This window comes from Pleurodeles waltl, chromosome 2_2, assembly GCF_031143425.1.
Source record: "Pleurodeles waltl isolate 20211129_DDA chromosome 2_2, aPleWal1.hap1.20221129, whole genome shotgun sequence".
Lineage (NCBI taxonomy): Eukaryota > Metazoa > Chordata > Amphibia > Caudata > Salamandridae > Pleurodeles > Pleurodeles waltl.
In genome coordinates this window covers 119,025,838-119,097,926 of record NC_090439.1, presented here as the reverse complement: position 1 = coordinate 119,097,926, position 72,089 = coordinate 119,025,838, and positions in this window count along the sequence as shown.

Sequence of the window (72,089 nt, the reverse complement as noted above, 5' to 3'; positions counted from 1 at the left end):
TTTACAAGCAAGAGTCCATAAAGCAAAGTCCAGTCCTTTCCCTGTTCAGGCAAAAGCAGCAGGCCAGCACAGCAAAGCAACAGGCAGGATGACAGGTCCTTCTCAAGCATCAAGCTCTTCTCCTTGGAAGAGGTTCCTCTTGATCCAGAAGTAATCTAAAGTTGTGGGGGCAGCAGTCCAGTACTTATACTCATTTCTGCCTTTGAAGTAGACAAATATCAAAGGAAAGTATTTGTAGTGCACAAGACCCTACATCTTCCGTGCCCTACCCCAGACACACTCAAAGTGGTTGGAGACTATTCTGTGAGGGCAGGCACAGTCCTTTCAAGTGCAGGTGTGTGTAACCTCTCTCCCACTCTAGCTCAGAAAGGCTCATAAGGATATGCAGGACACACTTCACAAACAGCCCAACTGCCAGTCTGACCCAGGCGTATTCAGCAGCCAAGCAGAGGCAGAGAATGGTTAAGCAAGAAAATGCCCACTTTCTAAAAGTTGCATTTTCAAACAGACAATCTACAACTTCATTAAAAAATGTATTTTTATTTTGTGAGTTCAGAGACTCAAAACTTGAGAGCTATATCTGCTCCCAATGGAAAACTATACTTAAAAGGTATTTAAATGCAATCCTCATGTTAGCCTATAAGAGAGATAGGCCTTTCAATACTGAAAAACTAAATTAGCAGTATTTCACTATCAGGACATGTAAAACACACCCGTATATGTCCTACCTTTTAAATGCACTGCACTCTGCCCATTGGGCTACCTAGGACCTACCTTAGGGGGATAAAAGGTAAAGTTAGGGCCTGGCAAGTTGGTACACTTGTGAGGTCGAATTGGCAGTGCAGAACTGCACACACAGACCCTGCAGTCAGTGCTACTCATCTGGGTGGCACAATCACTGACGCAGGCCCATTTGATTACAGGCACACATAGTGCACTTTAGTAGTGAGTTTCCAGTAAATCAAATATGCCAATCATGGATAAACCAATCACCAATACAATTTAGATAGAGAGCATGTGCACGTTAGCACAGGTTAGAAGTGGTAAAGTGTTCAAAGTCCTAAAGCCAACAAAAACAGATCAGACAAAACAGGAGGAAGGAGGGAAAAAGTTTAGGGATGACTCTGCAAAAAGGGCCAGGTCCAACAGTAAATGTGAAACATTAAAAAGTGAACAGTGACTGTGCTTGACAACGATAATTCTGCGGCACAAGTATTACCTCCAGTGAGGTTATTTAAGAATAAAATAGGTTCAAATAATATATTTTAAATGTATTATTTGTGCAAAATTTAAAAATAAATATGAAATTGTGAAGTTCAAAAAATGTTAGAACAATGCGTGTACATGTATGACACAATAACATTCCTAATGTTATCAAGACTTAAGAATGTGTGGTGATCATCAAAACATAGTGTGACCATTAAGCTGATAGTTTCTTTTCCATACATGTAAACCTTTGAGCCCAGACATGGGTAGGTAACGATGACCTCAGGTCTTTCGGCCATTTCCAGACCTTGCCACCATGGAGGAAAGCAATGTAATTAAGAAGTTTCAGTTAAATAGGCAAACAATCCTGGATTTGTGTCACCAGCTGGAACCTAAGCTCCTGCCTCAAAATGGGAATACAGCAGCAATAAAACTAATATTGAAATTCTTGGCAGTACTTCATTTTGTGGCCACTGGCTCTTTTCAATACACCATGGAAGTATATGGGGCATGACCCATCAAACATTCAGTGGTGTGCTACAAGAAGTCCTTTCTTCAAAGTTGATACACATCAACAGCTACATCCAGTTCCCTTGACAACAGACTTTGGCCACTGCAAAGGGAGAATATTATGCTTTGGGTGGACTACAACATATGGTTGGAGCAATAAATGTCACTCATATTGCCTTGGTGCCACCACACACAAGGGAACAGGTCTACCACAATCGGAAGAACTTCCATTCCATCAATGTGCAAGTTGTCTGCTTACTGGATTTGTACATCTCAAGTGTGTGTGCCCGCTTTCCTGGGTCAACACATCATTATTTTGTACTATGGAACAGCACCAAACCCCTGAAAATGTCATGAGGTGGACCTGAGAGGGCCTGGTTAGATGGTAATTACAATATGGCCAGAGGATAATTTGCTTGAATCTTAGTTTAGGAAGGTACAATGATATGATATTAATCTATTTATGGGTTGCTTCAATGTAAGAGGTTCAGCTTATCCCATAAGGTCATGGTGTTAGCACTGTTGAGGAATCCATCAATGCCAGGGGAGGTCTGCTTCATTGAAACCCATGGAGGAACACAGAGGCCAGTGGAGTAGGCTTTTTAGATCCTCAAAGCCAGGCTTAGGTGCCTGGACAAGACCAGTGGAGCCTTCCTTTACTCACCTGATAAGATGTTCCAAATCACAGTTGCCTGCTCCCTGCTCCACAGCATTGCCCTGCAATGTAACATCCCAATAATCGTAGAAGAGGGAGTCAGTGAAGAGGCACCGTGTGAGCATGTTGAAATGCCCAATTAAAATGACAGTGGTGAAGAATAAGGAATTGACCTACGTCGAGATGTTGTTGACCACTTGTTCACCTGAGTGTAAGTTTACCTTTACAGATTGTAACCACCAATGTCAGAATAACTTGTGACAAAGAGATCATATCAGTTTGCAATGGTAATTTGTTAGGAATGGTCAGTTCATTAAAATCCAAGGCAAAGGTGTTAGTAGATCAGCGTTTTCGTACATTGGTTACTGTGTTCATTTACATAGATTACCTTTGTTTGTGCTAAGTATATGTGTCCTCCTAAATTGTCATTTAAGTCAAGGTTAATTTGTGAAATCATTAATTCTCGCTTGCTATTCTGTTTCAGGGTCCTTCACCATGTCATCTTCATTAGGGCATTCCAAAGCTGTGACATTTGCAGTGCTTTGTTGTTGTTGGAAAGTATAATGCAAACATGTGTTGATCCTGGGACAGGCACCCACTTGGGATGGACAGATCTTCTTCAGACACAACTTGCACTGTGATTGAATGGAAGTTCAGGAGATTGTATTAGATCTGTTTTTTTGTGTGGAGTTGCCATCAAAGCAATATGTGCCACTTAACTTGCCCAAACCACTTGTGTATGTCAAGCCATAGCATACTGTCCTTCTTTCACATTGGCTAAATCTTCAATTTGATTTCCGTGGAGGTAGCTGTTGATGTGTGTCCTCATAGATGATAGAACTTTTTTTAGCACACCACTGAATATTGTGACATTGCACCACATACTGCCATAGTGTTGTGTAATAGTCATGTGGCCTTAAATTGTGTTACTACCATGACATAGACTATTGGTGTTATTGATGTAGGATTCCTTTTGTGAGGGCAGGATGAATGGCTCCAGCTGAGGTCATGCATCAATGATAGTTTGCTTATTTAATTTGATACCATGCAATATTCAAACAATTAAACAACAACAACAAGCTTTATTTGGTCAATTGACCATCAAAGCAGCGCAGTACAATAAATAATCAGAATTAAATCCAATCATCAATAATTTAATATGAAAACATTAATACATATTGTTAAAATCGAGTTACACATAAAAATTTCATCCAGGTCAACTTCGTGGGTCCTTGTTTTTTAAAAGACAGCGACGTATGTGCCACGCTGCAACTAAGAACTTGCTAACTGCAAGAATAATGTCATTTGAGCTGTGACTTTTTAGGATCCTAATTGCAGTAGTACGATTATTTAATCCCATATCTCGGCAGATTTTGCAGATCCATTTTGACCGTGGGGTAAAATAAGCAGGACAAAAAAACATAAAATGTTCGACCTGTCCTGGCTACTGACCCCAGTGAGGAATCCCAGGACCAGGGCAGAGGAACGGTACTATGAGGCCCATGGGCGGACTAGGAGGGTGATTGAGCGTACCTTCGGCCTCCTGAAGGCCAGGTTGAGGTGCCTCCATATGACAGGTGGGTCCCTATTCTACTCACCGAAGAAGGTGTGCGACATCATCATCGCCTGCTCCATGCTGCAGAACTTGGCATTGCGACGCCAGGTGCCTTTTCTGCAGGAGGATGATCCAGATGACGGTGTTGTTGCAGCGGGTGAGCCTGTGGAGCCTGTGGACAGTTATGAGGAGGAAGCTGATGAAGATGAAAACGACAACAGGGAGTCAGTCATACAGCAATATTTTCAATGAGACACAGGTGAGTACAATTTCATGTTTCACATTATATTACATTTCACACGTCTACCTCTATCCTCTACCTACATTTCACTCCCTATTTGGTAACTGAGTTGTCACCTTCCATTTCAGTTTCAGTAATGTGGTAACCTACGTGTCAACAGCTTGAACCCTTGAAAGGCTTGTGATGTGTGACATTGGTATGTTGACCTTCCAATGGGTAACCTTTTTTAACACTGTAATTGACAATACAAAGTTCACAATCATTGACTGACTCCAATATTATTGAGGTTTCAAGGGTGTTTATTGAAGTGCATAAAAATGTATGGGGTTGTGAAATGGGGAGAGGTCATGGTGGAAGAATGTCCATGGCAGAGTCCTGTCTATTAGTCTCACAGGTACATTGCACATCTGGCCATTGGAAGTGGAGCTGGGGCAGTTCCAATCTGGACAGGGTAACAAAGTGGGACAGTGGGGGGACAATCAGGGTGGTCTTATTTACTGGCGGGGGTCTGGCCATCTTGCTCTGTCCTGTTCCTGGATCTCAGGGCCCGCTTTCGTGGTGGTTGTCCGTCTGCAGGGGGTGGGGTGCTGGTGTGGTGGTCCTGTGGCGGGGCGTCCTGTCCACTAGCGCCGGCGGAAGTGGTGGGCATTTCATCGTCCTGGCTAGTGTCAGGGGCCCCTTGGAGTGCCACGGTGTCCCTCAAGGTCTTTTGAATGTCCGTCAGCACCCCTACAATGGTGCCCAGGGCGGAGCCGATGGTCCTGAGCTCCTCCCTGAACCCCAAATACTGCTCCTCCTGCAGATGCTGGGTCTCCTGCAACTTGTCCAGGACCGTTGCCATCGTCTCCTGGCAGTGGTGGTATGCTCCCATGATGGAGGATAGGGCCTCGCGGAGAGTGGGTTCCCTTGGCCTGTCCTCCCTCTGTCGCACAGCAGCCCTCCCAGTTCCCCGGTGTTCCTGTGCCTCCGTCCCCTGGACCGTGTGCCCACTACCACTGCCCCCAGGTCCCTGTTGTTGTTTGGGTGGTGGGTTACCCTGGGTGCCCTGTAGTGGTGGACACACCGCTGATTGACCTGTCCTGGGTAGGGAGGTATGGGCCCGCTGGGTGGGTGCTGTGCTGGGGTTACCAGAGCGTGGAAGCTCGGTGTTGGGCTGTGGCTGGGCAAGGGGAACCGACTGTCCTAAGGCCCACGATGGTCCGGGCTGGTCATCAAGATCCAGTAGGGCAGAGCTGCTGTCGTCACTGTGGGCCTCTTCTGGGGGTGGAGTGGTGTTGTCTGGACACTCTGGTGTGGTGACGTTCCTTCGGGTTCCTGCGGGGGTATAAGTACATGATTATTGCATGTGTGTGTTTCATGGTGTGCAATGGTTGGGTGTGCGTGAACCCCAGTGCAGGCATTCCTGTGTGGGGGCTTGTGTGGTGATGGTTGGGGGGTGTTGTGAGTCTGTGCAGTGGGCATTCTTTAGTGATGGGTGTCCATGCTTAGTTGTGTCGTGCAGGTCTTGGGGTTGGGATGGGTGGTTGGTGTTATGGGTAGATTAGTGAGGAATTAGGGTGATAGGGGAGGGTGTGAGGGTGGGGGTGTGTGATAGCATGCAGGTAGGGTGGGGGATATGATAGTGAAGATTTGACTTACCAGTGTCCGTTCCTCCAACGACTCCTGCGAGGCCCTCAGGATGCAAGATGGACAAGACTTGCTCCTCCCATGTTGTTAGTTGTGGGGGAGGAGGTGGGGGTCCGCCGCCAGTCCGCTGTACCGCGATGTGGTGCCTGGAGACCGTGGAACGCACCTTCCCCCGTAGGTCGTTCCACCTCTTCCTGATGTTCTCCCTATTTCTTGGGTGCTGTCCCACAGCGTTGACCCTGTCGACTATTCTTTGCCATAGCTCCATCTTCCTGGCTATGGATGTGTACTGTACCTGTGAGCCAAATAGCTGTGGCTCTACCCTGATGATTTCCTCCACCATGACCCTGAGCTCCTCCTCGGAGAAGCGGGGTGTCTTTGGCGTGACATGGGGTATTGTGTGTGATGTGTGGGGTGGTGTATGTGTTGATGAGTGTGGTGAGTGTAGTGGTATGTGGTGTTTTGTGGGTGGATGTTGTGTGGGTGATGGTGTAGTGTGCCTCTGTGTGATGGTGTTATCTATTCTGTGCTGTCTCTCTCTGGCCTTCGTCTCTAATTTGTGGTCATAGGGGTTTGTGGGTGATGTGGGTGTGTGTTTTATATGGTGTTGGGTGTGTGGGAGTGGTGTGTGTATGTGTATCAGGTGTGTGTATTTGTAATTGTCCAATGTGGCGTTGTTTTGTAGATGTGTGTGTATTTTGAGCGCGGCGGTGTGTACCGCCAATGGAATACTCGGTTGAAAGACCGCCGTGTGCATTCGTGGGTCGTAATAGCATGGGCGTGTTTCTGTTGGCGTGGAGGTGGAGGATTTTTTTTCGCATATTTATCGCTGACCTTTGGTGTGGCTGACTTGTGTGGGTGTCTGAATTTCCGCGGATTCAGTGATGTGTTTCATAATAGCTGTGGCGGTCTCCCGCCTCCGCCGTGGTGTATTGGCGGTCTTCTGCACGTTGGTAAGCGGCTTTTACCGCCAATGTTGTAATGACCCCCAAAGTGTCAAAGTGATGGGTAACAAACAATGGCTCCAATAAAAAGCACATCAAAGAAATAATGACACTCTACTGCTCAGCACTGAAACATCAAATTAAACTTGCTAAAAATTTGCTATTGGTTGAAAACATTAGGCAAAGAAAGAACATCCAATTACCAAAATATTAGATACAATATAGCAATACATAAAATGTTAACTGGCAAAGCGTCAATTAGATTTTTCCATCTTTTACGTAGCTATACTAAATGTATCTTGTGCGCCTCTTCTTCCAAATGTAATCAGTAGGTTCTTTTGTTTGTCACATTCCAAATATGCTGTGAGGCAGTTGTTACAGAAAACTCAGTATCCTCGAGAGAAAAACATGAGTTAGAACCATAGCTTCAGACAAATATGCAAATCTATGAATGGAGCCTGTTAAAACAATGGATGTGAAAACAAACAATTGTAATAACAGTAAGAACACCAGATGTTAGATAACATCTCACTGTGGCCTTGTCTGCCTGAGGCACAGCAGAAAACTAGAAATTCTCATATTATTTCAGCATTTAATTTAGCAGAGAACATGCTCTTAAAGAGACATGTTTCTTATTACAACGTTAGCACATTATTTATAAAAGCATGTGTAGGCCTTGCACTCGATGGTGGGCAGCAATAAAGGTACATTTTGAGTTAACATTAATTTTCATCATTAAACATTTCACACATTAGTACATCAGTATGATTACTTAAAAGATAATTATTTAATGCAAATTCTTGCGCACACAAGTGGCAAACTGCGCCCCTGAACGTCAATTCTTTTATGCTCCTGACGCAGTGTACCAGCCCATATTTACAAGTCCATGCAAAGCCACCTTGCGTTTGTTGCTTGGGGTGTTCCCCCGCAACACCCATTAATCCCGAACTCTGGGAATGCGTCAGATTCCTACGCCACTTCAGGGATGGCATAAGAATAGCAGAATGGGGAGAAATATCTTTATTCTTCACCATTTTTCCTCTTTCTATGTGTGCACACATAGAAAGAGGAAGACACCTCTTTTGATTAATTTTAGTGCAGGAATGTCTCCTTCCTGCACAAACACAGTTCATCCTCCCCTCCCCCACAATGTAGGAATACTTGCTCCATGGTGCAAGAGTGCCTGTGCTGGGTCTAGGCAGCAATTTGTGCATCAGCTCAGGGGAGACAACAGAAATGCCCTGTATCTTGCAGATGAAGCATATTTCTGCACTTTCCTCAGTGTCTTTAGGATGTTACTGGAACTAGAGTTCCCACCTCAAGTCAAGTAATTATGGGCCATGTGTCCAGTTTTGAGCTATTGTGTGAAAACCAAAATCATTGTGGAATCTGTAGTCTTGACTTAATCTATTGGATTAATAAGGCTGATACATCTGTTTGTAATAATTTGAAGGTGAAACCCTCTCTGAAATGATTTGGAGCGAGGTGGCCACACTAGGTTGTAGACAAGATCAAAGAGGTCACATGTGATTTATCCCTACTTGACAGGGCGTAAATAATTCTATGGGTTGGTTCACCTTAGCAAAGGGATAAACCTCTAAAGTGGAAGATGTGTTGAATTACATTAAAATCAAATCAATCACTCTCTCTTCTACGTTTAAGTGCCCTGAGAAAGGGGCAGAAGTTGAAAAACTGGAGAAACCTTGAAGTGATTGGCATCCTAGATGGGGGTAATGAGAGGCTGCTATGCAAGTGCCATGGACTGGTGCTTGTCACTAGCTGAGGTTCTGCTGTCATCTAATAACAGATCTGCTCAGCTCAAACATGGGTTGCAGAAAGGGCAGCTCCAATTATGATGTCGGTGCGGTATAGGCAGACCCCGCCCTCCTGCAAAAGCAACATTAGCATTTCCCAGTCTGATGTCCCGGCGATACAGCCAGATGCCATTATTTTGTTGTTGCTGTAGTGCAACTCTAGTGTGATGTCACCAAATCAAGGAGTGATCTTTTGATGTCACTGCAAGAAAAGCAGCTGTCATCAACATTTCATTCCAGGCAGGGCAAATCCCAGTGTAAAGTGACTAGACTAAGAACAGATTTCATGATGGTCTGCAGGGTGATCAGCCCTCACTGTGATCCTGCTGCCGTAAGGATATACCGGCTACGGCACCCCTGTACTTGGGTGAGCTGCAAGTGTGATCTCATCAATCTAAAGACAGCCCCTGTTCGGATGTCCATGTAGTAATAAGAGCTCTTAGGGGCATATTTATAGTGCCCTAGCGCCACGTTAACAGAATTGTTTTTTACGTTAATGTGGTCCAACGAGGCTGAAATCCCCATGCCGTAATTACAGAGTGGCGCAATGCATGCATTGTCCCACTCTGTATCCCTTTGTGATACATTAGGCCTGCGCCAGGGGAGCTGGAAAAAAGGGCGTAAGGAAGTTTATGAGATTTCCTTGCGCCATTTTTTATGGCACTTTTAACACCTGCTCAAGAGCAGGCATTAAAAGGGGGCTTCCATTCTTCAGAATGGGGCCTTATGTACTCTGCGATTGTAACGCCAATATTTTAGCGCTGCTCCTGCAGGGTACATCAATAGCGTCATGAGAAATGACACTATTGCCCCTACCCTGCTCCTTGGTGCACTTTAAATATGTTGCACACATGGTGTCGGTGGGGGGGAGCGAAGGGGCTCAGGGAAAGTGGCACTGCACTTACTGCAGCACCACTTTCCATAAATCTGCCCCTTAGTGTGAAATAGCGCTAGAGTACAGGCCCCTTGGTTCTTTGTGATATGACAGCAATTAGAGGAGCTGCTACTGTGATGTCCGTATAGTAAGGTCCCAATTTGTAGTGACTTTGCAGCAACATCAGCTCCGAGTGTGTTGACGCTGAAGAAAGGGCATCTCTGCTGCAGCGCCATGGAATCCTAGCTATTATTTGCACTCAGTAGTGGATTCTGCGCTAGAGGATGATGGATCGACATAGGTTTGAAGGGATGTCATTAATGAGCAATGTGAGCATCAACAAAAATCAACACAATCTATAATACTAAACCTCACACAATAACCACACCAGTTTATTAAGAAGAATTATAGAATGTATTTCCCTAGATTAACAATGCGAATGTCACGAAAATAACTCTCAAACACAAATGATAAGCATATAGGATCAATAGCAGTTGATTAAAGCGTCTTGTATATCACACTTTGATTAAAACAACCAAACAAATTATCTAGAAAAAAAATCACACTTATTAATAATACACAAACCGGTAATAATGGCAAAGTATACATTAGTTCAGCATTCAAATGATCTCAAGACAGGCCATGAGCATTTCAGATTAGTTCCCTCACTAACAACAAATTAGCATCAACATGTTGGGCTTCATTTGAAAAGAATTTAGAAACACAAATATAGAAAAAGAACTCTTTAACTCAATTAGTAAAAAATATTATTAATGTGCAGCGATTTAATCATTAATTGCAGCTGGTACCTGAAAAGCAAAAGAGACACTTTATACAATACAATGACATACATTACCAAAAATAATCAGCAAATAGCTTGCTTCTGCCAGGGGACACCATTAGTTATGTCATCAGAAGATTTGGTCCTAACGACAGCTAAACCCACACAGCCAATAAGACTCAACGCATCTGAATCTCTCTCTCAAGTCTCCAACTTGGAATCTCTGCTCATCTCTAACATGGTATCTCTGCTCTTCTTCTGCTCACCATCAGTTGTTATACGAATTCCTGATAAGCTTATGATTGGTCATTCTATGAGGTAGTTACGCTTCAACCAATCAACAACTAAATTGATGATTTAAAACACAACAATTCTACATCAACTAGAACATTTTCTTCAATAGTATTGTTTCCTCTTCTGTCTCGTCTGTAGCTCCATTGTTTCATTGCCTCAGAAATGCCTCTTCTCAGGAAGAAACTTTTACAGTTTCCCTTTACTTCCATCCTCGAGGAAAGACCAAATATTAGTAACATTCTCAAACAATAGAACATTTCAACTTCTGCAATGCTCGGTGAAAACATGACCTTGTAAGACATAATGCAGCGACCAACTGGGGGTAGCTCTTACACATCTACTCAGGCTTCGAAAATACTTTTATGTAAGCTTTGAATTATGGAAAATAACCATGACATTTAGTTAGAATTTTACTCGATTAGGAACAGAAAATGACTATTTATATCAGCACATCAATCCATAATATATTCATTTATTATCATCAGTTTAAAAATGTTGTCTCATTTATTTTCACATTATCTCTCTTTCTTCTTCTATTCCCTCTGTAGCATTTATTCATTTGGATTTCAAAATGTCTTCTATTCTTTTCCGATTTCTTTTCTTAAAACATTTTATCACTTTATATGTTCCCCAAATGCCGATTAAACAAAATACAATTATTGATAACCATTTTACTATTGTCAAAATAATATTCCTCCCCACATTGCTAAACCAATTTCCCACAGCTTTAATCCCTTTGCTAGCTTTTTCCCAAACTGTAGTTTCTGTTAATTCTTTTAGATCTTCACTATTAGTATTTGTTACATTTTTAATCAGCTCTTTAACCTTACCTGAATAATCAGGTAAAAAGGAACAACAATGATTACAACACAATAATTTACAAACTCCACCCTCTTTTACCAAAAGCATGCCTAACGCAAGGAGGTTCTGAAGTGCCATAGCTCTTGTAGCAGCCAATTCTGTATCTAGAAGAATGATAGCTCCAGAATATCTTGTCAACATGTTATCTACTGTTGTAGACAACTTCTGAATTTTGATTTAATTTAGGACTACTTTACCTGAAGGAATTATAGCCCCAAAAATATCTCCCACAATGCTAGAAATTGATTCTCGCTTGTGTCTCGATTCAGGAATCTTACTCAAGTCTTCCAACTAATAGATTTTTGGAAAGACTATTCCCAAATACCATGCTCCATACAATCCTCTAGAAGACGATAATATGATTTTTTTTCACAAATATAATAAATCCCAGGTACCGGGGGGGTCCTGTCCATTCATCATAAAATCCCACTTACTCCTAAACATAAAAACATGTCTACATTCGCTCTTTCCAGCAAACACTCTATGATTTTTACTCCAAGATCTATATATACAATGTTTCCCTACATGCTCAGCATCTATTGTTAGTTTTCCTGGTTTAGTAATGTCAGTATAAGCATCATTTATTCCATGCTTTCTACCTATAACTCCTTTATCTAGCTTTGCCTTTATTTCTCTTCTTCTATCTTCTGTATTATCTAAGAAGTTATTTTCTACTAGTGTTAGTAAACAAGTCAGATTATTCCAAAGAGCAAAAGCTGTACCAAAGGTTAAAGTAGGCTTAAAGAAATCTCTCATAATTACTATGTTATTTTCTTTGGCTATTTTATTCAAATAACCTATGACTGGTACAAATGACAATACCAGGTCATAGTTTGAATAAAAATACAGAATATGTTCTTGATTATAGAAACGTGTTAGCAAAAGACTGCAACTTATAGCATATGTCACAGGTAGGATATGATAACTAGTTCCTCCTTCCACTGAAGTCGGAATCTGTGTGCATACATAACAATCTTTTGCGTCCATCTAATCAACATACTTGTGCAATAAGCGATGGAAAACATTAGAAGAAACCTCTTTCTCTTCGTGTAACTATTTGACATCTAACCCTAAATTTATCTTTTGTTAGTAACTTTTCAGTCAAGTCTAAAGAACTATTAATTTTCGTTGTCTGGTTGGCTCCATTCATCTCATAAACAGACACTCCTATAAACAACAATAAACATATTAACACACTCACTACCGCCAAACCAATACTAAGCACTTTACAACAACTAATCCTACTGTTTTGGTTATGAGAGCTATTCATTTTTCTATATTAAAAGAAAATCAAAGAACAAAAGATTTTCAAAATTCAACGAAAACACTTCCAAAATCCCTCCTATTTTTTTTCCAAATAATTCATTCACTCTTGGACAGTCCCTTTGGCGAGTATAGCAGCTTGTCTGATCCAATTATTTATTTGTCTACTCCAATAAGTATTATTATTTGTCTCTTCAGTATGAATTTTCAAACTCAATTTTTCAGTTCTCTTCTCCCAAAGTCTCTTTCTTGCAATTCTTAATGTTCCAAATTAAAACTTTTCCATGTCTCTGTCAAAGCAATAGCTCAGAAATTCTTCCTGCCAGTCATTTGTGTTTAAATACCCCCATTCAGGCCCAGCATATCTCTTGCTTGCAACTCTTTTCCATTTTGGTCTTCTGCCACTTTCACTTTCTTCTCCACCAGTGTGTTCTCCTTCATTCAATTCTTTTTCCTCTTGAATCGGTGGCATTACATCAACTTTTTCACTCTTTGAAGCTTTCTGTGGCCAATTGTCTCCTTCCAATGTTCCTCTTGTCAGCAACCTTCTTAGTATTGAGTCTTCACTTGCCTTTGGACCTTTTTCTTCCGACGTTCCTGCAACTGGTTCAGGAAGAGTATAATCCACTTGGATGGGACTATTCTCAATTCCTTTCCCAATGGGGTCTGTCCTTTCTTCAGTTTGGTATGTCAAACCACCTGCTGCTGAGGTCACCCTCCTCTGAGCAGATCTTTCTTCTGGTGATTCTTGTGTTTCTTCCTCGTTCAAGCACACCCTCCTTGGATCAAAATCAGTCTTATCCTTTTCTTCTTGGACTGATTATTCTACTCCTCTTGCAGCTTGCTCAACTTCTTCAGCATTCTGCTCTTTTTCATCTGTTATAGGAGTAGACACATCCCTATCATTTTCAACATTTTGCTGACTTTCTTTTTCTTCGTTTCCAATGTTCTCAACTGTTGGTAATCTCAACAGCTCTTCTTCTCTTTCTGTTGGATCAGGCACTTTTCTAGTATGGCTCACATGCACCCAATTCAGCCAAACCAGCACACTTCACAGCAGTCGTCGTAGTGAGCACAATCTGTTAAGGTCCTTTCCACCGTGGCTCAAGGTAAGACTTTCGTATGTGCTTCTGTACAAGCACCCAGTCTCCTGCTCTCCAACTGTGACATTGACCTTGCGTTTGTTGTGCTGTTGCAACTTCCATCTGATGAGAAAAAGACCGAACTACATCAGCCAGGTTTTTTCAGTAATCTAGCACTATATCATCTGTAATATTCACAAGTGCATTTGCAGGTATCGTTGGAAATCTCATTGCTTTCCCCATCAAAATGTCATGTGTAGACAACCCAGTCTTCTTATCATGAGTGCTTCTCATTGACATTAGTACTAGTGGTAAAGCATCAGGCCATTTCAAATTTGTTGATGCACACACTTTGGCCAACCGTGATTTTAATGTTCCATTCATCTGCTCTACAAGACCTGAAGCTTCTGGGCGATAGCTACAACGTAGTCTCTGCTGGATGTTTAATGATAAAAAAAGCAACTTTATCACCTCATTATTGAAGTGTGTTCCCCTATCTGATTCAACTGAAACCGTAAAACCAATACATGGAATTAGTTCTTGCAAAAGCAATTTAGCTACTGTAAGACTATCATTTCTCCTTGTTGGATATGCCTCAATCTAGTGACTGAAAATGCACACAATCACCAACACGTATTTCAAACCAGCATATGCAGGCATCTCAATGAAATCCATTTGAATTCTACTGAAAGGACTTCCCACCATACCTATGTGTCACATTGTTGACAATTGTTCCTTTGCCGACATTCATTTGTTGGCAAATTATGCACCTATGGAAAACCAGGTCTGCTACATGTCTGAATTTTGGATTGTACCAGAACTGTTTAAAGCTCCTGATCATTGCATCTCTTCCTATGTGCGTTTGACCATGGTAGTATCTAGCCATTTGCGTTAACAAGCTGTTTGGCATAACTACATTTCCCTCTGCTGTTACCTAAATTTCATCTTCTCTTTGTATGCAACAATGTTTTATCCATTCCCTACGCTCCTCTTCTGTTAGATTGTTCTGTATTGCTTTCACCTCATCTAATGTCTCAATTATATCCATGGCAAAATTTGCTTATATCTCTTCATTTTCAGACATTGATTCCCAATTTCATTTGAATGAAATCCCATTCAGAGCACAAACTCTTGCAACCTGGTCTGCATAAGCATTTCCCAATGTTACATAATCTTGCCCTCTCTGGTGTGCACTGCATTTGACCATGGCAATTTTCTCAGGTTTCTGTAGCGCCTGTAACAAATCATGTATTTTTTCCCCATTTCTCGCAGGTGAACCCAAAGAAGTCAAGAACCCTCTTTGCAACCAAATTTGCCCAAAATCATGGACGATACCAAACCCGTATTGACAGTGTAGATCGTCACTTTCATTTGGTCTAATAATTGGCATGCTCTAGTAAGAGCCACCAATTCTGTGACTTGTGCAGAGATTACTCCTTTAAGCCATGAAGCTTCTAATATGCAAGTAACTGTACACACTGCATATCCCGCTCTTAAGGCACCCCTGTTGTCTCTTAAGCAAGAACCATCGACAAAGAGAATTTGATCATTGTCTTCCAAATAAGTGTCTTTGATGTTGTCTCTTGGTTTGGTGCATAATTCTGTCACCTCCAAACAATCATGTTCAACATCATCTATTCTAGTTAGATCTCCCCCCTCATTTGGTAGTAGTGTTGTTCAGTTAAGCACTGTGCACCTTTTGGTTGTTACATTTGGTGCCCCAAGAATCACTGTTTCATATCGTGTCAGTCTTGCATTTGTCATGTATTGTGTTTTGGACCTGGACAATAGAATTTCTATTGAATGAGGTACCATCACTGTCAGAGGATAACCCATGACAATGTTTTCACTTTGAGTTATACTCTGCTCAACGTCTGTGACTGCTCTTAGACAACCGGGTAAGGCTGCTGCAATATTATCCAAAGCATCTGAAAAATATGCTACTGGACGATTGACACCACCATGTTTTTGTGTCAGGACAGACAAAGAACATCCATCTTTCTTATGACAAAACAATAAGAAATGTTTGTCTAATCAGGCATACCTGAAGCTGGTGCTTGACACAAACTCTCTCTAACCTCAGTGAAAGCGCTCATGCATTCCTCATCCATCATTATCGGATCTGAAACATCCTTATGCGTCAGTCTCTACAATGGCTTTGAAACAACTGAAAAATTTGGAATCCACTGACAACAATATCCTACCATTCCCAAAAACATTCTCAACACTTTTTGTGAACTAGGCAGTTTCATTTTCATTATCGCCGCTACTCTTTCTCTTGAAATTCTCCTTGGCCCTTTCTCAATTAAATGTTCCAAATATTTAACTTCTTGCTGACAGTACTGCAACTTAGCAGGAGATACCTTATGACCAATGTCTCCCAGAAAATTCAACAATGCAATCGTATCTTCTCTATAACCTTCCTTTGTCTTTGATGCAATCAACAAATCACCAATGTACTGTATTAAGGTCGATTGGTAAGGCATTATCAATGACTCCATATTCTTTTTCAAAATCTGATTGAAAATCGATGGTGATTCTGAAAACCCTTGAGGAATTCTATACCATCAGTAGACTCTGGTCAGAAATTTGAAACAAAAGAGATATCTACTGTCCTCGTGTAGAGGCACGGAAAAGAAAGCTTGGCACAAATCAATGACTGTGAACCATTCTGCATCACATGGAATCTGAAACATTAGCACTGCTGGATTTGGCACAACTGGACAACACTTCACCACAATGTCATTTATTTTTCTCAAATCCTGGACCAGACAAATTTTCCCATTTGGCTTTTTCAAACTCATTATTGGTGAATTACACGGACTGCTCATCACCCCTTTCAAAACCCCCTGCTCCAGGAATTGTTCTATCAAGGGTCTTATCCCTTCAATTATTTCACTTGTCATCAGGTATTGTGCAGTATGTGGAAACACCAAATTCTCTTTCACTGCCAATTTGACACCTTTAACTCCTTTAATCAAACCAATGTCCTTTCCTGAAAAGTCCCAAACCTTTGATTTAACTCTTTCCTGCAAATAGATCAGCAAATCTTTCTTTTCAAAGATTGGGAAGAAATTAACTAAATCTTCCAAATTATAATATTCACGTGTCTGCTCTTTGTCACCTGCCTGACCATCCTCAACATTCAGCAAAGCTAATTCACAAGACATCGGCCTTTTCTCATCACCAACTGACAAATCTTTCTCATCATCACTGTTGGTCTCAATTTTAATTCCCTCCATTGAACACATGATCAAACAATTTATCTTGCACAGTAAGTCTCTTCCCAATAACGATGCTGGACTGGAATCGCAAACAACAAAGCTATGATAATCTCTAAATTTTCCAATTTTCACAAGAACTGGTTCTGTAAGGGTGTTGACCAAATGTTTCTTTGCAACTCCTACTATCTGCACTGTCCTTTCTGAAACTCGTATGTCTGGAACTTCTATTGTCCTTATTGTTGAGCGTGTCGCTCCTGTGTCGATCAGTAAATTAACCTCATGATCATGTACTTCACCTTTCACATAAGGACCTCTCTGATTCACTTCTAATGATGCGGCCATCATATAGTCCTCCTCATCTGAACTATTCAACGGCCATTCAGCGTTTATTTAATTCTCACTGTGTAAAGGAAATTGTTCAACTTTTTTTGCTCTTTTGTCTTTACTCTGATTCGTGACCACTTGCGAAAGCATAACCTGTTGCTGTTCCATTGGGCTCTGTATCATTTGAACCTGTCTCGGTATGTGCATTTGCTGTACAGGCACCATCTGCACCTGTGGCTGCATTTGTTGTATTTGTGGCATTTGTACCTGTTGTACCTGAGGTTGTACATTCTTCATCAGTTGCATCAGCTGAAAAGGCTGAAAACCTTGCATATTATCACATTGTTCTGGAAATTTAGATTTTGACCTCCCATTCTAGGTCCTCTTGTGCCATGAAATGAATTGACATCATTTGTTTGCTGGACCATTCCTCCCTGATTCAACATTGGGAACTGTCTTTCCCAATGTCCCACTAATCCACAAGTATGACAAGGTAACACCTTTCGCCTTTGCTGCTCATCTTGCATAACAACTGAATCAAATCCACATTTCTATTGACTACCAGAATCATCATTCTACCTCAACCTCTACCTCGACCTTGATTTGGAAATAAACCATTAACCTGTGGCAGTTGTTGGAAATTTTCTTGCAATCCTGTCTATTTTGCCTCACCATCACTTTCTCTTTCAGCTTTTTCTGCTGCAACTCAATTTCATCACTACAGTATTTAGCATACAGCAAAACTTGGTCAATCGGCTTTGCTTGCCAGCAAATCAAATGATTCTTAATCATTTGACTTACTTCCGGTTTCAACCCTTCAACAAATCTGAACACCTAATTATTCATGCTCTCCTTTTCAATGGTTTCTACATCAGTAAATTGTTTGAACGCCTTCAACAATCTTTCATAATATGCATGAACTGATTCTTTCCCTTCCTGTGATGTTCTATCTATGGACTGCCAATCAACATTTTTGGAAGAAATTCTTGTTTCCAGAAACTCAATGACTTTATAATAATGTTTCAACAGAGTTGCTGCATCTGTTTTTAAATCCCTTTGCGGTTCGCTCGTCGGCCAATCAACACTTTTCTTGCATTCAATCCACAAATATGCTGGAACAACAATGTCAAAAAGTGTATTTAAGTCTTCCCACAGACACTTCGAAAGTTTCACAAACCTATCTGTCCGCTGGTACCATTCCATTGGTTTCTCTCTCATTCTTGGGTAGTCATTTGTAAAACTTACAATATCACTTCTATTCCAAGGTACATGTATAAAATTCCCTCCTGGTGTTTCCCTCATTGGCAGCATTTTCACTGTGTCTCCTGTCTGTGTCGCATCATCTTTCTTTGGTCTTTCTCTTTTCCTGTCCCATCTACTCTCCCATTTATCTAATGCCCTCAAAACCTGCACTTTCGCAAGTAATTCTTTAAGATGTGCTCTCATTCCTGCTGATCTCATGTGAATAAAATCTTCCTCCTCCAAGGTTAATCTGCAAATTCTTTTCAGAGTTTTAATTTTTGACAAGTCAATGCCATACTCGTCTGCTACTTCTTGTAACTGCTGATAAACTCTGTCTGCTTCCGTTGTAATTATTTTACATAGATATCTCAACTGCTCTTCAGTATAGGACTCAAGTCTGTTCACTCCCATTTTCCCTTCTAAGAGTTCACTCCCTTCCATGTTCAATCTCACTCTATTTATTGTTTCTTCCTCTTTATCTTTTCTCTCTTATTGTTTTAAATTATTTAAATATTCCAGCCATTTTGCTATTTCTTGTGCAGAAAAGCCTTTCAATGATACTCCATTAGCTTGTGCAAATGCATCTCGCTCTTGCCCTGAACTCACACATTGTTGTGGAACCATTGTTCTCAAATTATCAACAGGTGACAAATCTATTAAACAATTTGTCTCATTTAAACTTGGTCCTTGTCTATTCTGTACATTTATTAATGAATTCACTCCATTATTATCTACGCGAGCATATAATGGAGTTATCGGACTCATCGTTATAGGTACAGTAATTGCATCTGGATTAATCAAGGATCCAACTCTCTGTATCTGCCCTGCACCCATGCACTGCATCTGAAGAATCTGTATTTGAACAGTCCTCTTAAGTTCATCCCATGCTGACCTTGTCACAACACTAAATTAGTAGTTGGTCTCACAATCTGAGCCTCTGGAATGTTCATTTCAAACTTTTGTCTGTTACTCAATGAGTCGTTAAAACTACTCTGCATCTGAACTCTCTCATTGCCCAGGATACTTTTTGCTGATTCTGAAATCGATGGTGCAGTAGGAATTGTATTACTAATTCCACTCCCATTTGATCTATTATCATTCCGCTGACTCACATTTAGCGGAGGATAGGTCTCTAAAATCTGAGAAATTATTTTGTCTTCCTCAATTTCATCATCATCATTAAACTTGAGTAGTTTTGAGTGTTTCATGTTTTGTTGTTTAATGTCTGTTGAACACTTTTTCTTTCGATCTTTTGTCTCAATCTCATCCTCTTTTGTTCTTGCAAGAAACAATCTAATCCAATGCAATGTTTCTACTCTCCACCTTTTCTGCTCTTCATCCCATATAGCTTCAGCTAATGTCTTTTCTACTCTTTTCATTTTCTTTTAAAATTGTAAAGCCTGTTGCTGTTTTGCTACCAGCTCCCATATCTCTAATGCTTTGTATTGTGCTGGCCTCGGTGAAGGTTTAAAACTGTACATCTTTGACCTCAAATTATCCAAAATTCTCAAATTAAATGTGTCTTTCTTTGTAAACTTGACCAAATGTTTCAACCAAAGGCATGCTGCTGCACCTCTCTCCTCAAATATAATATATGCCAGATTGTTTTCTGGCGGACAAACCTCTCCTTCAAGTGCCGGAATGTATCCAGCACCCCTTAGTGCACTTCTCAAAGCTTTGAAAAACTTCCTTTTTCGACTGAATTTATTCAACCCTGATGTCCACAGCAAACATTTTAACAAACTCAATTAAGCTAAGCAAATAAAAACAATAAACAAAATAAGGAAACAACAACCAATCATGAAACGTGATTATAATCCCACAATTCTCTTCAACCTCCTCACCTTCCAATCGCGTTATTCTATTGTCAGACTGATTGACGAATCCGTGTGCAACTCCTTTTACCAATCAACCAACCCCAGTGCGGCACCAACTACGTCACACGAACACATTCACCCCCTTCACTGAGATGCTGACAAAGTCTTTCGTACGTATCTTTCACAACCCACACAAAATCAATGCAATATTAATTTGCGAGCTAACTTAAAATAGGAAAACAAATTTGCTCATTTACTACAGGTAGGGTAATACAATCGCTTCAGAACCTTCCAAAGTAACCTTCAGCTTTCGCCTACTCTTTTTCACAGTTCCCACAATCGTGAGTAAAATTCGACCTGTGATCTTCACTTCTCCACTGTTCCTTGGATTATTGTCTAGTGCACTTAGTACTCACCAAGTCTTCAGTATAATTTCATTCACACCAATTTCTCACAAACTCGACTTACCAATCACAATAGATTGGTCTATTAAATGAACGAATTACAACATATACCAAGTGTCTCTCTACACTTATCAGTATACTCCGGAGTCCCAGACCTCTCTCCTTAGGTCTGTCATCAACGACCACGTGGTTAATTTTTCCTGCATCAAGTGCCACACTCAAATGAAGAACACTGCTTCCCTACTCTCATGCATATAGGAGTACGCCCACTCCATCTAATTAACTAATTTGAGTATCGCTACTCCTTTAGACTCATATCCACCACAATCATCTGCAAATTAGCTAAAACTGTGCAAGCACAAAAACACTTCATTCAATTCAGCCAAACACCGCTAAGAACATACCCTTCAACCTAGGGGGTCTCCAAGAATCGGGGAAAGTCACTTAAGGCAACCAGCAACTCATTTTGCTAAGTCCGTATAACAACTTATAAAAGAAGACAACAATCCAACAATGTTGTTCGCACCCAAACCTCACACCCTCATTTTGACATCATCAAAACAATGACGTAACCATAATCTACTCAACTGCTGCATTGCCACAGGAATCCTAGCTATTATTTGAACTGAATAGTGGATTCTGCGATACAGGACGATGGATCGAAGCGACATAGGTTTGAGGGGATGTCATCAATGAGCAATGTGAGCATCAACAAAAATCAACACAATCTATAATAGTAAACCTCACACATTAACCACACCAGTTTATTAAGAAGAATTATAGAATTTATTTTGCTAGATTAACAATGCTAACGTCACGAAAATAGCTCTCAATCACAAATGATAAGCATATAGGACCAAAAGCTTCTTATATATCACAATTTGATTAAAACAATCAAACAAATTATCTCCAAAAGAATCACACTGATTAATAATACAAAAACCTGTAATAATGGCAAAGTATACATTAGTTCAGCATTCAAATGATCTCAAGATAAAGCATGAGCATTTCAAATTAGTTCCCTCACTAACCACAAATTAACATCAACATGTTGGGCTTCATGTGAAAAGAATTTAGTAACACAAATTTGGAAAAAATCTTTAACTTGATTAATACAAAAATATTATTAATGTGCAGCGATTTAATCATTAATTGCAGCTGGTACCTGAAAAGCAGAAGAGACATGTTATACAATACAATGACATAGATTACCAAAAATAAACAGCAAATAGCTTGCTTCAGCCAGGGGACACCACCAGTTACGCCATCAGAAGATTTGTCCTTAACGAAAGCTAAACCCACTCAGCCAATAAGACTCGAACCATCGGGATCTCTCTCTCAAGTCTCTAACATGGAATCTCTGCTCATCTCTAACATGGTATCTCTGCTGTCCTTCTGCCCACCATCAGTTTTATAATAAATCCTAGTAAGCTTATGATTGCTCAATCTATGGGGTGGTTATGCTTCAACCAATCAACAACTAAATGGATGACCTTAAACACAACAATTCTACATTAACTAGAACATTTTCTTCAATAGTATTGTTTCCTCTTCTGTCTCGTCTGTAGCGCCATTGTTTCATCACCTCTCAAATGCCTCATCTCAGGAAGAAACTTTTACAGTTTCTCTTTACTTCCATCCTCGAGAAAAGACCAAATATTTGTAACATTCTCAAACAATAGAACATTTCAACTTATGCAGTGCTCAGTTAAAACATAACCTTGAAAGACATAAGGCAACAACCCACTAGGGGTAGCTGTGGACACATCTACTCAGACTTTGAAAACACTTATGTGTAAGCTTTGAATTATGGAAAATAACCATGACATTTAGTTAGACTTTTACTCAATTAGGAACAGAAAATGAACACTAACAATAATTTTACAAAAGTTACTTGTTTTACACGTTAATCCATTACACATCTTAGTATGAAGATCATTAATAAGCATATTAAAAAATTCACACTCTCACATCTCCAAGTGTGGTGTCATTAAGGAAAGGGAAATATCTATTGCTATACCGCGGTGGCAAGAGCTGCTCCATGTGTGATGTCACAGGAGTATGGTAATCTCTCTAGTGTGATGCAACTTTAATAAGGATCCTTGCACTGTTATTTCACTTCCATATTAGCAGGAACCTGTATGATGTTACACAGCTTACTGTAAGTAAGGGCATTTAGAATTGTATCAACACTGCAACAAGGGCTGTTTGCAATATGATGTCCCAGCAGTAGCAACAGATCTCCCTTTGTTGACACAGAAGCGACAGTGCTACACCAGCAAATGCAACTCCCATTGTAATGTCAGAGGAGCAGGAGCAGATTCCACAGTGATGTCAGAGGAGCAGCAGCAGGAGCAGCACCCACAGTGTTGTCAGAGGAGCAGGAGCAACTCCCCGTGTGATGTCAGAGGAGCAGGAGCAGCTCCCAGCGTGATGTCTGAGGAGCAGGTGCAGATAGAAGTGTGATGTCAGAGGAGCTTGAGCAGATTCCACTGTGATGTCAGAGGAACAGCACCCACAGTGATGTCAGAGAAGCAGTAGCAGGAGCAGCACACACAGAGACATCAGAGGAGCAGGAGCAGCTCCCACCATGATGTAAAAGAAGCAGGTGCAGCTTCCAGTTTGATTTCAGAGGAATTTCAGGAAAGCAGAAGTAGATTGCAGTGTCATATTCAGCAGCTCGGGCAGCTCTAAACATGATGATACTGCAATGTGGGTAGGCCTTGCTGTGATGTCACTACAAAGGAGGGGTGTAATAATGTTTTGATACCTCAGTAAAGGAGGCCCCCAGTTTGATTTTCCTGTACTAACGGGAGCTCTTAGTCTGTTTACACTGTTATAAGTACAGGTCTCTGTGTGATACAGCAACAGTCAACTAATAAACCCAGTATGATGCCTGTGCAGCTAAGATGCCTTCAGTGTGAAATCATGGCAACCAAGGTATCTCTCTGTGTGCTCTAATAGGCAGAGAAGATAGAGCCCCTATCATTAATGCAGTCAGTATATCTACTACAGGACCCCCAAGTGTAAAGGTATCATAGCATTAGCATCCTTAACAGAGGGAGCAATGCTCCTATGTATGACAAAGAGAAAATGACGTCTGAAGCTAGCTATAGCCATCCCACCCTGGTAGCACCTGATCTTTCTGATCTGAGAAGTGAAGCACTATCAGGCTTGGTTAGTAGCTGGATGGGAGACCACCTGGTAAAACCAGGTGTTATGGGCAAGAATATGTGTTTTTTCTGAAAAACCTAAATGTGCTAAAAAAGAAAGTGCAGGGCCTCATTTACGAGGCCCAGCGGCACACTGCACCCCCAGAGTGTCATTTTCTTTCTTTTAACGCTCTGGTGGTGTAGTGTACCAGTTCATATTTCTAAGGCCATGCTGTAGGAGGCTGACCTGGTTTGTAGTGGGTACTTATGGTACTTACACCTTACACCAGGTCAACCTATCCCTTATTAGTGAAATGTAGGCAGTGTCTAGAAGCCAGGCTCTCTAGAGGTAGCTGTGGATGAGCAGCCAATGCTTATCTAGGAGATATGCAAAGCTCATGCAATACCACTGTAGTTACACAGTCCTCACACACATAAAAGAAAAACCTCAGTGTTACAAAAAAAGGTACTTTATTTTGGTGACACAAATACCAAAAATATTATGAGTATAACGTAGTTTACTCTCCATTAACATAGCAAACATAGGAATGGAAATCTTAAATTCAAATATACAACATGCAATATATTTCAATTTAGATATTTATTATAGCTAATTAAACATTCAGCTCGCACATAATATAATCAACATAGAATCAACCAAAAAAATATAATACAACCCCCTACCCTAAATGAAACATACATATATGAAAACATAAATAACATAACAGTAAATACGCAAAAGTAAACAAGTAACACAGAACCAACAAAATCACAGAATAGTTTACATACAAATTTACAACCGCCTCATACATGAGAGGATATTTAAACAGCACAATAAAGTTACTGCTTTGATGCTACAATTATGCGTTGTAGTTTGGATTGTATAAAATTCAACATAATAACAGCCAATTCTAGGTTATAATTTCCTGATTCAAATTCTCGTGTTACAGGCCTGATGGTAGCCAATCCTGGTCAGGGCTTCAAATTTGCCAATTTCAAACACTTCATGCCAATGTTCAAGACATGCCAATTTACAAGCCGACGCGCGTTTCGGTGAGTGAAGAAAATTATAAATACACCTTCATCAGGACTTTATGATTCAGTATAATTGGCATACGTACATCTTGTAATCTGCCTATCAAAGAAACATCAAAATTATTCATTACAATTCTTTGCATAGAGGGAAGGCTCGAATCATGTCAGATTTGCAACCAGACCAACTCAAGTGACTTAATTAAGAAAAAACACCGATAAAGTGCCCAAGATCAAAGTCTATAAAACCAATGCTTAATAAAGGTAAATAAATCTAAAGATCCAAGGAAAGCACCAGTACTACAAACAATCCTCCATACCACAGGAAAGACAGGAGTGGGTTCCTAAGAAAGTGGTGACGTTTTCCGTTTCTTCACTCACCGAAACGCGCGTCGGCTTGTAAATTGGCATGTCTTGAACATTGGCATGAAGTGTTTGAAATTGGCAAATTTGAAGCCCTGACCAGGATTGGCTACCATCAGGCCTGTAACACGAGAATTTGAATCAGGAAATTATAACCTAGAATTGGCTGTTATTATGTTGAATTTTATACAATCCAAACTACAACGCATAATTGTATCATCAAAGCAGTAACTTTATTGTGCTGTTTAAATATCCTCTCATGTATGAGGCGGTTGTAAATTTGTATGTAAACTATTCTGTGATTTTGTTGGTTCTGTGTTACTTGTTTATTTTTGCGTATTTACTGTTATGTTATTTATGTTTTCATATATGTATGTTTCATTTAGGGTAGGGGGTTGTATTATATTTTTTTGGTTGATTCTATGTTGATTATATTATGTGCGAGCTGAATGTTTAATTAGCTATAATAAATATCTAAATTGAAATATATTGCATGTTGTATATTTGAATTTAAGATTTCCATTCCTATGTTTGCTATGTTAATGGAGAGTAAACTACGTTAAACTCATAGTATTGCTTCCCTGTGTGTTACTCTCTGTATCTAGCTCAGGGACCCTGTTTAGATACAAGGATTTGCTTACTTACAGCTCTGCTGTCAGGGTTTGCTCGTTTGATTACTTTATTTATCTTGGGTCTTTCTGTGCACCAGACCTTCTTTCTTTTTTTAATTTGGGATTATATTGTTTTTGGGCCAATTTTTTGTTTTATTTTATATTCTTTTCTCTCTTTTAATAAGTTCTTTAGAGTTAGTTTAATCTGTTTTCTTTGATGGAGAGTATTAAAACCTTTGGGTTTACCGAGGAGGATTTTTCAAGAATAGTGGGCACCAGTACCAATTCGAGTTCAGAGTCCTTATTTTCCAACAGCCTGAACAATGACTGGCTTAATTTACTCAATTTAAAAAAGAAAGCCCGCAGGACTGAAGCACACGCTGAATTTCTTTTAGAATATCTTAAGGCTGGTACTATCCCAAACGGCCTAAGAATGAGAAACATTCCAGGCCTCTTTGTTGAGATCAAACAATTCCTCGACAAGTGGTCGCTTATTTCTAATAGATGCTCTCGTGATCACATGCTGTTGATTATAGAAACAGCCAGAGAAGTAGCTTCTTCTCTGTTTTCTGAGATTCAGGAACTTGAAAGCAAGCTCAGGCAGGCAGTATCTGTGGAGGAAGCCAAAAGAAAGCTAGAGGAGATAAATACGGATTTGGAATCATTTAATATATATTTGATAAAGAGGAAATCAGACAAATTGAAAAAAGATATCAGGGCCCATATTTATACTTTTTGACGCTAAACTGCGCTAACGCAGTTTAGCGTCAAAAAGTTTTGCGCCGGCTAACGCCATTCTGAAGCGCCATGCGGGCGCCGTATTTATTGAATGGCGTTAGCCGGCGCAAGCAGACCGGCGCTGCCTGGTGTGCGCGAGAAAAACCACGTACACCAGGCAGCGCCGGCGTAGGGGGAAAATGGCGCATGGGCGTCTTAAAATGGGGCAAGTCAGGTTACGTCGAAAAAATCGTCGTAACCCGACTTGCGCCATTTATTTTCGACGCCCATCCCCCATCAACATGACTCCTATCATTGTAAAGATAGGAGTCATGCCCCCTTGCCCAATGGCCATGCCCAGGGGACTTCTGTCCCCTGGGCATGGTCATTGGGCATAGTGGCATGTAGGGGGGCACAAATCAGGCCCCCCTATGCCAAAAAAAATTATTAAAAAAAAATAAAAAAATACTTACCTGAATGTCCCTGGGGTGGGTCCCTCCAGCCTTGGGTGTCCTCCTGGGGTGGGCAAGGGTGGCAGGGGGGGTCCCTGGGGGCAGGGGAGGGCACTCTGGGCTCATTTTGAGCCCACTTGTCCCTTAACGCCATGCCTGACCCAGGCGTTAAAAAGCGGCGCAAATGCGCCGTTTTTAGCCACGCCCACTCCCGGGCGTCTCTTTTGCCCGGGAGTATAAATACCACGTAAAGGCCTGGGAGTCATTTTTTAGACGGGAACGCCTCCCTTGCATATCATTAACGCAAGGAAGGGGTTCACGCTAAAAAATGACGCACATTCCGGGAACTTTGGCGCTATTCGCCTCTAACGCCATAGTATAAATATGGCGTTAGTTGGCGTTAGTTTAGCGTCGAATTTGCGTCGAAAAAAACGACGCAAATTCGGCGCAAACGGAGTATAAATACGGCCCCAGGTATTTCACCCGGGAGAGGACATATCCTTATCTTGCTGACCAGTACTACAAACAATCCTCCATACCACAGGAAAGACAGGAGTGGGTTCCTAAGAAAGTGGTGACGTTTTCCGATCCTTCTGAATCTGAAGGGAAGGGTAGTTCATATCAATTCGATGAATATGGCAATAGACTGAATCATTCGGAACAGTACCAACAGAATCCCCGTTTTTTAGGTCACCGCAGATTCAATCACAGATCAAGATACAGACAAAATCGGGGAAATCGTCCCCCGAACTCAGAACAATCTTACCACACATTACAAACAAGACGCAATCAGTATTGGAGGGACTGAAGGAGATTCCGATCTTTAATCTGAGTCAAATTACCTTGGATGACCATTGCATCAGCTTGTTATCGAAAGGCTTGTCCTTTGTACCGAATTCAGACATAAATAAATTTGAATTGATGAGAAACCTTCAGGCATTCTTCAGACGAGTGAGACTAAAAAGGTTTTTTTCATCGTCTCCCCCTACTACCACTGTTAGCAGATCAGGACTCAAATTGCCATCTACGTTTACTCCCCCGTTAGAAGCTTTGGGTCCTGAAATAGCTATATTTGAGAGGACAGTGACGAGTAAAATTAAGAAAATGCTTCTACATGCCCCAAGATCAAGGTACAATCTTAGCAAAGATGAAAGCATGGCCCTAAAAAGTCTTAAAAATACCAGGACTATCACTGTTAAACCATGTGATAAAGGGGGTGGTATAGCTATTCTAGACACCAATTTGTATATGGACAATATGGAAAACATGTTGCAGTGTCCGGTTTTTTATAAATCTATACCAGGCCACCCTGAAATCAAATTGAAGAGATCAATCAAAACTACGAATCTAGAAGCATTAGAAGCGGGCGTTATTTGTAAGAAAGAATTTGATTTTTTTACTCCAGTCCATACTAGAATCCCGATTATCTATGGTCTACCTAAGATTCACAAGGACGCCAGTAATCCACCTATGCGTCCGATTGTATCCACCATAGGCTCGGCCATTGAGCCATTGTCAAAGTACGTTGATACCTTTCTGAAACCGATGGTAGCCCATTTACCATCTTACATCAGAGACACAGGCCACTTCATTTCTAAGATCGAGGGCCTGCAATATAGACCTGATGGGGAATATCTGGTGACCATGGACCTTGAGTCTTTATATACGAATATACCCCAGCAAGAAGCCATTGATGTTGTAGCACTATATCTAAACAGACGGGGAGATGATCCAGCATTGAGTTTCATTCTGAAATGTTTGGAAACTGTACTATTTAATAACTACTTTGATTTTAATGGCAAAATGTATCATCAAATCAAAGGAGTCAGTATGGGGGCTGCCTGTGCACCTAGTGTGGCGAACCTATATGTGGGAGCATTCAAGGACAAGTTCATTTACAACGAAATGGCCCCTTTCTATGAGAATGTGCAGGCCTGGAGTAGATTTATTGATGATGTTTTCTTCATTTGGAAAGGCAGTGAAGACCAACTACTAGAATTTTACAGTTGGCTCAATCTGTGTGACAGCAACCTCAGATTTACGATTAAATACGACCATCATTTGGTTGAATTCCTGGACGTGTATATCAAACACTATCAAGGGCACTTGCTTATGACCCTATACACTAAACCCACGGCTAGGAATATGCTGCTTCACTTTGATAGTTTCCATCCCCGTAACCAGAAGCAGTCTATTCCTTTTTCACAATTCCTGAGACTCAGGAGAAATTGCACCAGCATGGCAGACTTTTTGAAACATGCCGCAGATCTTATGTGCAAATTTGAGCAGAGAGGTTATCCGATTAGAACCATCAAAGATTCCTTAAAATGAGCCAAGTTTTACAACCGTGAGGCCCTGTTTTCAAAACAACGATGCAAGACCAGTGACCGGCTAGCCTGTGTGATTCACCATTCTACCCTGAATAATCAAATCAGGGGTATTATTAACAAAGAATGGCACATTTTGAATTCCAATACTGAAGCGGATAAACTTGAAAAACCATTGTTCGCTTTCAGGAGGAACAAAAACCTATGGAACCATTTGGTGAAATCAGCTACCAATTTTGTATCTACTTTTGGCCAAAAGTCACTAACAGGATCTAATCCAGTTACGGGCAATTACAAATGTGGCCAATGCCACGCCTGTGACTCAGCCATTGTTGCAAAAGAGTTTACATTCAATGACAAGACTATCCCATTTATGGACATGACTAATTGTAGATCTAAAAATGTAATTTACTTGATTATTTGCCCCTGCAACCTGGGATATATAGGTGAGACCTCCAGGGAATTTAGAACTAGGCTATCGGAACATAAATCTGCGATTATGACACAAAAGATCAACGCCCCCCTAGTTGCTCATTGGTTATCTTTAAACCACAAGGAGGTAGATATCAGGTGGATTATTCTTGAGAAAGTACTGACAAGTAACGATGTGGACCCTGAAAAACAAAGGAAAAAGAAAGAAGTGTTTTGGATTTTTTCTTTAAACACATATGAGAATGGCCTGAACGAAGATCTCCCTTGGAGCAATGCCATCTGAGTACTTATGTACAGGATTGCCTGAGGGGTCAATAATTTTCCAGGTGCCTACCACAGGGTTGCTTTGTGCTCTCCTGTGGTGGCCCTTTATCTTACTTTGAAGTGAATTCTTCACTTTATACGATAAAACCGTTTTCGGTTCCTTCTTATAAAACCTTATGTTATCGATTTGTATTATATACACGATACGTATTGTATTTTACTAACCCATTTTGTGCCTACCCTTGGGACATTGAGTACCCTGTACTTTGATGTTCCAAGATGGCGCCCACTGTTTTGGGCGTGCTGGTAAGTGATATCAACTCTTTGGTTTGATTTAGAATTGGCCATTATTTTTTATTATTTTTTATTTTTGGTTATTTCATTTTGCCACTACTATATGGCTATGACTCTACAGTTTGATTGTACCTCTTATTCTCTGTAGATTTTGGCATATTTCATGCTGTTTTGACGGTTCTAAGATGGCGCATGTTTGACCATTTCCTTAGATGGCCCCTACGGGCCTGTTTCTATGTTCATCGCATCACCTGTTGTGATTTGGTTTAAATAGGAGGCAGCTGGGGAAGTACGGGTTATTGCTCCTCGAGAGATCATCGTGCTGGTCATATGTCCTGGATCCTGCTGATACTGGTAGGCTAGCTTTGCTGAACCTTTGTGGATTGAATTATTTTATACCGTCTGGATTGTGTCATTTCTATCTGGCTCATGACTCCCCCCTATTCCCTTGCAGTTAGCAAGTTGTTCCCTACCAGTTTGGAATCCTTGTGGGTTTCCCCTGTGGATTACGTTTTTTAAACCATGTGAACTTGTAGGTAAGTCTGTAGTTAGCGATTGTACATATGAGCAGATTTTTTCTTTTCTATCCTGTGGACTTTCCTGCCCTGTGCAAGCTAATGATTTCATTATGTTTGCTTTTAGAGTGAGAAGGCATAGCTTCATTTAGCTATATCCATGTGTTAGTCCTTCATTTTGGACTACAAATTTGAAGTTGGAGAGTGTTTAATCCAGCCTGTAAGGGATATCTAAGTTCTTTCATATCTAAGGTATTTTATCTTATTTTAATATAAACAAACTAGTCTATTACTATTCTTGACTAGATTCTCTCGGTGGTAATCCAACACTTGTATGCTATAGGTGATTCTATTTCTGCACTTTATCTAGTATTTTGCTGGACACTAATGGTGCTTTCCTTGGATCTTTAGATTTATTTACCTTTATTAAGCATTGGTTTTATAGACTTTGATCTTGGGCACTTTATCGGTGTTTTTTCTTAATTAAGTCACTTGAGTTGGTCTGGTTGCAAATCTGACATGATTCGAGCCTTCCCCCTATGCAAAGAATTGTAATGAATAATTTTGATGTTTCTTTGATAGGCAGATTACAAGATGTACGTATGCCAATTATACTGAATCATAAAGTCCTGATGAAGGTGTATTTATATTTTTCTTCACTCACCGAAACGCGCGTCGGCTTGTAAATTGGCATGTCTTGAACATTGGCATGAAGTGTTTGAAATTGGCAAATTTGAAGCCCTGACCAGGATTGGCTACCATCAGTCCTGTAACACGAGAATTTGAATCAGGAAATTATAACCTAGAATTGGCTGTTATTATGTTGAATTTTATACAATCCAAACTACAACGCATAATTGTAGCATCAAAGCAGTAACTTTATTGTGCTGTTTAAATATCCTCTCATGTATGAGGCGGTTGTAAATTTGTATGTAAACTATTCTGTGATTTTGTTGGTTCTGTGTTACTTGTTTATTTTTGCGTATTTACTGCTATGTTATTTATGTTTTCATATATGTATGTTTCATTTAGGGTAGGGGGTTGTATTATATTTTTTTGGTTGATTCTATGTTGATTATATTATGTGCGAGCTGAATGTTTAATTAGCTATAATAAATATCTAAATTGAAATATGTTGCATGTTGTATATTTGAATTTAAGATTTCCATTCCTATGTTTGCTATGTTAATGGAGAGTAAAGTACGTTATACTCATAGTATTGCTTCCCTGTGTGTTACTCTCTGTATCTAGCTCAGGGACCCTGTTTAGATACGAGGATTTGCTTACTTACAGCTCTGCTGTCAGGGTTTGCTCGTTTGATTACTTTATTTATCTTGGGTCTTTCTCTGCACCAGACCTTCTTTCTTTTTTTCATTTGGGATTATATTATTTTTGGGCCAATTTTTTGTTTTATTTTATATTCTTTTCTCTCTTTTAATAAATTCTTTAGAGTTAGTTTAATCTGTTTTCTTTGATGGAGAGTATTAAAACCTTTGGGTTCACCGAGGAGGATTTTTCAAGAATAGTGGGCACCAGTACCAATTCGAGTTCAGAGTCCTTATTTTCCAACAGCCTGAACAATGACTGGCTTAATTTACTCAATTTAAAAAAGAAAGCCCGCAGGACTGAAGCACACGCTGAATTTCTTTTAGAATATCTTAAGGCTGGTACTATCCCAAACGGCCTAAGAATAAGAAACATTCCAGGCCTCTTTGTTGAGATCAAACAATTCCTCGAAAAGTGGTCGCTTATTTCTAATAGATGCTCTCGTGATCACATGCTGTTGATTATAGAAACAGCCAGAGAAGTAACTTCTTCTCTGTTTTCTGAGATTCAGGAACTTGAAAGCAAGCTCAGGCAGGCAGTATCTGTGGAGGAAGCCAAAAGAAAGCTAGAGGAGATAAATACGGATTTGGAATCATTTAATATATATTTGATAAAGAGGAAATCAGACAAATTGAAAAAAGATATCAGGTATTTCACCCGGGAGAGGACATATCCTTATCTTGCTGAGCAGTACTACAAACAATCCTCCATACCACAGGAAAGACAGGAGTGGGTTCCTAAGAAAGTGGTGACATTTTCCGATACTTCTGAATCTGAAGGGGAGGGTAGTTCATATCAATTCGATGGATATGGCAATAGACTGAATCATTCGGAACAGTACCAACAGAATCCCCGTTTTTTAGGTCACCGCAGATTCAATCACAGATCAAGATACAGACAAAATCGGGGAAATCGTCCCCCGAACTCAGAACAATCTTACCACACATTACAAACAAGATGCAATCAGTATTGGAGGGACTGAAGGAGATTCCGATCTTTAATCTGAGTCAAATTACCTTGGATGACCATTGCATCAGCTTGTTATCGAAAGGCTTGTCCTTTGTACCGAATTCAGACATAAATAAATTTGAATTGATGAGAAACCTTCAGGCATTCTTCAGACGAGTGAGACTAAAAAGGTTTTTTTCATTGTCTCCCCCTACTACCACTGTTAGCAGATCAGGACTCAAATTGCCATCTACGTTTACTCCCCCGTTAGAAGCTTTGGGTCCTGAAATAGCTATATTTGAGAGGACAGTGACGAGTAAAATTAAGAAAATGCTTCTACATGCCCCAAGATCCAGGTACAATCTTAGCAAAGATGAAAGCATGGCCCTAAAAAGTCTTAAAAATACCAGGACTATCACTGTTAAACCATGTGATAAAGGGGGTGGTATAGCTATTCTAGACACCAATTTGTATATGGACAATATGGAAAACATGTTGCAGTGTCCGGTTTTTTATAAATCTATACCAGGCCACCCTGAAATCAAATTGAAGAGATCAATCAAAACTACGAATCTAGAAGCATTAGAAGCGGGCGTTATTTGTAAGAAAGAATTTGATTTTTTGACTCCAGTCCATACTAGAATCCCGATTATCTATGGTCTACCTAAGATTCACAAGGACGCCAGTAATCCACCTATGCGTCCGATTGTATCCACCATAGGCTCGGCCATTGCGCCATTGTCAAAGTATGTTGATACCTTTCTGAAACCGATGGTAGCCCTTTTACCATCTTACATCAGAGACACAGGCCACTTCATTTCTAAGATCGAGGGCCTGCAATATAGACCTGATGGGGAATATCTGGTGACCATGGACCTTGAGTCTTTATATATGAATATACCCCAGCAAGAAGCCATTGATGTTGTAGCACTATATCTAAACAGACGGGGAGATGATCCAGCATTGAGTTTCATTCTGAAATGTTTTGAAACTGTACTATTTAATAACTACTTTGATTTTAATGGCAAAATGTATTATCAAATCAAAGGAGTCAGTATGGGTGCTGCCTGTGCACCTAGTGTGGCGAACCTATATGTGGGAGCATTCGAGGACAAGTTCATTTACAACAAAATGGCCCCTTTCTATGAGAATGTGCAGGCCTGGAGTAGATTTATTGATGATGTTTTCTTCATTTGGAAAGGCAGTGAAGACCAACTACTAGAATTTTACAGTTGGCTCAATCTGTGTGACAGCAACCTCAGATTTACGATTAAATACGACCATCATTTGGTTGAATTCCTGGACGTGTATATCAAACACTATCAAGGGCACTTGCATATGACCCTATACACTAAACCCACGGCTAGGAATACGCTGCTTCACTTTGATAGTTTCCATCCCCGTAACCAGAAGCAGTCTATTCCTTTTTCACAATTCCTGAGACTCAGGAGAAATTGCACCAGCATGGCAGACTTTTTGAAACATGCCGCAGATCTTACGTGCAAATTTGAGCAGAGAGGTTATCCGATTAGAACCATCAAAGATTCCTTAAAAAGAGCCAAGTTTTACAACCGTGAGGCCCTGTTTTCAAAACAACGATGCAAGACCAGTGACCGGCTAGCCTGTGTGATTCACCATTCTACCCTGAATAATCAAATCAGGGGTATTATTAACAAAGAATGGCACATTTTGAATTCCAATACTGAAGCGGATAAACTTGAAAAACCATTGTTCGCTTTCAGGAGGAACAAAAACCTACGGAACCATTTGGTGAAATCAGCTACCAATTTTGTATCTACTTTTGGCCAAAAGTCACTAACAGGATCTAATCCAGTTACGGGCAATTACAAATGTGGCCAATGCCACGCCTGTGACTCAGCCATTGTTGCAAAAGAGTTTACATTCAATGACAAGACTATCCCATTTATGGACATGACTAATTGTAGATCTAAAAATGTAATTTACTTGATTATTTGCCCCTGCAACCTGGGATATATAGGTGAGACCTCCAGGGAATTTAGAACTAGGCTATCGGAACATAAATCTGCGATTATGAGACAAAAGATCAACGCCCCCCTAGTTGCTCATTGGTTATCTTTAAACCACAAGGAGGTAGATATCAGGTGGATTATTCTTGAGAAAGTACTGACAAGAAACGATGTGGACCCTGAAAAACAAAGGAAAAAGAAAGAAGTGTTTTGGATTTTTTCTTTAAACACATATGAGAATGGCCTGAACGAAGATCTCCACTGGAGCAATGCCATCTGAGTACTTATGTACAGGATTGCCTGAGGGGTCAATAATTTTCCAGGTGCCTACCACATGGTTGCTTTGTGCTCTCCTGTGGTGGCCCTTTATCTTACTTTGAAGTGAATTCTTCACTTTATACGATAAAACCGTTTTCGGTTCCTTCTTATAAAACCTTATGTTATCGATTTGTATTATATACACGATACGTATTGTATTTTATTAACCCATTTTGTGCCTACCCTTGGGACATTGAGTACCCTGTACTTTGACGTTCCAAGATGGCGCCCACTGTTTTGGGCGTGCTGGTAAGTGATATCTACTCTTTGGTTTGATTTAGAATTGGCCATTATTTTTTATTATTATTTTTTTTTGGTTATTTCCTTTTGCCACTACTATATGGCTATGACTCTACAGTTTGATTGTACCTCTTATTCTCTGTAGATTTTGGCATATTTCATGCTGTTTTGACGGTTCTAAAATGGCGCATGTTTGACCATTTCCTTAGATGGCCCCTACGGGCCTGTTTCTATGTTCATCGCATCAACTGTTGTGATTTGGTTTAAATAGGAGGCAGCTGGGGAAGTACGGGTTATTGCTCCTCGAGAGATCATCGTGCTGGTCATATGTCCTGGATCCTGCTGATACTGGTAGGCTAGCTTTGCTGAACCTTTGTGGATTGAATTATTTTATACCGTCTGGATTGTGTCATTTCTATCTGGCTCATGACTCCCCCCTATTCCCTTGCAGTTAGCAAGTTGTTCCCTACCAGTTTGGTATCCTTGTGGGTTTCCCCTGTGGATTACGTTTTTTAAACCATGTGAACTTGTAGGTAAGTCTGTAGTTAGCGATTGTACATATGAGCAGATTTATTCTTTTCTATCCTGTGGACTTTCCTGCCATGTGCAAGCTAATGATTTCATTTTGTTTGCTTTTAGAGTGAGAAGGCATAGCTTATTTTAGCTATATCCATGTGTTAGTCCTTCATTTTGGACTACAAATTTGAAGTTGGAGAGTGTTTAATCCAGCCTGTAAGGGATATCTAAGTTCTTTCATATCTAAGGTATTTTATCTTATTTTAAAATAAACAAACTAGTCAATTACTATTCTTGACTAGATTCTCTCGGTGGTAATCCAACACTTTTATGCTATAGGTGATTCTATTTCTGCACTTTATCTAGTATTTTGCTGGACACTAATGGTGCTTTCCTTGGGTCTTTCGATTTATTTACCTTTATTAAGCATTGGTTTTATAGACTTTGATCTTGGGCACTTTATCGGTGTTTTTTCTTAATTAAGTCACTTGAGTTGGTCTGGTTGCAAATCTGACATGATTCGAGCCTTCCCCCTATGCAAAGAATTGTAATGAATAATTTTGATGTTTCTTTGATAGGCAGATTACAAGATGTACGTATGCCAATTATACTGAATCATAAAGTCCTGATGAAGGTGTATTTATATTTTTCTTCACTCACCGAAACGCGCGTCGGCTTGTAAATTGGCATGTCTTGAACATTGGCATGAAGTGTTTGAAATTGGCAAATATGAAGCCCTGACCAGGATTGGCTACCATCAGGCCTGTAACACGAGAATTTGAATCAGGAAATTATAACCTAGAATTGGCTGTTATTATGTTGAATTTTATACAATCCAAACTACAACGCATAATTGTAGCATCAAAGCAGTAACTTTATTGTGCTGTTTAAATATCCTCTCATTTATGAGGCGGTTGTAAATTTGTATGTAAACTATTCTGTGATTTTGTTGGTTCTGTGTTACTTGTTTATTTTTGCGTATTTACTGTTATGTTATTTATGTTTTCATATATGTATGTTTCATTTAGGGTAGGGGGTTGTATTATATTTTTTTGGTTGATTCTATGTTGATTATATTATGTTCGAGCTGAATAATTAATTAGTTATAATAAATATCTAAATTGAAATATATTGCATGTTGTATATTTGAATTTAAGATTTCCATTCCTATGTTTGCTATGTTAATGGAGAGTAAACTACGTTATACTCATAGTATTGCTTCCCTGTGTGTTACTCTCTGTATCTAGCTCAGGGACCCTGTTTAGATACGAGGACAAATACCAAAAATACCATAGAGACTAAGGGCCTCATTACGACCTTGGTGGAGGGGATTACTCTGTCCCAAAAGTGACGGATATCGCGTCTGCCGTTTTACAAGTTCAATAGAATGTAATGAAACTTGTAATATGGCGGGCTGGGTATCCCACACGTTTGGGACAGAGTAATCCCCTCCGCCAAGGTTGTAATGAGGCCCTGTACTCCCTTAGGAGGTAAGTAATACACAAATTATATACACAAGTATGCAGAAATAGGCGTAAAAACTGGTAAGAAACAGTGCAATTAGCAAACATCACAATAGTTAGAAATGGGCCTAGGGGGAACACAAACCATATGCTAAGAAAGTGGAATGTGAATGTCGGTTTCCCACCTAGGCAAGTGTAGTGTGTAGAGGGGAGCTGGGATCATTAGAAAACCCCAAAGCTAAGTACTAGAACCCACCCCAGTGACCAGGAAAGCAGGAGTAAAACACAGTAACATTCCCAGAACACACACGGAAACAAAAAGGAGAATTATGCAAGTACTAGAAGAGACTGCAAGACACCAACAGTGGATTCCTGGACCTGAGGACCTGTGGAAGAAGGGGACCAAGTCCAAGAAGCACAAAAGAGTCCAGGAAGAACAGGAGCCCCTGCTAACCGAGAAGAAGGTGCAAGAGAAGAACCACTGGTGAGGAAGAACAGTCAGTACTGCACCAAAGAAGACGGAGCTGGGTTCCTGGTTGTTGCAAATGGTGTCCCATGCCTGAGGGAAGATTGCAGTCTGGTTTGCACTGCTGGAGTCCACAAACAAGCCTTGGCACACGGAAAGCTCGCTGTTAGCAGAAAATTATACTGCCCGGGACCAGGAAGGACCAGGTGAACTCTACCAAGGAAATGGAGTCAGAGGGGGCTCTCAGCAACTCAGAGAGCCCACAGAAGACCAGGCAGCGCATACAAGAGTCCCACAGCATGGGGACAAGGAAGGTGCAAAAGAGGCCCACGCAGCACTATGACAAAGGCTCCCACGTCGCCAGAGAACCACTCAAGAAGCTTTGCGTCGCAGGAGAAAGTGCTGGGGGCCAGAGCTGCAAGATGTACAAAGAACTTCATGGAAGGATGCCAACAAGTCTTGGTAACTGCAAAACACGCGGTGCACAGGGGTACTGTCTTGCGTAAGGAAGCAAGCCCTTACCTCCACTAAAGTTGGACAATTGGGCATGATGACCATCGGGACCACTTCAGTTCACCACCCTTGATGCAGGATCCACGCAGCTCAGCAGGAGAGGGAATCCACGCAGCTGGTTGTCATTGAACTAGGTGCCTGCAGAAGCAGGGGAGTGACTCCTTCAACCCAAGGGAGATTCCTTCACCCTTCTGACTCAGGCTGAAGACGGGCTGTCTTCAGATCATGCATGTTAGACCTGACAGCCTTAGGGTGGTCACCCCCAACTTTTTACCTGCCTCCCTCCACTTATTGACAATGTTTTTGCTGGTTTTAGGACTCTGCAGACTTCACCACTGATAACCAGTGTTAAAGTGCATATACTATCTTCCTTAAAACATGGTGACATTGGCTCCTACCCAATTGACATATTTAATTTACTTGTAAGTACCTAGTAAAGTGCACTGCATGTACCCAAGGCCTGTAAGTTATATGTTACTAGTTGGCCTGCAGCACTAATTGTGCTACCCAAATAAGTAACCTCTTAACTATGCCTCAGGCCTGCCAATGCAAGGGCTGTGTGTGCAGTGTCACTGCCACTCCGACTTGGCATTTAAAAGTACTTGCGAAACCTTAAACTACCCTTTTTCTACATATACGTCACCCCTAAGTTAGGCCCTAGGTAACCCCTAGGGCATGGTGCTGTGTAGATAATAGGCAGGACATATATATGTGTTTTAAATGTCCTGGAAGTGGACAACTCCTAAATGTGTTTTCCACGGCTGTGAGGCCTGCTCCTTTCATAGGCTATTAGGGCTACCCTCATATACTGTTTGAGTGGTAGATTCTGATCAGAAAGGAGTAGACAGGTCATATTTAGTATGGCCAGAATGGTAATACAAAATCATGCTGACTGGTGAGGTTGAATTTTATATTAATATTTTAGAAATGCCACTTTTAGAGAGTGAGCATTTCTCTGCACTTAAAATCCTTCTGTGCCTTGCAGCCTGTCTCCAATCCACATCTGGGCTGGGCTCCCTTGTGCATTTCACCCAGACAACCACAAACAGAGGATGCTCAGTCACACATGCACACATCTGCATACTGAATTGGTCTTCCTGGGCTGGAAGGATGGAGGGCCTGACACATACATTTCAAAGGACAGTGGCCTGCTCTCACATAATGGACTGCCAAACCCCCCTATTGGGGCCCTGGCAGAAAGGATTGTACTGAAAGGGGACCTTGTGCACTTCAAAACCACTCTTTGAAGTCTCCACCACTTCAAAGGCACTTTTAGGTATAGAAACTGGGTCCCTCACCCTACCAACTTAAACACTTGCTGGGATAGACACTCTAAACCAGGTCCTGCAACCTTCCAAGAGGAGCTGCCTGGCTGCCTAAAGGACTCACCCAGACTGCTTTGCTGTGAAGGACTACTGCCTTGCTTTTGCCTTGCGGCCTTGCTGGCCTCTGGCTATGCTGAGAAGTTCTCTCCAAGGACTTGGATTGAGCTTGCCTCCTGTTTCCTGAAGTCTTTGGGGCCAAAAAGACTTCATTTCTGCAAAGAAACTCTTTGTGCTGTGAAAATCGTTGCACAGCCTGCCGGAATCGACTCACACCTTGCAGAGTGCTGAGAAAATCCCTGCATTGCCGAACCGGAATGACGCAGCCTGGCTCCCCGAATGGTGATCAACGCAGCACCAGTGTTGTGACTGAAAATTTGTCGCACAGCCCACTAGATTGACGCATCACTGAGCCGGATCGATACAGCCCAACTTCTTGCATGAAGAAGCGACAGAAGCTATGATGCATCACCCACAGGATCAACACAGCACCTGTGACTTCGCCCTACACACCCAGGATTTCCATACATCGTCCTGGGGCCTTAAAAGACCCCGCATCATAAAGAAGATTCAAGCCTGCGCTCTGGAATTTGACGCAAAGCCCTTGTTGCATGGAAAAGAATCAAAGCATCGTCTGTGTGCGCCCGGAAACCCAATGCACACCTACCTTTTTCCACGCATCTCCTCCTCTGCGGTCCTTGTGCATGTAATTTTGATGCAAACCAGGTACTTTTTTGCTTGAAAGAGACAATTGTTGCATTTTAAGAACGAAAGACTCTTCTTATCCTTGCAAAAGTGATATTTCAACTTGTGATTATCAAATCTTGATCATTTGTACCTTAATTTAATCAGGTAAATATCCTATATTTTTCTAAATCTGTGTGGTGTCTTTTTGTGGTGTTCTCAATGATTTATTGCAGAAATACTTTACACATTGCCTTCCAAGTTAAGCCTGACTGCTCAGTGTCAAGCTACTAGAGGGTGGGCACAGGATAATTTGGATTGTGTGTGACTTACCCTGACCAGGATTGTGGTCCCTACTTGGACAAGGATGTATACCTCTGCAACTAGAGATGCCATTTTTAACAATGCACAACCGGGAAACAGTTGCAGTTGCTGGCAGGAGCTGAAGATACAATGTTGCAGAAGGCATCTTGCTTATTTGTTGCACTTTGTAGAGTTCATGGAGGGTCCAGATGCAGTTTCTTCCGTGAGAAGTTAAAGTGGAGGATGGAGAGGATTCCTGCTGGAGTCTTACAATCAGAATCTGAGGAACCACCCAAAAGAGAGACCCTAAATAGCCCTGAAAGGGGGATTGATGAGCTCACCAGGGAGGCACCTATAAGGGGAGGGCTGTAAAGTCACTTGCTAGCACTGGCCACTCAGAAGCTCCCAGAGTTCACTGTCAACTTTAAATCCAAGATGGGAAACCCTAGGGACCCCAAATGTGCCCTTCAAAGCATTTCCATTGGTTTGGGGAGGCTACCCATCCCAAGCATGTAACACCTATTTCCAACGAGAGGGTGTAACACCCCACTCCCAAAGGAAATCCTTTTTTCTGCCTTCCTGGGCTTGAGCTTTTCAAGCAACAGGAGGGCAGAAATCTGTCTGTGAGGTGACAACAGCTGGGGCTGCCTGGAAAACATCAGAAGGCTATAATGGCAGTACTGGGGGTTCTCTAAGGGGCCCCTAGAGTGCATGAGATCATACAACCAATGCTTGCAAAAGCATGAGGGTATGATTCCAACATGTTTGATACCAAACATTCCTATGTTTGGAGTTACCATTATGTAGCTGGACATAGGTAGGGATCTATGTCCTGTACACAAGTAAAATGGCATCCCCACACTCACGAAGTCCAGAAAATGTGTCCTGGTGGTTGTGGCAACAACTCTGCTAGTGCAGGGGTGCCCTCACACACAGGTACTTTACACTCCGCCCTCAGGGCTGGAGGGCCTGCTATAGGGGTGACTTATAAGTTACCTGGTGCATTGTAAATGGCAGTGAAAGGTTGCTTGGGCCTTTTCATGCAGGCTGCAATGCAGTCCTGCAGAAGCCTTTGCATGGGCTCCCTATGGGTGGCAAAATATATGCTGCAGCCCATAGGGATCCCCTGCAACTCCAATGCCCTGGGTACCAGGTACCATATACTAGGGACTTATATGTTGCCACCAGTATGCCAATTGTGGGTGAAATACTGTGTTAACAGTATCCTACAACCAAGTTCAGAAGGAGAGAGCATAACTACTGGGGTCCTGATTAGCAGGATCCCATTAGACACAGTCAAGCACACTGACATCAGGCAGAAAGCGGGGGTGACCATGCCAAGAAAGAGGGTACTTTCCTACATATGGCAGCCACCCCGCATGGTTGCTCTTGGCCTTATAAATATGGACCCCTTTCATGTATAAAACTGCCTAAAAGGGCCCTTCCATGGGTGTTGCTTTGGGTGTTCCCACGTAACACCCATGAAACCCAAAGGAATACAATGCATTCCCAGATTTGCACGTCTGGGAATGTTTTACATTCCCACATCATTTCAAGGGTGGTGTAAGAGTAACGCAATGAGGAGAAGAAATATCTTTATTGCTCTATGTGTTTCCTCTTTCTATGTGGGCTTCATTCTGTAGCACACATAGAAAGAGGAAAGCATCTCCTTTAATTGTTTTTGTGCAGGAAGGTGTCCCTTTCTGAACAAAAACAATCACCCATACAATGTGGTCACCCTTGCCCCATGGTGCAAGGGTGCCTACATTGGTGCATGGCAGCAATTTGTGAGCCAGCGCAGGTGGAGAGGACAGAAATGTGCCATATATTGTAGATGCAGCGCAATTCTGCCCTTTCCCGGTCACGCAAGGTGGTGCAGCAAGGCACTTGCTGCACTGCCCTGCGCCATTGTCCTTTTAATGCAGCCCTCAAGATCAGGGGAGTCCACGAGATGAATATCAAACCACTAAATAAGTTCACCTAAAGCCATCACAAGCACAATAAATGCTTATGGACCTAAGTAATGTATAAACATCTAGAAGAGTATTGGGGTTGGCTCTAATGTATCTGTGACCATTTGGTGCAGTTATAGAACGAAAGTCCTCACCCACTCAGAGGTAGCATCTTTCTTCATAGGGCCTCTCCTCACATTGCTGCCTTGAGGTAACAGTGTGGGCACAACTCTCCATGAGAAGGAGGGGATCACCTAAATAGATGATTAAGTAGGGAGGCAGTCCTATGACGACATATGTGTGGGTGTAGGTAGCAGTGTGCAGAGTAAAACCAACTGTTAAAACTATTTCACAGTGGTCTTCTAATATAGTATAGTACTGTCCCTAGTGGGTAGAAATTAAAAAAAGCAGAATATTTAAACAGCAGGGAAGGTCTATGGAAGGTTGACATGCTTCTGCCTAACGTACTCAACTGAAACTGGCGAAAAAGCTTTCTTCAGGGCCGCAGATAATTACTCTGCCAACAATCATCAATGAGAGCCAAGAAAGTCTAAAAAGAAGTTTATATCATTAAATACAACCAATAGTGAAAGTACTTGTATTCATGCACTGGGAGCTGGAGTAATTTAATGATGGGTCCTATGCCTCACCTCGTAACCTAAGGACAGGGTGTGGGCTTTGTGAGTGGTGAAATTAACAAAAATAACTTTTACATGTATTCCTGTATTTGATTTACTATATAAGATATATTAACGTTGAAATTAACGTGTGACACATAAAGTGCCTACTGGATTGGCCACATCATAGTATATAGTCTTACACAAATACATTTACTAATATTGTATTGGGATTTCTATTGTTTTTAAAATACATTGCTCTGTTATAATAATGGCTGAATAGTATGAATTTTACTTGTGTAAACTAAAGGGCCTCAAGTAAGCAGGGCCACAGCTAAAGTCAAATGTCTGCCAAAGTATTAGAAAGTTGTAACATTAGTAGAACAATCTAATGTCCGCTGTATAAAAAATTAATTGTCTAAATCTCAAACTTGTCCCGTGTTTGTATTAATGAAATGTATTTCTTTCAAGGAAATGGTGCAACTGAAGAATGTTTCTACATCTCTGGAACCGCTTTCTTAAAGTGTATTTGGAATATGGTGAAGAAAGGGCCTACTGATTACAGTCAGAAGGATCTGCAGAATGATAAACATTGCATTGAGTGGATTTACATAAATAGAGAAGAACCTTTCAATGATGTGCGGATGTCTGTCTAGCACATTTTTCTGATATGTAGCAAATCTGTAATTGAACATAACCATCCTGCACTTGGAGTGCGGGCAAATCTTTTTTTGCTGATTTGAAGAGCCACTTCTTTTGCTGATTTATGAGTCAATTTGACACTTGCCAACCTGTCTACTGAAGTTCTGGTATTTTATTATTTTGAGTTATTTCCCAAGCTCCATGCAGTGATGCTGGTGCTTACTTTAGCCCTCAATCATTAGAGCCTGTAGTGCTTTGCTGCCTTCCTTAGATAATTAACTTGATGGTTCAGAGAACTTAGAGCCCAAATTCTCAAACCCCCCCACTTTCACTGTTCCTTGTCCTGATGCTGATGTCCTCCTGAAGAAGCTTAAGATGTTTTGCTGATCCTTAAGGATAGGCTGTATGAATAAACTGTGAATTGTTGCTTGTCTTCTGTTTCCAGGTACCAACTGCTTCTTTTGATAGCGCCATAGCTAGATGTTTTCTAAATTAGTGTTACCAAAACTTTTGCATGAAGCTCAACAGGCTAATGCTAATCTGGAGTTAGGGAGGTGTTTTCTCATTACCTATGATCTGACGCCATTCTATTGTTAAACAAATGTACGTTATTACTCTTACTCAAATATTGTTGCTATTAATTTTTGTGTTCGCTATTGAGAGCATTGTTTTAGTTATTTTGTTTAAATTAAGATTCTTTAAGCATTTTGGACAACCTGTGTTGTTTTGCTGTTTGTACCTTTTTGGTTTGCAGACTAATTTACGTGATATGTGTTAATATAGGGAAATAAACATTTTAATTGATATTAAAAGGTGTGGATATTCATGGTCAAATAGGTCATGGTTTGTTCTTAACTGATTCTCTAATGATTTCTATTGTTTAATATTGATGACTTTTATGTGCTTCTTAGTGTATGATCATCTTAGACCAGTCAAATGGTTCAACGGCCTTGAGGACCCGTCTGCTTATAAGTTACTATAACTAAAGAGATAATCCTGGGTGCACTCAAAGTTTTGGTAGCAGAGTTTGATGGTTATGTCTCTTTGAGAGCATATGCTACGTAGTTTGATTTTTTTGATCAAGATTCTTTTTTGATTCAATAATGCAAAATATGGAGACAATGAGCCCTTAAACGCCCAAGGTGACTTTCCCCGGTCCTTGGAGTTTGCCTATGTTTGTTGGGAATGTTTTCAGCGTTCTATTGCACTGTACTAGGGACTTACTAGTAAATCAAAAATGGCAATCATAGAAAGTCAATTACACATATATTTTACATAGGAGCAGTTGCATTTTAGCACTGGATAGCAGTGGTAAAGTGCCCAGAGCAACAAAAACAGCAAAAACAGAGTCCAGCACACATCAACAGCCTGGGAAACAGAGGCAAAAAGTTAGGGGAGACCATGCCAAGCATGACAAGTCTAACACTGAGTAATGATTGTTGACATAAATTTGCAAAAACTAAGGGGCATATTTATACTCTGTTTGCTACGGAATTGCGTCGTTTTTTTTGACGCAATTGCGACGCAAAACGAACTCCATATTTATACTTTGGCGTTAGACGCGTCTAGTGCCAAAGTCCATGGAGTTTGCGTCATTTTTTAGCGTGGACACCTACTTTGCGGTAATGATATGCAAGGTAGGCGTTCCCGTCTAAAAAATTGACTCCGAGGCATGTGCGCCGTATTTACACTCCCGGGCAAAATTCACACCCGAGAGTGGGCGGGTCCAAAAAAATGACGTACGCCCGCTTTTGCACCATTTTTTAGTGCCTGGTCAGGGCAGGCGTTAAGGGACCTGTGGGCTCGGAAGGATCCCAGAGGTGCCCTCCCATGCCCCCAGGGACCCCCCCGTCACCCTTGCCCACCCCAGGAGGACGCCTAAGGATGGAGGGACCCATCCCAGGGACATTAAGGTAAGTTCAGGTAAGTGTTTTTTTTTTTTTTTAAATTGTGGCATAGGGGGGGCCTGATTTGTGCCCCCCTACATGCCACTATGCCCAATGACCATGCCCAGGGGACAGAAGTCCCCTGGGCATGGCCATTGGGCAAGGGGGCATGACTCCTGTCTTTGCTAAGACAGGAGTCATTTCTATGGGGTTGGGAGTCGAAACAAATTGCGCAAATCGGGTTGAAGTGAAAACTTTGCCTCAGCCTGACTTGCCCCATTTTTTGGCACCCAAGCTCCATATCCCCCTACGCCGGCGCTGCCTGGTGTATGTTGTTTTTTGATTCAATAATGCAAAATATGGAGACAATGAGCCCTTAAACGCCCAAGGTGACTTTCCCCGGTCCTTGGAGTTTGCCTATGTTTGTTGGGAATGTTTTCAGCGTTCTATTGACAGGTTGAATGGAGTAGATTATGTGCTTGCACAGCTTTTGCAAATCGCAGGTGAACTGAGTTGTTTGTAAGGGCTTAGGGTGCTTGCGTGCTCCAAATGATGGTGTAGAAGGAGTGTGCGTACTCCGAAGTGTGAGAGTAGGGAATTCGGTGAACTTCACATGTGTATGGCACTTTGTGTTAAAAAATTGTCCACGTGGTTGTTGGTATATAGGCCCTGCGAGGTCTAAGACTCCAGAGTATATTGAAAAGTGTATGAGACACATGGTTTTTGTTGCAATCTGTCAGTTTAGTAGGCCTATCGGGCGTGGTTGGCACGGCAAGTCAAGTTTGTGTGTTAAATTGAATAAAAGGTCTTTTCGACTGAAATTTGGCAAGTTCTATGTGCACCAGAACAGACTCAGTGATCAGATTGAGAGTAGAATTTGAGGGTCAAATTTTGCTTGTGAATCTGGAGATCTGAAAAAGAAAGAATTGCTGTTAGAGCGAAAAATGCAGCAGTGAAAAATGTGTAAGGTTCCTGAAGCGATTGTGATTTTCCTCCCTATAATAAACGGACAGATTTGTTTTTATTGGTTTTGTATAATTTTGCTTTAGCTTGGTGTGAATCTGAGTTTAGGAGGACAAGCCACAAGACTTTGTCAGCCGCTGTGTGTAAGTGTGACTTAATTGGAGCCGCGCTGAGACAGGTTGGTTAGTGAGAAGGGTCGGGAATGGATTGGTGGACAATCGTGAAGCGCAATTGGTTGAGAAAGTAGACGAAGAGGATTGTGGGATTAAAAGTCAAGTGAAATGGGGTCTTTGAATGGCAGTCAGGTTACCCCCTGTCCAAGCAAGGACCCTCACTCTAGACAGGGTAAAGGAGAATCACCCTTGGTTAATCCCCGCTCACCCCCTTGGTAGCTTGGCAAGAGCAGGCAGGCTTAACTTCAGAAGCAATGTGTAAAGTATTTGTACCAACACACACAGTAACTCAGTGAAAACATTACAAAATGACACAAAACAGTTTTAGAAAAATAGGTAATATTTATCTAAACAAAACAAGAGCAAAACAACAAAAATCCAACATACACAAGTCGAGGTATGATTTTTTAAAAGAATAAGAGTCTTAATCCTTAGAAAACAGGGAGAAAGCTGTTAGCGCTCAGTCTCACAATAAAGCCACACAGGTGTCGAGACCATGCATTGTTCCTCCTCTGGTCGGGTCTGCGTGCGTTGTTTCTTCTATCCCGCAAGAGAGCGATGCGTCAATCCAGACAGGCACCTCAGGTCCAAGCAGGTTTTGCCTTGATTCTCCATACCCAGGAATGTTGCGTTGAAAATCCAAACGCACGGTATCACAAAACTGCGCTACGTGGGGTTTGCGTTGTTATCAGCCTCCGTTAGCAGCTGTTGCACATCGTTTCTCAAGCCGCGTTCCGTCAATGTTCCAGCTGCGATGCAGGTGGAGCATTGATTTCAGCTACCGAGCTGGCGGCACGTCGTTTATCAGCTGCGTCACGGAAGGTGCGTCGAAAATTTCCCAGCACGTCGGTCTTTTAGTGGATTTTCAGTTCTTGTCTGCCACCTTCACCTTTCAAGGGCCCAGGACCTGGAGAGGGCACCACTTGGCAGGGCAGGAGTCTCAGCAGAGGGTCCAGGTGCTGGCAGGGGAAGTCTTTGATGACCCTGAAACTTCAAAACAGGAGACAAGATCAGTTCAAACCCTTGGAGATTCTTCTCAAGCAGGAATGCACAACAAAGTCCAGTCTTTGTCCCCTTTCACAGGCAGAAGCAGCATCCGCAGGATAGCCCAACAAAGCACAGGCAGGGGGAGCACTCCTCAGCTCTTCAACTCTTCTCCTTGGCGGAGGTTCCTCTTGATTGTAGAAGTGATCTAATTTTCAGGGGCTTTGGGGGCTCTTCTTATTCCCCTTTCTGCCTTTGAAGTAGACCTACTTTGAAGAGAAGTCTCTGTTGTATTCAAGATCCTGCCTTGCTCAGGCCAGGCCCCAGACACACACCAGGGGGTTGGAGACTGCATTGTGTGAGGGTACGCACAGTCCTTTCAGTTGTGAGTGACCCTCCCTCCTAAGACAGATGGCCCATCAGGATATGCAGGCCACACCCTATCTCCCTTTGTGTCACTATCTACAGAGGGGCGCAAACAGCCCAACTGTCAAACTGACCCAGACATGGAGTCCACAAATAAGCAGAGTCACAGAATGGTTTAAGCAAGAAAATGTATACTGTCTAAAAGTGGCATTTTCAACACACAATCTAAAAAACAACTTCACTAAAATATGTATTTTTAAATTGTGAGTTCAGAGACCCCAAACTCTATATTTCTATCTGCTCCCAAAGTGAATCTGTGCTTTAATAATATTTAAAGGCCATCCCTCTGGTTAACCTATGGGAGAGATAGGTCTAACAACAGTGAAAACTGAATTTGGCAGTATTTCACTGTTAGGATATGTAAACCACATATGTACATATCCCACCTTCTACACATACTGCACCCTGCCCATGGGGCTACCTAGGGCCTACCTTGGGGTGCCTTAGATGTATAAAAAGGGCCGGGTTAGGCCTGGTAAGTGGGTACACTTGCCGAGTCGAATTGGCAGTTTAAAACTGCACACACAGACACTGCAGTGGCAGGTCTCAGCCATTTTTACAGGGCTAAGTTTGTGGGTGGCACAACCAGTGCTGCTGGCCCACTAGTAGTATTTGATTTACAGGCCCTGGGCACCTCCAGTGCACTGTACTAGGGACTTACTAGTAAATCAAAAATGGCAATCATAGAAAGTCAATTACACATATATTTTACATAGGAGCAGTTGCATTTTAGCACTGGATAGCAGTGGTAAAGTGCCCAGAGCAACAAAAACAGCAAAAACAGAGTCCAGCACACATCAACAGCCTGGGAAACAGAGGCAAAAAGTTAGGGGAGACCATGCCAAGCATGACAAGTCTAACACTGAGTAATGATTGTTGACATAAATTTGCAAAAACTAAGGGGCATATTTATACTCTGTTTGCTCCGGAATTGCGTCATTTTTTTTGACGCAATTCCGACGCAAAACTAACTCCATATTTATACTTTGGCGTTAGACGCGTCTAGTGCCAAAGTCCATGGAGTTTGCGTCATTTTTTAGCGTGGACACCTACTTTGCGTTAATGATATGCAAGGTAGGCGTTCCCGTCTAAAAAATTTACTCCGAGGCATGTGCGCCGTATTTACACTCCCGGGCAAAATTCACACCCGGGAGTGGGCGGGTCCAAAAAAATGACGTACGGCCGCTTTTGCACCGTTTTTTAGCGCCTGGTCAGGGCAGGCGTTAAGGGACCTGTGGGCTCGGAAGGATCCCAGAGGTGCCCTCCCATGCCCCCAGGGACCCCCCCGTCACCCTTGCCCACCCCAGGAGGACGCCTAAGGATGGAGGGACCCATCCCAGGGACATTAAGGTAAGTTCAGGTAAGTGTTTTTAAAAAAAAAAAATTGTGGCATAGGGGGGGCCTGATTTGTGCCCCCCTACATGCCACTATGCCCAATGACCATGCCCAGGGGACAGAAGTCCCCTGGGCATGGCCATTGGGCAAGGGGGCATGACTCCTGTCTTTGCTAAGACAGGAGTCATTTCTATGGGGGTTGGGAGTCGAAAAAAATTGCGCAAATCGGGTTGAGGTGAAAAATTTGCCTCAGCCTGACTTGCCCCATTTTTTGGCACCCAAGCTCCATATCCCCCTACGCCGGCGCTGCCTGGTGTATGTCGTTTTTTTTCACGCACACCAGGCAGCGCCGGCGGCTAACGCCGGCTAACGTCATTGAATAAATACGGCGCCAGCATGGCGCTTCAGAATGGCGTTAGCCGGCGCTAATTTTTTTGACGCAAAACTGCATTAGCACAGTTTTGCGTCAAAAAGTATAAATATGGCCTTAAGGGGCATATTTATACTCTGTTTGCGCCGGAATTGCGTAGTTTTTTTTGAAGCAATTCCGACGCAAAACTAACTCCATATTTATACTTTGGCGTTAGACGCGTCTAGCGCCAAAGTCCATGGAGTTTGCGTCATTTTTTAGCGTGGACACCTACTTTGCGTTAATGATATGCAAGGTAGGCGTTCCCGTCTAAAAAATTGACTCCGACGCATGTGCGCCGTATTTACACTCCCGGGCAAAATTCACGCCCGGGAGTGGGTGGGTCAAAAAAAATGACGTACGGCCGCTTTTGCGCTGTTTTTTAGCGCCTGGTCAGGGCAGGCGTTAAGGGACCTGTGGGCTCGGAAGGAGCCCAGAGGTGCCCTCCCATGCCCCCAGGGACCCCCCCTGTCACCCTTGCCCACCCCAGGAGGACGCCTAAGGATGGAGGGACCCATCTCAGGGACATTAAGGTAAGTTCAGGTAAGTGTTTTTTTTTTTTTTTTGTGGCATAGGGGGGCCTGATTTGTGCCCCCCTACATGCCACTATGCCCAATGACCATGCCCAGGGGACAGAAGTCCCCTGGGCATGGCCATTGGGCAAGGGGGCATGACTCCTGTCTTTGCTAAGACAGGAGTCATTTCTATGGGGGTTGGGAGTCGGAAAAAATGGCGCAAATCGGGTTGAGGCAAAAAAATTGCCTCAGCCTGACTTGCCCCATTTTTTGGCGGCCAAGCTCCATATCCCCCTACGCCGGCGCTGCCTGGTGTACGTCGTTTTTTTTCACGCACACCAGGCAGCGCCGGCGGCTAACGCCGGCTAACGTCATTAAATAAATACGGCGCCCGCATGGCGCTTCAGAATGGCGTTAGCCGGCGCAAATTTTTTTTACGCAAAACTGCGTTAGCGCAGTTTTGCGTCAAAAAGTATAAATATGGCCCTAAGTTTTTCAAAGCTTTAAAAAGCACACGTAGGGGAGATGAATATATTCCAGCTGGAGTAGGAGGTTTGTCCCTCAGAAGGTACTCCGGCACATATCATATTGAGGAGAAAGGTATTGGACCATGCCTTTGGTTAAAGCATTGGTGCAAAATCACACAAAAGGAAGGGAGTTCAGCGTTCCATGAAAATGGAACCTTTAATTTGAGAATTTTAGAGAATTTGAGACAAGTAAAATATGATTTAGAACCTCTGCCAAGACCAGCTCCGTTTGAAGAATTAGCGATCTGGGAGCTAGTAGCCAGACCACAAAAGTCATTGAAATTCAAGAGGAAAATGAGAAGAACAGAGAAGACATTAGTGGAAACTAGGTGGGATAGTGAGCAGAGACAGTGTAGATTAGATACCTTATACATTATTAGAATGTTTCCTGCAATTTCACAGGACAGTGAGAAGGAAGAAAAGAAAGCTTCTAGAAAATCAAACAGGAGCCCATCTGAGCATGGAGAGCAGAAATCAAAGGAGACCAGGAAGTGTTTGACTCCTGATGAAGAGTCGGACGAAGATGAGTTTATATTACAGTTATTGAGAAATCATCCACCACCATATGTGGCACAAGAGAATGGTCCTAGCACTAGTGTGAATCCCTCTGCACCGACACCGGTTAACAAGTTACAGAGTTCAATACAGAGTATTCTTAACATGACTGAGAGTTCCATACAGGTTAATCCTAACATGACACAGAGCTCAGTACAGACAAGTCCTCACTTAGTGCAGGTACCAATGCAAAGCAGTTTTATCCTGCCTTCTGCGTCTGCAGTACAAAATCAGATGCCACAGCTGAATATCCTAGGATTTATCCAGATGTGCCTATTGCAGATGCAGCAACAAACCTAATAATGATTACTGGACAGGTTTATCAGAAACCAATGTTAGTTCAGCCAGAGCCAACTCCGCTCTACTGTCTCAAATGCAACCAAAAATGATTCTGAGATACACTCCTATAACAGGGACACTAACGGAGATGTCTGTATGGATGAGTCAGAATACCGGAGTAATGCAGACTCAAAACGCAAATAGTAGACCAAGTCCAGGCACTGTGTCTATACCTGTCACTATTGGTCCAGTCATACCATTGTTTGCTCAGGTGAACAATGGCACAAATGGTCAGGGACTCTTGAGTCAGAGTCGAATGGGAGAAGAATTTAATGATAATGCCAGTATAGTCTCTCCGGTGGGACAGACTTTTGATTGAACAGGGTCATTGTTAGATCTGAGTCCTTTCAGAGATCCTTCAAATAATGAAGCCGGGTCATATATTGGGCCCAACTTGAAGTTAATGATACCCCAACTTCCGAATCTGACTGTACAACAGTTGCCAAGCACTCAACCTGGCAATATTTCACTAAAGAGTTTGACAGCTCAACAGTTGACTGTGTGGTTAGAGAAATTGGGAATATGTAAACCAAACAAGACTTTCATGGGAAGCTAGTGAGCTTTTTAGAGGGGACAATGGGTGTGAATCGACTTGAGTCTTACACTGAGGCAGAGTTGAGATACTTGTGTCCGAAGATTACTAAAGGAGCGGCTGAGGTACATCAACAGCTGCAAGATATAGCAGATGAATATGGAATAGATCTTTCAAATATGAAAAGCTTGAAAAGAAATTACAGGTTATATTTTGAGGCAAAAGATTTTGATCACATGAGATCTGCAGGGAGGAAAACACTCCTGAAAGAGCTACTTGAGAAGGTTCAAATATGGGAAGCCCAAGAAAAATGGGAATGGAGATGGGTGATGAAAAGAGATAAGCCGAAAAAAGGTCCTGATACTTTTCCTGCAGAAGCATCACAGGATAAGGAGGAAGCAATGAAGGTTTTACCAATGACATGTCCCATGGAGCAGAAGTGACATTTTGTCATTTCCAAATGACAAACCCAGGCTGAAGGAGAAACCTGTAGAATGGTATCAGCAGACAGACAGGTTTGTGAAACTTGCAAAATGGCTGTGGGAGGATTTGAATACTCTTTTATAGATAGTAGTTCCAGCAGATTAATTGATTGAATGCAAAAGGAGTGTAGATCGGCCAACAAGTGAGCCGTAAAGAGATCCGGTAACAGGTGCACAGTCTCCTGAACTAATGAAATATTACTATAAACTAATTGAATTTTTGGAAATGAGAATTTCACCCAAAAACATTGATTGACAGCGCATAGATAGGGAAGCTCAGGACGTGAAAGAGTCATCTTGAGAGATTGTTGAAGGCATTTAAACATTACAGTGGTACAGAAACAATTGAGCCGAAAGACATGATTCATTTTGTGTTCAGATTTGTTGAAAGTCTCAGACCAGAAATTATTTAGATGCTTAAGAGTCATTTGATTTGTTGGCAAGGGAAGCTGATTGTTGAAGTGTTGCAGTATGCGAAATACTGTAGTGATAAGATTAAGCTGAAACAGAGAAAGTTGAAAGTTGAAAGAGAAGACAATGGTGATGCAGATTAAAGCGTCACAGACAGGAATACAGGGAAGTTTTCAGTTTCAGCAGCAACAGCAGGGAAACATTTAATTTCAGAACATAGGCAGAGGTCCAAGAGGAATGGGAAGTGTAAGTTGTGGTCCTCATTTGAATACAGTAGTGATACAAGAAGAGCCACAATGGAAGAGAATGTTGCTTTGTCACACTTGCGGAGGCCTCAGGCATTGGAAACTGGAGTGTCCAACGGTAAATCATGGAAGTGTTGTTCAGCAAGTGAATGATGTCAATTCTTTCCAGAACACGCGAAGGCCAAGAATGAGAGGTCCAAATCCAAATTTTCAGAATAATGTGTGTTAGAAATGGGGTTTCTGGTTGGCTAGGGTATGCACCTCAGCCAGGCAGAACTTATCCACTCTAGTCAGGGCAAGGGAGTTACACGTCCAAGATAACCCCTGCTCACCCCCTTGGTAGCTTGGCACGAGCAGTCAGGCTTAACCCAGAGGCAATGTGTAAAGCGTTTGCACAACACACACAACACACGTGACCACAAAGGAAACACAACACCAGATTATATGAAAATATACTGTATTGCACACAAGGCAGTTATCAGACCAAACATCACATATCAGTACTATCCTGCTACCTTAGCAGTTGTCAGAATGTTACACATTAGTTACTCTGCAACCTAGCAGTAGTCACACATAACACACAGGTTACTCAGTATTCTGCAACATAAGCAGAAGTCAGGAAAACACGTTATTACATCACAGCACTTGTCATAAGAATATCATAAAATGCCCATAGTAGGAACATTAGAAAACACATGGCAAGTTAGAAAAACATATTAGCAAGCATGTCCATAAAAGGAACATTTGCATACACATATGTAAAAACATCAAACGCAGGTAGGTAATATATGAATCAAAGTCTGTAGAAAGAACTTTGGATTGCAACTATATTGGTCCTTTAAACAGTACCTGGTTGGATGAAGGCACCTCCAGTGCCTAGAAGGCGAACAATGGGGCCCCCGGCGCTCCTATGTGCAAAACGGGGGCCTCCCTTATGCTCTGGGGTCAGAGGAGGGTGACATGCACCTCCTCTCTTTTATAGACAGGCCCCTCCGGGGACCGTGATTACTGGGGGCCCCCCCCGGGCCTCAACCGGCCCTCACGAGGGGGGCCAAAGCCAGCAAAAACAACTTAGGGCAGGAGGGGGTCACCACGCACCCCCTCCGGTTTAATGACAGGCCCCTCCCGGGACCGGCGATCTCTGGAGGCCCCCCCGGGTCTCCACAGGCCCTACCACCAAGGGGGGGGCACAATAATGCCCGTTTTACCTAACAGCGGAAAAGGAGCGTCCTGCTCCTAACGCAGAGGCCCGGGGGAAGGGGGCACTCCCCACGCCTTCCCCTGGACCTGCCGTGAAGCCACAAGAAGATCGGACCCCTCCTGGGGCCCGAGCAGACACTCGCCTAGACCCAATGCGGTGCACGAGTGTTCTTCCAGCTTCCCGGGCCACTGCGGTGATCTTATTTAAAGGGGCACAATGCAGCCAGGAGCCTACGAGCTCCCAAGGCTCCATAAGCGCGCTGCAAACTACGGAGAAGCACCCCTCATGAAGAAATGGATGCAGGGGTCAGGGGCCACAGCACCCTGCCCCTGGGGAGCAGAATCTTAAGACAAGGTCCTCAGGTGGAGGGCCCAGCTACAGACCAGCACAAGGGAAAGGCAGCAAGTGGCAAGACCTTCACAGTGACCAGGCAGGTCACAGGTCAGCACAGCAGCAGCAGTCCATGGCGGTTCCTGGTGAGTCCTTTCAGCCTTTGGTGTCCAGTTCCAAGATGATTCCAAGAATCTCCAAATTGTGGGGAAAATTCCCCTGTACTTATAGTCAGTTCTTACAGTGTTTTACAATGGTAGGAAGAGGAGGTTCCAGCCAGTTACAACTGGTTCTGGGAGTGCCCCCTCTCTCCTTTCAGCACTGGCTCCAAATATCAGTGGGGGGTTAACGACCCTATTGTGTGAGGGCAGGGCACAGTATTTACAAATGCAGGTGTGCCCGCCTCTCCCTTCTCTCAGCCCAGGAAGACTATTCAGTATGCAGATGCACCTCTGTGACACCTCCACCCTCCCTGTGTACAGGCTGTCTGAAAAGTATGCACAAAGCCCCAACTGTCACTCTGCCCAGACGTGGATTGGAGTCGAGCTGCAAAACACCGGAGTCATAAGCACAGATAAATGCGCACTTTCTAGAAGTGGCATTTCTGTGATAGCAATAAAAAATACACCCACACCAGTAAGCAGCATTTATTATCACCATCACAACCATACCAAACACACCTACGCTACCCCTCATAAATCAGACAATACCCCTTACACATAAGGCAGGGCATTTCTAATGCAATCCTATGAGAAGGCAGCACTCACAACAGTGAGACACCAAGTTAGGCTGTTTGTCACTACTAGGACAGGCCATGCAATATGGCACATGTCCTGCCTTTCTACATACATGGCACCCTGCCCATAGGGCTAGCTACGGCGTACCTTAGGGGTGACTTACATGTAGTAAAAGGGGAGTTCTGGGCCTGGCAAGTAAATTTGGATGCCAGGTCCCTGTGGCAGAAAACTGCGCACACAGGCCCTGCGCTAGCAGGCCTGAGACAGGTTTGAAAGTCTACTTCAGTGGGTGGCACAAGCAGCGCTGCAGGCCCACTAGTAGTATTTAATTTACAGGCCCTGGGTAGAGAGATACCACTGTACAAGGGACTTATAGGTAAATTAAATATGCCAATTAGGTATAAGCCAATCATACCAACCTTAGATGGGAGAGCACCTGCACTTTAGCACTGGTCAGCAGTGATAAAGTGCTCAGAGTCCTAGAGCCAACAGCGAGAGGTCAGAAAAACCAGGAGGAAGGAGGCAAAAAGACTGGGGATGACCCTGCGTAAGGCAAAAAGTCCAACACAATCCCCTACCACCCAAAAGCCAGTGGAGAACAATCAATCCCTTGATGTACTTCCCTGATTGGGGCGATAGTACAAGGACCCAGGCCCACAACAGCAGGGGCATGTTCTAGTCCTACACCTTCCTGACTCCACTTGGATCTCTCTGTCAATGCTTCCAAGGCAGCCTAGACCAACCCACGGGGGTTCTCTAGCTGCCAATGGCCAGAACCAGGCCCCAGGCCATCTAGGAGCCTCTGGTCTCTGAAACCATAACGAGTGGGGGGCGGGAGCCCCAGGTGCAAAGCAACCTGTCTCCACTTCATTTCCAATCAGTTCAGGGGCTCTACCCTGCCACTGATCCACCAACCTAGGGTCCGCACTGATAGGTTCTACAGGGGCTAGAGGCGAGGCTCTCCTCCCTCTACCCCTCCGACTAGGATCCCGCCCTCCTCTCCTAGGAGGGGTATCACCAGAATCCACACTTGCCTGGGTGCTGGGTACAGCAGCCCTGCACAACTCTCTCGCCAGCCCAGGATCACTACCTGGCAACTGACCACCCAACCTAGGGACAACACCCTTGGGTTGCACCGAGGTCTGGGGCGGGCTTCCCCCTCCCTGAACCCCACTTCCAGAGTCCTGCGTCTCCCCACCTCAGGAGAAGCCACCAGAAGTTTCACACGGGGAGGTGAGCCCACTAACCGCCCCCCCAACCAGGTCAGAGTTTACCCCCTGAACCTGTCTATCTAGTCCAGGGACGACACCCTTAGACTGAACCACTGCCCAGTGAACCAGGGCTTCCTTGGGAGCACACCTACCCCCTACCAGAGCAGAGCTTACCCCCTGAATCTGGCAATCAAATCCAGAGTCACTACCCTGCGGTTGAACCACTGCCTGGCGCACCAGGACTTCCTTGGGAGCACACCTACTCCCCATCAGGTCAGGGTTTACCCCCTGAACCTGATCATCCAACCCAGAGTCACCACCCTGCGGTTGAATCATTGCCTGGCGCACCAGGACTTCCTGGGGGACACACCTACCCCCCACCAGGGAAACACCTTCCCCAAGGGCCACACAAGAGTCTGGCTGGCACAGGTCTCCTGACCTCTGCCCATCTGTCAGAGTCTGGATTCCCCCCAGCCCAGAAATGGTCTCACCAAGGTCATTCCTGGGGGGCTCTGCTCTCAGAGCTGACCCCTGACCCTCCAGGTTCTCCACTGGGGCCTGCAGCCCTCTCTCAACCCTATGCCTGGATTTCCGCCTCCTCCGCTGTAGAGCGAGACTACCAGACACCAGGACCGGCGGAACGCTATCACCAGCCACCCGCCCAAGTCCTAATGACAAAATGGGATCCTTCTGAACATCTGGCCCTACGGCACAGGCGTTCACTCATGGAACCTTCCAGGACCTGGGACGGGATCTCGGGCACCTTGGGCCTCAGCCCAGCCCCATTCCCTCTCCTCTGAGACGGGGCATGGGGTCCCTCACCCAACCCAGTCCACTGGGACCTACCTGGGACACTCCATTTCTTTCCCACCCCACCTGGTTGGGAAACACCTAGACCACTCTCATTAGGAACACCCCCTAATGCCACACCAGACCCTCTGGTACGCAACCAGAAGTCTGCCTCCTTTGCAAGCTCCCTGGGGTCAGAGAGCTCACACACTGACAAGTGTTGGCGTAACTCTGAAAAACAACAACGAAGCAGGTGCTCTCTGACAATCAGATTAAACAGCCCTTCAAAATTGTTTACTGTGCTACCCTTCACCCATCCATCTAGTGCAATGCAGCAATCCTCCACAAACTCCTCCCAAGACTGGTGGGACAGTTTCTTACCACCCATAAACCTTTTTCTGTATTTCTCAGGGGAAAAACCATACTTCACAATCAGTGCATTCTTTACAGCGGAGTACCCCTCCCTGTCACTCTCTTTTAGAGTCAGTAGGGCATCCCTCCCCTCCTCAGGAAAAAAACTCCCTATGCCAGTTTCCCAATCCTTCTCAGGGATCCTGTGCTCTACCAGAGCCCTCTCATATTCCTTTAACCACTGACGTATGTCACCCCCCTCTTGGAACCTAGGTACCAGATCTATGGGTATGTGAGGAACATCTTTGCTGCAGCACTCTACATTGCTGCAACCACTGGACTCCACCTGCAGCGCTGGTGAGTCCAGAACCTTCAGACTGCGCTCTTGAGCGAGTCTTTCTCTGGCAACGGCCCTCTCTGCCTCTGCCATCCTCTCCTGTACTAAGGCCTTCTCTACCTCAGCCCTTCTCTCCTCAACAGCTGGCGCGCTAACTGCAACTTCAGGTCCCTCTCTTCCCGCCTATCTCTTAGCTCACAAGGCGTCAAGGAATGAGAGGTAGCCCTGCTTCTTACACTGGACCCAGCAAGGGACTCCCTATCACTGGGGCCTTCCCTGTCAGCTGGTGTCCCCAACCGGTCATTCTCACCGTCCTGATCAGTCTCTCTACCACTCTCTAGGGATGAGGTCTGGGAGCCCTCCCATTGGGAACCCTCGCTACACTCAGGATCCTCTGGGTACCCCCGAAGCACACTCCCTCCATGGGTATATGTCACAAACCTTTCAAAGAAATTCAGAGATCTCCTGAGGCCCCCTTCTACAGGCAGCCCTCTCTCTCTACAGAACCCCTCTAATTCCTCATGCGTGTAAAATGGCAGGTCCTCTAAATCAAAGGTAAGCCCCATCTTGAAAAGGTACAAATAACTCAAATGTGACAACCACAATACCCAAGCGTGAGAACTGAAAACAGGAAAAATGACCAAAGAGAGAAAGTTAAGAGAAGCCAAACATGTGATGGTCTAAATGCAATCCTTGTAGTGAAATAATGAGTCACAATGGTACTGTGCAAGCGCAAGTCCTATCCTCACCGCTGATGACCAATATTAGAAATGGGGTTTCTGGTTGGCTAGGGTATGCACCTCAGCCAGGCAGAACTTACCCACTCTAGTCAGGGCAAGGGAGTTACACGTCCAAGATAACCCCTGCTCACCCCCTTGGTAGCTTGGTACGAGCAGTCAGGCTTAACCCAGAGGCAATGTGTAAAGCGTTTGCACAACACACACAACACACGTGACGCAATATCCCCACCACAAAGGAAACACAACACCAGATTATATGAAAATATACTGTATTGCACACAAGGCAGTTATCAGACAAAACATCAACCAGCAATACTATCCTGCTACCTTAGCAGTTGTCAGAACGTTCCACATTAGTTACTTTGCAACCTAGCAGTAGTCACACATAACACACAGGTTACTCAGTATTCTGCAACATAAGCAGAAGTCAGGAAAACACGTTATTACATCAAAGCACTTGTCATAAGAATATCATAAAATGCCCATAGTAGGAACATTAGAAAACATATGGCAAGTTAGAAAAACATATTAGCAAGCATGTCCATAAAAGGAACATTTGCATACACATATGTAAAAACATCAAACGCAGGTAGGTAATATATAAATCAAACAAAGGTCTGTAGAAAGAACTATGGATTGCAACTATATTGGTCCTTTAAACAGTACCTGGTTGGATGAAGGCACCTCCAGTGCCTAGAAGGCGAACAATGGGGCCCCCGGAGCTCCTATGCGCAAAACGGTGGCCTCCCTTATGCTCTGGGGTCAGATGAGGGTGACATGCACCTCCTCTATTTTATAGACAGGCCCCTCTGGGGACCGTGATTACTGGGGGCCCCCCAGGGCCTCAACCGGCCCTCACGAGGGGGGCCAAAGCTGGCAAAAACAACTTAGGGCAGGAGGGGGGCACCACGCACCCCCTCCGGTTTAATGACAGGCCCCTCCCGGGACCCCCGATCTCTGGGGCCCCCCCGTGCCTCCACGGGCCCTTCCACCAGGGGGGGGGCCAACAATAATGCCTGTTTTACCTAACAGCAGAAAAGGAGCGTCCTGCTCCTAGCGCAGCGGCCAGGGGGAAGGGGGACCTCCCCGTGCCTTCCCCTGGTCCTGCCGTGAAGCCACAAGAAGATCGGACCCCTCCTGGGGCCCGAGCAGACACTCGCCTGCACCCGATGCGGTGCGCGAGTGTTCTTCCAGCTTCCCGGGCCGCTGCGGTGATCTTATTTAAAGGGGCACAATGTAGTCAGGAGCCTACGAGCTCCCAAGGCTCCATAAGCGCGCTGCAAACCACGGAGAAACACCCCTCGTGAAGAAATGGATGCAGGGGTCAGGGGGCCACAGCACCCTGCCCCTGGGGAGCAGAATCTTAAGACAAGGTCCTCTGGTGGAGGGCCCAGCTACAGGCCAGCACAAGGGAAAGGCAGCAAGTGGCAAGTCCTTCACAGTGACCAGGCAGGTCACAGGTCAGCACAGCAGCAGCAGTCCATGGCGGTTCCTGGTGAGTCCTTTCAGCCTTTGGTGTCCAGTTCCAAGATGATTCCAAGAGTCTCCAAATTGTGGGGAAAATTCCCCTGTACTTATAGTCAGTTCTTACAGTGTTTTACAATGGTAGGGAGAGGAGGTTCCAGCCAGTTACAACTGGTTCTGGGAGTGCCCCCTCTCTCCTTTCAGCACAGGCTCCAAACATCAGTGGGGGGTTAACGACCCTATTGTGTGAGGCCAGGGCACAGTCTTTACAAATGCAGGTGTGCCCCGCCTCTCCCTTCTCTCAGCCCAGGAAGACTATTCAGTATGCAGATGCACTTCTGTGACACCTCCACCCTCCCTGTGTACAGGCTGTCTGAAAAGTATGCACAAAGCCCCAACTGTCACTCTGCCCAGACGTGGATTGGAGTCAAGCTGCAAAACACCAGAGTCATAAGCACAGATAAATGCGCACTTTCTAGAAATGGCATTTCTGTGATAGTAATAAAAAATACACCCACACCAGTAAGCAGCATTTATTATCACCATCACAACCATACCAAACATGCCTACGCTACCCCTCATAAATCAGACAATACCCCTTACACATAAGGCAGGGCATTTCTAATGCAATCCTATGAGAAGGCAGCACTCACAGCAGTGAGACACCAAGTTAGGCTGTTTGTCACTACTAGGACAGGCCATGCAATATGGCACATGTCCTGCCTTTCTACATACATGGCACCCGGCCCATAGGGCTAGCTACGGCGTACCTTAGGGGTGACTTACATGTAGTAAAAGGGGAGTTCTGGGCCTGGCAAGTAAATTTAGATGCCAGGTCCCTGTGGCAGAAAACTGCGCACCCAGGCCCTGCGCTAGCAGGCCTGAGACAGGTTTGAAAGTCTACTTCAGTGGGTGGCACAAGCAGCGCTGCAGGCCCACTAGTAGTATTTAATTTACAGGCCCTGGGTAGAGAGATACCACTGTACAAGGGACTTATAGGTAAATTAAATATGCCAATTAGGTATAAGCCAATCATACCAACCTTAGATGGGAGAGCACCTGCACTTTAGTACTGGTCAGCAGTGATAAAGTGCTCAGAGTCCTAGAGCCAACAGCGAGAGGTCAGAAAAACCAGGAGGAAGGAGGTAAAAAGACTGGGGATGATCCTGCGTAAGGCAAAAAGTCCAACAATGTGAATCCAATGCAAGGTTTCCAGCCTATGCAACCTTCACAGCCATGCCAGGTACAAGTGCCCCAAATACAGCAGATGCAGTCACAGGTGCAAATGGTGCCTGGATCACAAATTCAATTGCCTAGACAACAAATTCAAATACCTCAAGCTCCTATTGACCAGCAACTGGTAATGCTTCCTCAGACGGTCACAGGTCAAAGATTGAACCAAAGTAATAATACTGTACACCAATACCCTCTAGACAGTGAAAATAGAATAAACTATGATTGGGTGAATGAGAGTTCAGATGAGGATGAAAGTGTGCTAGCTGCTTCATTAGAAGTAGATCAGAAAGGTCCTTATGTTAAAGGAAAGGTGAATGGCCACAAAGTCTTATGTTTAGTTGACACTGGAGCCACACACTCTACAGTGAGAACTGCAGAAGATCCAGACCTGTTCTCATCAGAGAAGACAGTTCAGATTGTAGGAGTTGCAAATCAATATTTGACAAACCCAAAACAGAACCAGTTCAGGTTAAAATTGGCAATTGTAAAGATTTGCACAAATTGATAGTCTGTGATTCAAATCCTGTGTCCCTACTGGGAAAGGATTTATTGTGCAAAGCAAAATGCTTGATTTCTTGTTCAAATGATGGTATCGAAATTCGGACAAACAGTGATGATGAAGATGACCCGATACTTAATGTTGACAATGACACAGCGAATAAGGAATTTCCCCTGATCAGTTTCTTTCCAGCTTTTGCCGTGAAAGACCTTCCTCCTCATTTACAGAAATCTGTTGTGTCCAAGGTATGGGATCTTTCAGAAAAATACATTGGTTTAATAAAAGGGGTTGAGCCAGTCAGAGTCGCAGGTAAGCCTCATACAGTTTTCCCTCAGACTCCACAATACCACATGCCAAAAGATGCTGTTGAGAGTATGAAACCGATAATAGCCGAATTCGTGGACAAAGAAATTTTAAAGGGAGTGTTGAGCAGCCTGTGTTCTTCATTAATAATAGGACTGCGTAAGCTCAGTGGGAAAATTCAAATTGTTCAGGATTTGAGAAAAATAAATGACATTGCGGTCAAATGTTTCCCAGTAGTGCCAATCCCAGCTGTGATTATGTTTCAAATACCATGCGATGCTGAATGTTTCACTGTAGTAGACCTGTGTCAACTGTTCTTTTCCATGCCTCTTCATGAGGACAGAAGATATCTCGTCTATTTCACATTCTTAAGTAGAGTATACTGTTGATGTAGGATTCCACAAGGGTTTTCAGAATCACCATCCAATTTCAACCAGATCTTAATAAGGAATTTAGCATCATTAGTGATGCCTTACCAGTCGACATTGGTGCAATATATTGATGATCTACTGATCGTATCCAAAATGAGAGAAGGGTGTAAATACGATACGATTGCATTGTTGAACATCCTGGAGGACAATGGTCATAAAGTGTCCCCGGCTAAATTGCAATACTGTCAGAAAGAGGTGAACATTTTTGGTAATTTGATTGAGAAATGTACTTGAAATATTTCCAGAGAGAGACTAGCAACCAAATTGCAGATGCCAGCAGCAACTACCCAGAAAGAAGTGAAGATGTTTCTGGGAATGGTGGGTTACTGCCGCCAATGGATCCCAAATGTTTCAGTCATTTCAAAGACTTTACAGAAACTGACTCATAAAGATGTTTCTGATCCTTCAGTGCTAGATTAAGACTGTATGAAAGCATTGACCGATTTGAAAGAGAGTTTGTGCTAAGCTCCAGCTTTTGGTATGTCTGATTACACAAAACCCTTTCTGTAGTTTTGTCATGAACGTGATGCATGTTCTTTGTCTGTCTTGACTCAAACTCATGGCGGTGTGACTCGCCCAATGGCATATTTTTCAGCCACTTTGGACCTGGTTGCAGCAGCTTTACAGGTTATTTGTGATCAGTTGCGGCAGTTGAGCAGAGCCTCGCTCAGAGAGAGAGCATTGTGATAGGTCATCCCCTTGCTATCATGGTTCTCCATTCTATTGAAGTCTTGCTCACTAGGTCAAAAACACAATATTTTACCTGTGCCAGACTTACTTAGTATGAGACCACAGTCCTAGGTTCTCCAAATGTGACAATTAAGAGATGTACAGTGCTTAACCTATCACCTTTGCTCACAGCTCACAAATGAGAATGCTAACATTGATAAAAATGAATGACATTGAGTATGATTGTCTAGAAATAACTGAATTGTGAACAAAACCAAGAGCCGATATTAGGGATACTTGTTTGGAAGAAAATGACCAAATTGTCTTTGTTGATGGTTCCTGCCTAAAAGATAATATGGACATGTTTAGAGCAGGATATGCAGTGTGTACCATCTCTGGCATACTGGAAGCTTCATGGCTTCAAAGAATGTTTTTTGCAATTGAGAGTTGCCAATTACACAGATAGCCAATAAGGATTCAGCATTGTGATGACTTTGGCCAATTGGGGACACAGAGAGCGTTGCTGACCTCATCTGGTTCACCATAAAGAAATGATGAAATATTATATGAACTGTTACAGGTGATTCAGTTGCCTGAAAAGATTGCGGTGATGAAATGCAGTGCACATCAGAGATCACAGGATTTCGTGTCATTGGGAAATTAATATGCAGATCAAGTTGCAAGGTTCTGGACCTTGAATGGTATTTCATTCAATGATAAGTGGGAATTGTTACCTGAAAATGATGAGATCTATGCAAATTATGCAATGAACATTATTGACACATTAGAATAGTTAAAAACCTTACAAGATGATGTCCCAAAGGAAGAGCGTAGGGACTTGCAAAAATTGAAGTGCATGCAGAGAGATGACGATGCTTGGGTTTCGGCTGAAGGGAAGTGGTGCTGCCTCACAGCCTGTTGACTCAAATGGCCAGATACTATCATTGTCAGACTCATGTGAAAAGGGATGTGATGGTTAGGGCGTTCAAACTGTTTTGGTTTAATCCAATATTTAGACAGGTTTCTGAAGCAATTTGCCACAGATGTGTCATCTGCCAGCAGACAAACGTAGGAAGAGGAGCAGTGGTCAATATGACCATATTGGCATGGCTGGAGTATCATTCAGCAGAATGTAAATAGATTTCATTGAGATGCCTGTGTGTGGAGGATTGAAGTGTGTGTTGGTGATTGTGTGCATTTGTAGTCACAGGATTGAGGCTTATCCTACACAAAGAAATGACAGTCTTACAGTAGCAAAGTTACTACTTAGAGAGTTAATTTCACATTTTGGTTACCCGGTCTCTTTAGATTCAGATAGGGGAAGCCACTTCAACAATGAAGTGATCAAATTGCTATGTTTAGCCTTAAACATTGAGCAGAAATTGCTTTGTTGTTACTGCTCTGAAGCCTCAGGACTTGTAGAACAGATTAATGGTACCTTGAAATTTAGAATGGCAAAAATATGTGCATCCACAAATCTGAAATGGCATGATGCATTGCCGCTAGTTCTTATGTCAAAGAGAAGTACGCCTAACAAGAAGACAGGATGGTCGCCTCATGAAATCCTCATGGGAAGAGCCTTGAGATTGCCAGCTGTTCCTGCAAATGCTCGTGTGAACATTATAGATGATATGGTATTGGACTACTGCAAAGGTCTGGCTGATGTGGTTTACTCTTTTTTTTTTGGAAGCTACAACATTGCAACCGTCTCAAGACCAAGAACACAATCTGAGAGCAGGAGACTGGGTTGTGATCCGAAAACACGTGAGGAAATCATGTTTGGAGCCTCGGTGTGCTGGACGTCTGAACTGGATCCACTGCAGCCACATTCGGAAAGTACCAAATCCTACAGAGCAAGAAGAGGAGTTGATGAGAGTATGAACAATGTCTAGACAAACTCCAGGTTTGGAGAAAAGAGAAACTGAACTGGAAACGTTGCCAGAGCATTCCTCAACTGACTTACCCACTCCTGTGAGAGAAGAAGAAGTGAAAGAGATACAGGAGAATGAAAGTGAACCAACTTCAACTGGAAGAATAGGAAAGCCTGATCATAAGAGGGCTTTCCCAGAAGCAGACAGTCTTCAAAGACAGACCGAAGAAACGACTAACCCCGGAGGGAAAGGAGTTGAGGTAGATCAAATTCAAAGAGATTTGCCTCCTCCTGAACCGGTTGGTGGATTGTCAAAATAGGGTAATTTGTGTCAATACTGAAAAAAGCACTGACAGGAAAGTCATTGAAAGGTGACAAGTGGCTAGAAACGAGGCCAAAGACAAAGAAGATAAACTTGGTATCACTAATTCAGGAAGAAGTTGACACCATCAGAAGAGAAGATATGAATGATGGTGAATTAAGTGAAGATGAAAGTTAAAAAGAAAGAGAATTGCAAATCGAAGACACTCAGGTCCTGATTGGGCATATGTAACCATCAATGAATGGCATGAAGAATGTTTGAGTTTTTGTTTTGATCGAGACATTCCTGGTCAATATTTTGGCACTTGAAGAGAACTGATGAACTAAACTATTGAGAAACGCAAATTAAGAAATTACAAAGAAAGAGACTGTTCAAAATGTTATCGAAAAAGACATTGAAAACCTGATTTTGAAGAGCTGCTAAACTGATTTTGACAACTTTAGGGTCCTGAAAGTGTGAATGAAGCTGTGAATTATTCTATTAGAAAAAAAATAATAAGGAGGGATTGAAGATTTTTATTTTTTTTAATTTTTTGCTGCATAGCTGAATATTTTATTGTGCTTTTACTCTCTGAATCTTTATAGACCATGGGTTACAATAGTGAACAAGGCAATAGAAATAGATGACGTAAATATATGGGTATTGGTGGTTGTCTGTGCAATTGTATGTCTGCTATTGATTGTAGGTGTGACTGTTGTTGATAAGAATGGAGCCAACCCTACCATAGATGTAGATACAACTACTATAGGATCCTCCTTTTTCTATTAGGGCTACAAATCACTGCATCTCTCCCACTGCGCAGGACGCGTTAGAGACTTGTTGCAGGAAGATAGCCCGGGGTGGGACTTTATCTACCAGGCACCTCTACTTTCCTCTGGGGCTTCAAATCACTGTGTCTCTCCCGCTGCGCGGGACACGCCCGGGCAAAGACCGGGCCAAGACAGGCCTGTCTTCGCCCATCTTCACCCGTCATCACCCGATAGAGGCCGGGCAGTGCCCATTTTATTTTGCCTGCAAGAAGTAAGTGTACTGGGGAACTTTAATCTTGGAGCTACGGGGTTATCTTATTCCCCGATTGTTATCATTTAATGATGGGGAAACGTAAAGCTGTAGATGCCCTAGCCTCATCGAGTGGAATTAAAAAATCTAAAAAACGCTCTAATAATCAAGCGAGCTCTGCAACTACCAAAGGAATTAACTCCTTGGATGAATTGATTTGTTATTTGAAGAGGTTGATGCAATTTTAAAAAGTAACTCTTATCTATCACCAATCAAGAGTGGAACATCCGGGCAGGGGAAAATCCCGGAAATACTTACGAGGAGGAGGAGGCCGCAATTAACTTAACCCCCGTGGAGACCACTACAAGTGTGGATTCCCTTGCCCCAGGTAAAAACCTTTGTAGTTATCGCCAGCAATATCTTGTAGTGCTTTGGGTGCTCCGTTAAGTCAGAGGGACGCCTCTTCAATGGGCATTGTGGCCTCCCCACCCCGTTAAGCCCAGTGGTTAGGGTGGTCCCCAATATTCCATGTGCAAACCGGTTTGAGCTACTGGCAGAGGAAGGAGATCCACCTGATTGTACAACATGCACTGTGTCTAGAGCTGTTACTGATAATAACACCCCAACCAACATTCCCTCTACTTCTGACAGCTGGCAAATGCTCAACAGGGTTGTTAATCTAGCCCTTGTATTTCAGAAGGTGGATGAAGTTGAGACTTTGGTTTTATTATTAACGGGGAAAATTAAGGAGAAATTGAGGCAGAAGTGTGGTTGCAGATGTCAGTCGCCCAAAGGGGAGGTTAGAGGAGGCGGAAGCATAGTTGCGTCCAAGTTAGGACCAAAAGCAGATACCCCTCCCTCAGAGATGGTTATGAACACCCCTTTAGACAATCCACCTATATTTTGTGCAGAGGGCAACCAGTCAGAACCCGTAAGGGCATGGCGGAAACATAATAGAGCTTCTGACATCAGGAGTCTCTCCGGGGACACTGAAATCGCTGCTCCGCCGGATGCTTTGGATGGTGGGCCCAGGGGGGACGCCACCCTCTGAGTTTTTAGTGGAGCGGCTAGCTCCCTTGGCCCCCCACCAAATCTTCTAAGCCTAATATTGATGTCCCAGAGTACGACCAGTACCCAGGCTTAAGAAGCAAAGATAGTACTATTTATATGGTTGATGTGCCCAAGTTGCAGTCTGGCTCCTTCGAGAACAACAAGTCTTTGACCAATAAAGTAATCTACTGGCTACATACCCAACGTAATTGTCTTTCGGTCATTCGCTCTGACATTCTCGAGGTGGCCAGATGTAGCCACTTGGGGTCAAACTTTGACTATATCTCTATCTGTCTTGGTGATAGGTTATTGGTGGACCAACTCATGGATTTTGTGACACGTACACACCACTTATGAGATAAGAGAGGGGTAGGTATTAGCCTTGCTTTAAACCCCCCTTATACCCACCCAATTAAGTTCTCCAAGGAATTAGTTTCTGTCCCAGAATGTGAATCACTTGTGGTACCCAAAACGTCTCATATCCTGCCAGTAAATGACTGACTAAACACTGACCAGGAAGTGTGCCCAGGTGCTCCCAATGGGGATAAGCATCTGAAAGGGATTTTTTGCCCTACCCCTAGAGTCGATATAGTCAATTCTGAGATATCAATAATGACATGGAATTTAGCTGGCCTTAATAGGAAGTTGTGGGACCAAGAGTGGGTTACTTATATTAGCAACTTGGATATTTGTCTCTTTCAGGAGACTTGGGCTGAGGAGCAACTTTTTATAGATGGGTTCCTTTCCTATAGCACCCCAGCTCAACCACTGGAGAAGGGTCTAGGCTGTGCTAAAGGGGGCTTACTGGTGCTTGTAAACAAGAAACTGCAATGTGACTATCTGTTATTAGAAATAGATTCAGTGGACTTAATGGGAGTACAATTTAAATTTCATCAGGATCTTAAGATCATTTTAATCAATGCTTATGCTCGATCTGTCTCTCGGGGATCCGAGTCTCAGACTTTAGTTCAACTGTCAGAATTCTTGGATTCCCTGCACCCCTTGATCTTTTTAATAATAGCTGGTGATTTGAATTGCACCTTTGAACCTTGTTTTTCAAATAATGGATTAACGGGTGAAGAAGACGAAATCTGGGGAATCCCACAGTTAACGAATAATCACCAGTGTACTCACCCTTGTGTGACCTCTCAGTTGGCCTCCTTATAGCTAAAGTATGGACTCAAGGCCTGCATTGGTCGGACACCCTCTGACTTAAATACAACACCTACATTCAAACGAGGGATGTCCACTAGTATAATTGATTACTTTCTAGTGGATGTTAGGCTGTGGCCTTCACTAAAATATATGAAAGGGGAACCCCGTGTGAGAGTGATCATAACCCCTTGCTTCTTACCTTGAATGGGGATGTATTTAGGAGATCACTGAACTTACAACGTACAGTGGTTCCTACCCCACTGTTGAATAACAATCACACAAGGGTTTGCTGGGCCAAGGTTTTGTCCAATCCCCATTTGATAAATGGGATTTACAAATTGTTCTTTGATGAGATGGCAGCCTATGAGGAATATGAAGTTGACAATATTCCCATTCTTAGTATTTATGATGCGATGTCCAACAAACTGCAAAGGTTCTTTCACAAAAAGTCTAGCCTTAAACCCTTCGATACCATTACGACCAATAATGAATGGTTTAATGAAGGCTGTGCTAAGGCCAAGTCTGCGCTAAAATCTGTTATCATGATTGTCTCCCAAGTGGAGATTCAATCAGCTAGATGTATCTACAAGAAGGTCCTAATGCAAGCAAAAAGGTTATGGAAAGACTCCATTTGGCAGGGCCTGCTGGCCGCAACAAAAATTAACAACAATATGATGTTTTGGGAGATATTGTCCAAAGGACAACGAGGGGGCAAGAGGTACATCAGGAACCCTGTACAGCCTGAGAGTTGGGTGGACCATTTCACTCAACTCTATGTTGCTCCCTGTAACTTTTCAATTTGTAACTCTCAAATTTGCGATCCATCCTTCTCATTGTTGGCTAGTTCATGTGATCCCTCAGACCTATTTAGCCTGGATATTTGTAACCCTGAGGACTCAATTTTTTTCTCTTTAGAGGAAATGATAGCTGCAATTAACTCTAAAAAATCAGGCAAAGCACCTGACCCTGACAAGATTCCAGGAGATTTATACAAATCTGAATTAATTGTATGGTCCTGGTATATAAATTTGATCTAGAATAAAATCGCTGCTGGCTGTGCAATCCCAAGCACTTGGAAAGGAACTGAAATGTTTCCATTTATAAAAAGGGCAATGCTAACTCTCCAGCCAATTATAGACCCATTAGTCTTATTGATAATCTTCAGAAAATCTTTGCTAAACAGTTGCTGAAGAGGTTAACAAGCTGGGTACAAGATCATTAGGTCATTTCCTCGTTACAAGCAGGTTTCCACCCCAAAACCAGCACGATAGACCAGGTCTTTAGGCTTGTGGTTTTATACTGGAAATATGTGGTCCTCGCTAAGCAATATCTATATGTTGTTTTTGTGGGCCTTAGATCTGCTTTTGACTTGGTTCCAAGGGAAAAGCTATGGGAAGTATTATATAGGTTGGGTGCTCCAACTAATACGGTCCTCCTTTTACAACGGTTGCATGAAAATACATATGTACAAGTGAGATGAGGTGATCAAGGAGAGCTGGCAGAAAAAATTCCCATTCAGAGGGGAGTTCGCCAGGGTTGCGTTTTGGCCCCTATCCTATTTACCCTATTTATCAATGAGGTGGTACAAACTCTGTCCTCTTGCTCAAATCATACTCCCACATTGAATGCGCAGAAGATTCCTATACTACCCTTTGCTGATGATTCCCTCCTTATTTCCAAGACCCCCATGGACCTCCAAGTCCTTGTTGACAGATTTAAGTCCTTCTTTGCGGACTATGGCTTGGAGTTGAATGTTAACAAAACTAAACTAATGGTGTTCAACCCTGGTCCCTATGGGAGATGCACCATTAATTTGGATGGGACTCTCCTAAGTAGGGTTAAAACTATAGATTACCTGGGCGTGAGGATATCAAGTAATCTACATTGCGAGGACCAGATTAGCAAAAGCGTGGGGCTCCTTCATCATAGAGCGGCCTCTATCCTGTGCTTTTATAAAAGCTCTATATCTAAAGCTGTATCTCCAGCTATTAAAATCTATCTGGCATAGGCGCCGGGTGCAGCCACTTACGGTGCTGAATTATGGGGGGTTTGTGAGAGTAAAAGATTATCTGTGGGAGAAAATAATTTTGCTAGGGCTTTAATAGCGTGCCCCCGTAGTACACCCCTAATCCCAATGTTTTTGGATCTTGGATTTATTCGTATAGCCGATTTGATAGCTTTAAGAACCCTGTATTTCTGGGTGAGGATCTGGACCGTCCCGGAACTTACTGTATACAGAGATTCCCTCCTTGATTTATTAAGGAGGCCAATTGTGGCTACTATTCCATGGGTTAAATATGGGTCAAGGTGGTTTCGTACCTTGGGATTGGGAAGCTTCTGGGAGAACCCACGTAACTTGGAAAAATCTCACAAGACCATTTTGAAAACAGCCTATTGGTCCTATGTAAGAAACAATTCCATTTGTTGTAAATCTTATGG